The sequence below is a fragment of the Physella acuta genome, unplaced genomic scaffold (genome assembly GCF_028476545.2).
Source record: "Physella acuta isolate Inbredline_101_S28 unplaced genomic scaffold, ASM2847654v3 ptg000693l, whole genome shotgun sequence".
NCBI lineage: Eukaryota > Metazoa > Mollusca > Gastropoda > Physidae > Physella > Physella acuta.
In genome coordinates, this window is record NW_026732212.1 from 26446 (window position 1) to 98534 (window position 72089).

The 72089-nt window shown below is 39.4% G+C and overlaps 5 protein-coding genes across 15 annotated transcripts in view; 3 read left to right on the forward strand and 2 right to left on the reverse strand.

The window, feature by feature from the left end:
• The first annotated feature begins 1174 nt into the window (after positions 1–1174).
• Positions 1175–21844, forward strand: LOC131949404 (glycerol kinase). Of its 3 annotated transcripts, none has more exons than XM_059311286.1 (18): positions 1175–1321; positions 2668–2793; positions 3396–3469; positions 6178–6284; positions 7595–7672; positions 9279–9358; positions 10022–10159; positions 10419–10528; positions 10998–11100; positions 16105–16215; positions 16814–16894; positions 17967–18045; positions 18431–18527; positions 18848–18932; positions 19493–19613; positions 20217–20363; positions 20499–20576; positions 21185–21844. In XM_059311286.1, exons 2-18 carry the CDS (start codon positions 2701–2703, stop codon positions 21280–21282), a joined length of 1680 nt encoding a protein of 559 aa, XP_059167269.1. In that variant the 5' UTR covers positions 1175–1321; positions 2668–2700; the 3' UTR covers positions 21283–21844. The 3 variants fall into 3 exon arrangements, with proteins under 3 accessions (XP_059167269.1, XP_059167268.1, XP_059167267.1); XM_059311285.1 differs by lacking the exon at positions 1175–1321 and adding an exon at positions 1830–1888; XM_059311284.1 differs by lacking the exon at positions 1175–1321 and adding an exon at positions 1906–2005.
• Positions 21845–26948: 5104 nt separating this feature from the next.
• Positions 26949–31744, reverse strand: LOC131949402 (uncharacterized). Of its 2 annotated transcripts, XM_059311282.1 has the most exons (6): positions 31644–31744; positions 31190–31313; positions 29212–29410; positions 28560–28580; positions 28343–28424; positions 26949–27121 (listed from the first exon to the last, which is right to left on the reverse strand). In XM_059311282.1, exons 2-6 carry the CDS (start codon positions 31288–31290, stop codon positions 27018–27020), a joined length of 507 nt encoding a protein of 168 aa, XP_059167265.1. In that variant the 5' UTR covers positions 31291–31313; positions 31644–31744; the 3' UTR covers positions 26949–27017. The 2 variants fall into 2 exon arrangements, with proteins under 2 accessions (XP_059167265.1, XP_059167266.1); XM_059311283.1 differs by lacking the exon at positions 31644–31744 and having other exon boundaries at positions 28343–28418; positions 31190–31448.
• Positions 31745–35584: 3840 nt separating this feature from the next.
• Positions 35585–48556, reverse strand: LOC131949405 (protein archease-like). 4 transcript variants are annotated; one of them, XM_059311288.1, is made up of 10 exons: positions 48527–48556; positions 46558–46668; positions 45540–45564; positions 39805–39815; positions 39435–39466; positions 37676–37757; positions 37205–37287; positions 36998–37050; positions 36242–36278; positions 35585–36022 (listed from the first exon to the last, which is right to left on the reverse strand). In XM_059311288.1, exons 2-10 carry the CDS (start codon positions 46631–46633, stop codon positions 35933–35935), a joined length of 489 nt encoding a protein of 162 aa, XP_059167271.1. In that variant the 5' UTR covers positions 46634–46668; positions 48527–48556; the 3' UTR covers positions 35585–35932. The 4 variants fall into 4 exon arrangements, with proteins under 4 accessions (XP_059167271.1, XP_059167273.1, XP_059167270.1 ...); XM_059311290.1 differs by having other exon boundaries at positions 48506–48532; XM_059311287.1 differs by lacking the exon at positions 48527–48556 and adding an exon at positions 48332–48491.
• A 13287-nt stretch (positions 48557–61843) lies between these two features.
• LOC131949398 (macrophage mannose receptor 1-like) lies at positions 61844–69736 on the forward strand. Of its 5 annotated transcripts, none has more exons than XM_059311277.1 (7): positions 61844–61942; positions 62929–63067; positions 64495–64553; positions 65705–65840; positions 66420–66665; positions 67954–68133; positions 69556–69736. In XM_059311277.1, exons 2-7 carry the CDS (start codon positions 63013–63015, stop codon positions 69651–69653), a joined length of 774 nt encoding a protein of 257 aa, XP_059167260.1. In that variant the 5' UTR covers positions 61844–61942; positions 62929–63012; the 3' UTR covers positions 69654–69736. The 5 variants fall into 5 exon arrangements, with proteins under 5 accessions (XP_059167260.1, XP_059167261.1, XP_059167256.1 ...); XM_059311278.1 differs by having other exon boundaries at positions 61845–61942; positions 65708–65840; XM_059311273.1 differs by lacking the exon at positions 61844–61942 and adding an exon at positions 62378–62512 and having other exon boundaries at positions 62929–63123.
• The window catches only part of LOC131949399 (uncharacterized), a 3919-nt gene continuing 1478 nt past the window's right edge, over positions 69649–72089 (forward strand). Inside the window, exons 1-3 of the mRNA XM_059311279.1 lie at positions 69649–69736; positions 70630–70700; positions 71335–71443. Coding sequence (XP_059167262.1) covers positions 70635–70700; positions 71335–71443 — 175 coding nt within the window. The 5' untranslated portion in view covers positions 69649–69736; positions 70630–70634. The remainder of the gene's footprint in view (positions 69737–70629; positions 70701–71334; positions 71444–72089) is intronic.

The window sequence follows — 72089 nt, forward strand, 5'->3', positions numbered from 1 at the left end:
AATACCATATCGTTCGAGGAGCGGGGAGCTGCCCTCCCCCTACACCTCCCTCGACTAGGTGTGAAACTAATGTTCGTCACGCACTTAATTACGGCCCGTTTCGATCATGTTTATTAATGATATGGTGCAATTACCTGGGGCCTTATGAGCAAATCAACGCCATGTATGGTTACTGTATTTTGTTCGATTATGACAACAAAGACACCACTGATCCAGAAACTTATAGAAACTACTCACGGTTTTAAAGTGCAGACGTACAGCTTCTTTAAATCCTGCCTGATTTAATTAACAATCACATCCAACTAGATTTAATTTCGGCCGAGAAAATAACAAATTGAAAAACTGCTCAATTAGCTACTTCCGTATCAGTGCCATCTAGCCATTGTGGCAAGTCTGTCGAAACGAAATGTGCTGGCAAACAACAGGGAGTCACCACACCAAGACGGACACGTTTAAAAGTTGAGCCGACACCGAAAAAGAGCATTCTATGCTGACATTTAGGCTAACGTTTAGGATAACATTTAGGATAACTTTCTCAACCCAATCGTCTGCAGACGTTTTTTTGTCAGAACGTGGCCCACGTTTGATCTGTCTCAGCTGACGAACTGAGCTAGCAGACGATCAAATCGGCCGGAAACAAACTGGTAGAACGGGTATTAGGTGCGTTATCAGCGCCGCTAGAATAGACGGTGTACTTAGTACCGACTGGTTTCTTTGGAATCTATTTTTTAATACTACCCACACACTTAGAGCTGGGCTAAATTTTCCCGGGGGGGGGGGGGGGGGGTGAGGGTTGGGTGGTGGTGGTGGGAGGGGGGGGGGCAACACCGGTTACAGGGCGGTGGACGTGCTCCGGTAAGATGCCTGAAAGAAACAGCGCCACACACAAACCTACCCACCCACAAATCTACCAAACGACAAACGTACCTACCCACAAACCTACCAACACACCAAACCTACCAACCCACAAACCTACCAACCCACAAAACTACCATCCCACAAACCTACCACCCCACAAACCTACCCACCCACAAACCCACCAAGCTACAAACCTACCCACCAGCTCGTGCGGTAACACATGACCTATCGACCCAGTACACATCCCATGCAATCAATACTAGTCTATATTTAACCGCCATTAGCCCGTGTTTACACAACCGCCATGATGGTCCAATCACAAAGATATTTATTGAACGGCCGGACAATTTGTCGCGCCACGCACAATTGTACAATTTCGACTTTAGCACACAACTTTTTTTCATGTCAAGTTTTAAGAGAGGAACACTGCCAGTGGTCTTCACCACAAAAAGCAAAACATCCAGTAATTAGAATTAGGCCTCTATGTCAAATGATTTTATTATTTAAGAAGATACTGATAGAAATTTCTGAAGCCTACAACAATGTCAATGTGTTACGTGATGACTGTAATTGTGTCACGTGAAAAATTGTGATTTAGAAAATAATGATTGCTTCCCTAAATAAATTCATTCATGTTTGTTTAAAAATATATTTTAGTATGTCATTATTAGTAGGCCTATTTTAGAAAGTAAAAAAAAAACACGACATTACTTTTAATATTAAAATGTTTTGAAGTTTACGACTTGTTTAAATCGTTGACGTATTCAAATTGGCGTAGATCTGTATCGTTAAAATTTGTAGATTGAATTTCTCATTTACGAATCTGAATGCAAATAGGAAAAATGAGTTTGCTTTGTCGTCCAATTTTATTTCTCTAGTCTGCCGATTTTAGACTGACAGGGGGCGTGGCAATGTTTTGCAGAGGTAGACTAGGCCTAGCAGTCTTGAGTTTTTTTTTTAAAGGGAAGCTACTTTAATGTTTTTGAACTTTAGTCCTAGATTCTAGTTCTAAAAATCTAAATCTGAATCAGTAAGCTATCGGCCCATATAATATATAATTTAATAAATATAGTATATATTTTATAGGCCTACACATGTTTATATAATATTCAGTCTTGGCGGATTGCTAGACCTAGAGCTAAATCTAGTAATTATTTTCTAACTTCTGTAATTAATGAATAGACTAAATGTTAGTCAAGTGAAGTTAGTGTCACGTATGTTTCATCACCACACTCACACATACGACATACATTACATTACATTATATATAATTAATAAACTATTAATATATTATTATTTTGTCTAAAAATAAAAATTTTGTTTTGCTACAGGAAAGGTCTAGATCTAGCTAGATTCTAGATAGATCTAGGACAATCTAGGTTAGATCGGACTACTTACTACTACTACTTATTTAACTTATTAGGCTACTTGTTATATTAGTTTCAGCACTTAGACTAGTGACTAGATCTAGAAAATCTAGATTCTAGTCTAGCTAGCTAGATCTAGATCTAGAAATCTAGATCTAGTAATAGTTAGTAGTTAGTAGCTAGATTCTCACTAATAGTAATACACTAGCTAGTGAGTGTGATGGTCAACTCTACTAGATTCTAGATCTAGAATCTACTACTAGACTAAAGTGTAATTAAGAAAAGTTAACTATTAATAACTATTAACTAGAGTAACTAGACTAGTGACTATAGCCAAGACCATTTTAGTTTGAACTGCTCAATAAAAAATAAAGTAAACCTAACAAAGCCTACATTATTCCCTTTCTTAAATCTTAATTTAAATCTGCTTTAAAATTTCTAGCGACCACTAGCCCAACTACGAGCCTGGGCAAAAATGTATGGAGATGCAGGCAATTCAGCTGAGATGAAGAAGAGGCCAAATTTGGTTGGAGCAGTTGATCAAGGCACCAGCAGTACAAGATTTTTGGTACAAAAGTTTTTGTTTTCCTGCTTTAGAAATCATGCACTTGCGTAATACATTTAACAATGATATAAACTATCACCCCTTATACATAACAACACTATGACACGCTACTCCCCAAAAATGACACCATTAACTGCGACAAATGCTGAACATTCAAACAAATATAACATTATAATCTAGAAGAGCAATGTGGATGTAATATATTATACTTGAATACACCACTTCACACATCTACTATAACACTACGACACTGGTAAACAGGATGATGCATGATTCAGTCATTATTTATTATGTGTGTTATAAAAATTGATCTGGCCTAGGCACAATAGTGGCATGCTTAGATTTGATTGGTCTGGAATTTCTTAAAGCTAATCTACTCACCCTTATATCATTTATTGGATGCTGGTAAAGCTAATCCACTCACCCTTATATCATTTATTGGATGCTGGTAAAACTAATCCACTCACCCTTATATCATTTATTGGATGCTGGTAAAACTAATCCATATAACATTTGATGGATACAGCGGGGATCTAAGAAAGGTCAAGTGGACTAAGGCGTAAGTAAATGCTAGGTCAGAAATAAATATGTAAACATTGTTTCAGATTTTCAATGCAGCAACAGCTGAGGTGGTGACTTATCATCAAATTGAGATCAAACAGTTTTTTCCTAAAGAGGGGTATGTCAGCATTTTTTATTTCAGCCTTTTAATTAAAACTATTGTCATTTTATTTCAACTTTTTAGTTAGATTTCAACTTTTTAAGTTTGATTTCAACTTTTTAATAATCTAACTTTTTAATTTCAATTCTTATATTTCAAGTATTCAATTAAAACTTTTAAAGTTTTATTTCAACTTTCCTAGTTTTTCAAGTTATATTTCCACTGTTCTAAAATATTTCTTGTTTTGGGTTGTTGAATTGTTTCTCAGTGGGGATTTAGTATAGATACATTTTATAAGTTTACTAGCTTGTTTTATAAGAGGACAAGTTTGATCTGCCCTCCCTGTATCTGCCCTCCCTGTATCTGCCCTCCCTGTATCTGCCCTCCCTGTATCTGACCTCCCTGTATCTGACCTCCCTGTATCTGACCTCCCTGTATCTGACCTCCCTGTATCTGCCCTCTGTATCTGCCCTCCCTGTATCTGCCCTCCCTGTATCTGACCTCCCTGTATCTGACCTCCCTGTATCTGCCCTCCCTGTATCTGACCTCCCTGTATCTGTCCTCCCTGTATCTGACCTCCCTGTATCTGACCTCCCTGTATCTGACCTCCCTGTATCTGCCCTCCCTGTATCTGACCTCCCTGTATCTGCCCTCCCTGTATCTGACCTCCCTGTATCTGACCTCCCTGTATCTGACCTCCCTGTATCTGACCTCCCTGTATCTGACCTCCCTGTATCTGACCTCCCTGTATCTGACCTCCCTGTATCTGCCCTCCCTGTATCTGACCTCCCTGTATCTGCCCTCCCTGTATCTGACCTCCCTGTATCTGACCTCCCTGTATCTGACCTCCCTGTATCTGACCTCCCTGTATCTGACCTCCCTGTATCTGACCTCCCTGTATCTGACCTCCCTGTATCTGACCTCCCTGTATCTGCCCTCCCTGTATCTGCCCTCCCTGTATCTGACCTCCCTGTATCTGACCTCCCTGTATCTGACCTCCCTGTATCTGACCTCCCTGTATCTGACCTCCCTGTATCTGACCTCCCTGTATCTGCCCTCTGTATCTGACCTCCCTGTATCTGACCTCCCTGTATCTGCCCTCTGTATCTGACCTCCCTGTATCTGACCTCCCTGTATCTGCCCTCCCTGTATCTGACCTCCCTGTATCTGCCCTCCCTGTATCTGACCTCCCTGTATCTGACCTCCCTGTATCTGACCTCCCTGTATCTGACCTCCCTGTATCTGACCTCCCTGTATCTGCCCTCTGTATCTGCCCTCCCTGTATCTGCCCTCCCTGTATCTGACCTCCCTGTATCTGACCTCCCTGTATCTGACCTCCCTGTATCTGATCTCCCTGTATCTGCCCTCCCTGTATCTGACCTCCCTGTATCTGACCTCCCTGTATCTGACCTCCCTGTATCTGACCTCCCTGTATCTGCCCTCCCTGTATCTGACCTCCCTGTATCTGCCCTCTGTATCTGCCCTCCCTGTATCTGACCTCCCTGTATCTGACCTCCCTGTATCTGACCTCCCTGTATCTGACCTCCCTGTATCTGACCTCCCTGTATCTGCCCTCCCTGTATCTGACCTCCCTGTATCTGACCTCCCTGTATCTGCCCTCTGTATCTGCCCTCCCTGTATCTGACCTCCCTGTATCTGCCCTCCCTGTATCTGCCCTCTGTATCTGACCTCCCTGTATCTGCCCTCCCTGTATCTGACCTCCCTGTATCTGACCTCCCTGTATCTGATCTCCCTGTATCTGCCCTCCCTGTATCTGACCTCCCTGTATCTGACCTCCCTGTATCTGCCCTCCCTGTATCTGACCTCCCTGTATCTGCCCTCCCTGTATCTGCCCTCTGTATCTGACCTCCCTGTATCTGCCCTCCCTGTATCTGACCTCCCTGTATCTGACCTCCCTGTATCTGATCTCCCTGTATCTGCCCTCCCTGTATCTGACCTCCCTGTATCTGACCTCCCTGTATCTGCCCTCCCTGTATCTGATCTCCCTGTATCTGCCCTCCCTGTATCTGCCCTCCCTGTATCTGACCTCCCTGTATCTGACCTCCCTGTATCTGGCCTCTGTATCTGCCCTCCCTGTATCTGCCCTCCCTGTATCTGCCCTCCCTGTATCTGACCTCCCTGTATCTGCCCTCCCTGTATCTGACCTCCCTGTATCTGCCCTCCCTGTGTCTGACCTCCCTGTATCTGACCTCCCTGTATCTGACCTCCCTGTATCTGACCTCCCTGTATCTGACCTCCCTGTATCTGCCCTCCCTGTATCTGACCTCCCTGTATCTGCCCTCCCTGTATCTGACTTCCCTGTATCTGCCCTCCCTGTATCTGACCTCCCTGTATCTGCCCTCCCTGTATCTGACCTCCCTGTATCTGACCTCCCTGTATCTGACCTCCCTGTATCTGCCCTCCCTGTATCTGACCTCCCTGTATCTGACCTCCCTGTATCTGACCTCCCTGTATCTGACCTCCCTGTATCTGACCTCCCTGTATCTGACCTCCCTGTATCTGCCCTCCCTGTATCTGACCTCCCTGTATCTGACCTCCCTGTATCTGCCCTCCCTGTATCTGACCTCCCTGTATCTGTCCTCCCTGTATCTGACCTCCCTGTATCTGACCTCCCTGTATCTGACCTCCCTGTATCTGACCTCCCTGTATCTGCCCTCCCTGTATCTGCCCTTTGTGAGGGTGTGCTCTATACAAATATCTGACAGGTGGGTGGAAGAAGATCCGCTAGAAATCCTGGACTCCGTCAAAACTTGCATTGACAAGGCAACAGAAAACTTGGTCGGTCTCGGCTACCAGACTTCAGACATCAAAGGTTAGATCTCTTTTGAACAGACCTTCATGCTAGAGACTTTCATGCTAGTGACCTTCATGCTAGTGACCTTCATGCTAGAGACTTTCATGCTAGTGACATTTATGTTAGTGACCTTCTAGTGACCTTCATGCTAGTGACCTTCATGCTCATGTCCTTCATGCTAGTGATGTTCATGCTAGTGACATTTATGCTAGTAACCTTCATGCTAGTGACCTTCTAGTGACCTTCATGCTAGTGACTTTCATGCTAGTGACCTTCATGCTAGTGACATTTATGCTAGTAACCTTCATGCTAGTGACCTTCTAGTGACCTTCATGCTAGTGACCTTCTAGTGACCTTCATGCTAGTGACTTTCATGCTAGTGACCTTCATGCTAGTGACATTCATGCTAGTGACCTTCATGCTAGTGACTTTCATGCTAGTGACCTTCATGCTAGTGACATTCATGCTAGTGACCTTCATGCTAGTGACCTTCATGCTAGTGACCTTCATGCTAGTGACCTTCATGCTAGTGGCCTTCATGCTAGTGACTTTCATGCTAGTGACCTTCATGCTAGTGACATTCATGCTAGTGACCTTCATGCTAGTGACCTTCTAGTGACCTTCATGCTAGTGACTTTCATGCTAGTGACCTTCATGCTAGTGACATTCATGCTAGTGACCTTCATGCTAGTGACCTTCATGCTAGTGACCTTCATACTAGTGGCCTTCATGCTAGTGACTTTCATGCTAGTGACCTTGTGTTGCTGATATGCCCCACTGATCACACAGTTTTACAATCTGCTCAACTTGACATAGGACTCATCTACAGGCTGACTCAGCTGTCCTCTCTGGTCTTTTTCAGTCATCTGTTTGTATCAGTGATCTTTTAGTATCAGTCATCTGTTTGTATCAGTCATCTGTTTGTATCAGTCATCTGTTTGTATCAGTGATCTTTTAGTATCAGTCATCTGTTTGTATCAGTCATCTGTTTGTATCAGTCATCTGTTTGTATCAGTCATCTGTTTGTATCAGTCATCTGTTTGTATCAGTCATCTGTTTGTATCAGTCATCTGTTTGTATCAGTCATCTGTTTGTATCAGTCATCTGTTTGTATCAGTCATCTGTTTGTATCAGTCATCTGTTTGTATCAGTCGTCTGTTTGTATCAGTCGTCTGTTTGTATCAGTCATCTGTTTGTATCAGTCATCTGTTTGTATCAGTCATCTGTTTGTATCAGTCATCTGTTTGTATCAGTCATCTGTTTGTATCAGTCATCTGTTTGTATCAGTCATCTGTTTGTATCAGTCATCTGTTTAAAACTTCTTTCAGCCATCGGCATCACAAACCAGAGGGAAACGACCATTGTATGGGACCCTAGCACAGGCAGACCTTTGTATAACGCTATAGGTAAACACACCCCACACATCACACACACATCCCACACACATCCCACACACATCACAGGCAGACCTTTGTATAACGCTATAGGTAAACACACCCCACACATCCCCCCCACACACACACACACCCCACACACACATCCCACACACACACCACAGGCAGACCTTTGTATAACGCTATAGGTAAACACACCCCACACATCCCCCCCACACACACACACACCCCACACACACATCCCACACACACACCACAGGCAGACCTTTGTATAACGCTATAGGTAAACACACCTCACACATCACACACACACACCACACATCCCATACCCCATACACATACCATACACACACCATACACACACCACACCCCCCCACACACACACACCCGCACAAGCAAAACCTCTAGGAATATGCTATAGGTAAAGACTCAGTTTAGTATGGCAGATTTTTATTTCTACGATTATTTTTCCCTATATCATTAGTTTAACCAAACATGTGACCAGAGGCGTATCCAGGTTTTCGGCGTAGGGGGAGCGGAAACAGCAAAAAAAGGCGCCGAATTTGTAACATCTTATATATATATATATATATATACATAACACACTACAACCAGAAACAATGAACGCGGCATAATCTGTTTCGTAATCCTTGTAAAAAAATTTACATAATAATTCCTGGGACATCTATTAAGACTAGAGAAAAGGGGAAATAATCAATATCTTAATATAAATATGTATATGTCTACACATTTTATTATAAATATCAAAAGAAATGAATAATTACTTTAGAATCTAATAAAATAGCTTAACACTATTCGTTTTTACAAAAATAGTTTGTCTACATTCAGAATTAAATATATTGTCTTCATAAATGCTAAAGTATTACAGCATAATGAAAGTTTTTTAAATCAGAGTTGGTATAAAAGCCAGCTTTTCGATATAGAAATAAAACATTCGGAATAATAGCTTACACATAACTAACATATAGGTCTTTCTATTCAGATCATGCACTTTTAATTAGCTGATGACTTTTTGTGTTCTTTAAAGATAATTTTTTTGACATAATGAGAAGGTATGGGTTAGATCACTGTATTACTCACACACCTTTTATTGGTAATTGCAAAAACAATATTCACAGAGATTTACGTTTCAAATGTGCCGATCAAAGATAATTTTTTTAACAAATATCAATGTTTAAAACGTTGAGTTTAAAAAGTTTCCAAAAAGGCGCCACTTTGCTAAAAATGGCCTGCTCCCCCCCTGCGTACGCTACTGCATGTGACCCATGTATTTGTAGTTTAACCAAACATGTGACCCATGTGTTTGTAGTTTAACCAAACATGTGACCCATGTGTTTGTAGTTTAACCAAACATGTGACCCATCTGTTTGTAGTTTATCCAAACATGTGACAAATCTGTCTGTAGTTTAACCAAATATGTGACAAATCTGTCTGTAGTTTAACCAAATATGTGACAAATCTGTCTGTAGTTTAACCAAATATGTGACAAATCTGTCTGTAGTTTAACCAAATATGTGACAAATCTGTCTGTAGTTTAACCAAATATGTGACAAATCTGTTTGTAGTTTAACCAAACATGTGACCCATCTTTTTGTAGTTTGGAGTGACCTTAGAACTGCTACCACTGTGGATGAGCTGATTAAAAAAACTCCAGGTAGAAACAAGGACCATCTCCGGGCAAGTCACCCACTATAGTTGCTCATATAATCATACAACTTTACCATAATCATACAACTTTACCGTACATATACAACTTTACCTTAAGTATACAACTTTACCTTAAGTATACAATTTTACCGTACATATACAACTTTACCTTAAGTATACAACTTTACCTTAAGTATACAACTTTACCTCAAGTATACAACTTTACCGTACATATACAACTTTACCGTAAGTATACAACTTTACCTTAAGTATACAACTTTACCTCAAGTATACAACTTTACCATAAGTATACAACTTTACCTTAAGTATACAACTTTACCATAAGTATAAAACTTTACCATAAGTATACAACTTTACCTTAAGTATACAACTTTACCTTAAGTATACAACTTTACCATAAGTATACAACTTTACCATAAGTATACAACTTTACCTTAAGTATACAACTTTACCTTAAGTGTAGTGATGTGCTAATTAAATCAATGTGTTGACACATGTCTGTGTGTAGTGCTGTGCTAATTAAATCAATGTGTTGACACATGTATGTGTGTAGTGCTATGCTAATTAAATCAGTGTGTTTACACATGTCTGTGTGTAGTGCTGTGCTAATTAAATCAGTGTGTTAGCATATGTCTGTGTAGTGATGTGCTAATTAAATCAATGTGTTGACAGGGTCTATGCGGACTGCCCATCGCGACCTACTTCAGTGCGCTGAAACTGCGCTGGCTAATGGACTATTCTGAGAAGGTCAGGAAAGCTGTCGAGGGTGGTCATTGTCTGTTTGGTACAGTTGACACCTGGTTAGTTTGGGTAGGTTTTTCTAGTTCATGTGTGTGTACATGTGTGGAAGGGGTTGAGTGTGTGAGGGTTAGAGTGTGTGAGGGTTGAGTGTTTGAGGTTGTGAGGGTTTGAGTGTGTGTGATCGCATGAAAACTTTCTGGAAGTTGTTGATAAAATGTGCTCAAGTTTGGACCAGCAGAAACAACAGGCTGCATGTTGAACACATTTGATCCCTCTTGTCCAGGGTCTCAGAATTATTTCTCCAGTATGATGCTTGTCTCTCTTACAGAACCTAACTGGGGGCACCAGGGGAGGGAAGCACGTGACAGATGTCACCAACGCCAGCCGCACCATGCTCATGAACTTGTCGACCTTGACCTGGGACGACTACCTGTGCAGGTCACATTTTGATTCCTGCGTTTTGTTCAGAGTTGACAAGTTTTGTTCAGAGTTGACAAGTTTTGTTTAGGGTTGACAAGTTTTGTTTAGGGTTGACAAGTTTTGTTTAGGGTTGACAAGTTTTGTTTAGAGTTGACAAGTTTTGTTTAGGGTTGACAAGTTTTGTTTAGAGTTGACAAGTTTTGTTTAGGGTTGACAAGTTTTGTTTAGAGTTGACAAGTTTTGTTTAGAGTTGACAAGTTTTGTTTAGGGTTGACAAGTTTTGTTTAGAGTTGACAAGTTTTGTTTATGGACTTAACAAAATGTTGTTGCCATTGCATTGTTTCCATACATTGAAAACTGACCAAGTATTTGGTTCTGAGATGTATTACCCCACCTGCTTTGGTTATACAAAAATTTTTCTGTTTTTGTGACCTAATATAAGTAATTTTAGAAATCTAGAATCTATTTTCTCTAAAACTATTTTCAGATTTTTTGGGATTCCCAAGCAAATTTTGCCCAGTATAAAAAGTTCCTCAGAAATCTATGGAGAACTGTTTGTCACAGCGCTACAAGGCACCAACATTTCTGGGGTAGGTCGTTAAGTTAATTGCTCATTAGAGTTTGTAACATGACATTTATTTGTTATTTCTGGGGTAGGCCGCTAAGTTAATTGCTCATTAGAGTTTGTAACATGACATTTATTTGTTATTTCTGGGGTAGGCCGCTAAGTTAATTGCTCATTAGAGTTTGTAACATGACATTTATTTGTTATTTCTGGGGTAGGCCGCTAAGTTAATTGCTCATTAGAGTTTGTGACATTCATTTGTTATTTCTGGGGTAGGCCGCTAAGTTAATTGCTCATTAGAGTTTGTAACATGACATTTATTTGTTATTTCTGGGGTAGGCCGCTAAGTTAATTGCTCATTAGAGTTTGTAACATGACATTTATTTGTTATTTCTGGGGTAGGCCGCTAAGTTAATTGCTCATTAGAGTTTGTGACATTCATTTGTTATTTCTGGGGTAGGCCGCTAAGTTAATTGCTCATTAGAGTTTGTAACATGACATTTATTTGTTATTTCTGGGGTAGGCCGCTAAGTTAATTGCTCATTAGAGTTTGTAACATGACATTCATTTGTTATTTAATGAGTCTGTATTTTCTTTGGTCAATTGTTTATTCCTGATACAGTTTTCTCCTTTGACCTAATGTGACTGCTGTGTATCCCATCCCCCACCCATCTAACCAAAGACCCCTGATGCTCCCCCCCCACCCATCTAACAAAGACCCCTGATGTCCCCCACCCATCTAACAAAGACCCCTGATGTCCCCCACACATCTAACAAAGACCCCTGATGTCCCCCCACCCATCTAACAAAGACCCCTGATGTCCCCCCCACCCATCTAACAAAGACCCCTGTTGTCCCCCCACCCATCTAACAAAGACCCCTGATGTCCCCCACCCACCCATCTAACAAAGACCCCTGATGTCCCCCCACCCATCTAACAAAGACCCCTGATGTCCCCCACCCATCTAACAAAGACCCCTGATGTCCCCCCACCCATCTAATAAAGACCCCTGTTGTCCCCCCCCCACCCATCTAACAAAGACCCCTGATGTCCCCCACCCATCTAACAAAGACCCCTGATGTCCCCCCCCACCCATCTAACAAAGACTCCTGATGTCCCCCACCCATCTAACAAAGACCCCTGATGTCCCCCCCCCACCCATCTAACAAAGACCCCTGATGTCCCCCCACCCATCTAACAAAGACCCCTGATGTCCCCCACCCATCTAACAAAGACCCCTGATGTCCCCCCACCCATCTAACAAAGACTCCTGATGTCCCCCCACCCACCCAGCTAACAAAGACCCCTGATGTCCCCCACCCATCTAACAAAGACCCCTGTTGTCCCCCCACCCATCTAACAAAGACCCCTGATGTCCCCCACCCATCTAACAAAGACCCCTGATGTCCCCCCCACCCATCTAACAAAGACCCCTGATGTCCCCCCACCCATCTAACAAAGACCCCTGATGTCCCCCCACCCACCCATCTAACAAAGACCCCTGATGTCCCCCACCCATCTAACAAAGACCCCTGATGTCCCCCCACCCATCTAACAAAGACCCCTGATGTCCCCCCACCCATCTAACAAAGACCCCTGATGTCCCCCCACCCATCTAACAAAGACCCCTGATGTCCCCCCCACCCATCTAACAAAGACCCCCTGATGTCCCCCCACCCACCCATCTAACAAAGACCCCTGATGTCCCCCCACCCATCTAACAAAGACCCCTGATGTCCCCCCACCCATCTAATAAAGACCCCTGTTGTCCCCCCCCCACCCATCTAACAAAGACCCCTGATGTCCCCCACCCATCTAACAAAGACCCCTGATGTCCCCCCACCCATCTAATAAAGACCCCTGTTGTCCCCCCCCCACCCATCTAACAAAGACCCCTGATGTCCCCCCACCCATCTAACAAAGACCCCTGATGTCCCCCCCACCCATCTAACAAAGACCCCCTGATGTCCCCCCACCCATCTAATAAAGACCCCTGATGTCCCCCCACCTATCTAACAGACCCCTGATGTCCCCCCCCCCCACCCATCTAACAGACCCCTGATGTCCCCCCACCCATCTAACAAAGACCCCTGATGTCCCCCACCCATCTAACAAAGACCCCTGATGTCCCCCCACCCATCTAATAAAGACCCCTGTTGTCCCCCCCCACCCATCTAACAAAGACCCCTGATGTCCCCCCCCACCCATCTAACAGACCCCTGATGTCCCCCCACCCATCTAACAAAGACCCCTGATGTCCCCCACCCATCTAACAAAGACCCCTGATGTCCCCCCACCCATCTAACAAAGACCCCTGATGTCCCCCCACCCATCTAATAAAGACCCCTGTTGTCCCCCCCCACCCATCTAACAAAGACCCCTGATGTCCCCCCACCCATCTAACAAACCCCTGATGTCCCCCCCACCCATCTAACAAAGACCCCTGATGTCCCCCACCCATCTAACAAAGACCCCTGATGTCCCCCCACCCATCTAATAAAGACCCCTGTTGTCCCCCCCCACCCATCTAACAAAGACCCCTGATGTCCCCCCACCCATCTAACAAACCCCTGATGTCCCCCCCACCCATCTAACAAAGACCCCTGATGTCCCCCCACCCATCTAACAAAGACCCCTGATGTCCCCCCACCCATCTAACAAAGACCCCTGATGTCCCCCCCACCCATCTAACAAAGACCCCTGATGTCCCCCCACCCATCTAACAAAGACCCCTGATGTCCCCCCACCCACCCAGCTAACAAAGACCCCTGATGTCCCCCCACCCATCTAACAAAGACCCCTGATGTCCCCCCCCACCCATCTAACAAAGACCCCTGATGTCCCCCCACCCATCTAACAAAGACCCCTGATGTCCCCCCCCCACCCATCTAACAAAGACCCCTGATGTCCCCCCACCCATCTAACAAAGACCCCTGATGTCCCCCCACCCACCCATCTAACAAAGACCCCTGATGTCCCCCCACCCATCTAACAAAGACCCCTGATGTCCCCCCACCCATCTAACAAAGACCCCTGATGTCCCCCCACCCACCCATCTAATAAAGACCCCTGTTGTCCCCCCCCACCCATCTAACAAAGACCCCTGATGTCCCCCCACCCATCTAACAAAGACCCCTGATGTCCCCCCACCCATCTAACAAAGACCCCTGATGTCCCCCCACCCACCCATCTAACAAAGACCCCCTGATGTCCCCCCACCCATCTAACAAAGACCCCTGATGTCCCCCCACCCACCCATCTAACAAAGACCCCTGATGTCCCCCACCCATCTAACAAAGACCCCTGATGTCCCCCCCACCCATCTAACAAAGACCCCTGATGTCCCCCCACCCATCTAACAAAGACCCCTGATGTCCCCCCCACCCATCTAACAAAGACCCCTGATGTCCCCCCACCCATCTAACAAAGACCCCTGATGTCCCCCCACCCATCTAACAAAGACCCCTGATGTCCCCCCACCCACCCATCTAATAAAGACCCCTGATGTCCCCCCACCCACCCATCTAACAAAGACCCCTGATGTCCCCCCCACCCATCTAACAAAGACCCCTGATGTCCCCCCACCCACCCATCTAATAAAGACCCCTGATGTCCCCCCACCCACCCATCTAACAAAGACCCCTGATGTCCCCCCCACCCATCTAACAAAGACCCCTGATGTCCCCCCACCCATCTAACAAAGACCCCTGATGTCCCCCCCACCCATCTAACAAAGACCCCTGATGTCCCCCCACCCACCCATCTAACAAAGACCCCTGATGTCCCCCCACCCATCTAACAAAGACCCCTGATGTCCCCCCACCCACCCATCTAACAAAGACCCCTGATGTCCCCCCACCCATCTAACAAAGACCCCTGATGTCCCCCCACCCATCTAATAAAGACCCCTGATGTCCCCCCCACCCATCTAACAAAGACCCCTGATGTCCCCCCACCCATCTAACAAAGACCCCTGATGTCCCCCCACCCACCCATCTAACAAAGACCCCTGATGTCCCCCCACCCACCCATCTAACAAAGACCCCTGATGTCCCCCACCCATCTAACAAAGACCCCTGATGTCCCCCACCCATCTAACAAAGACCCCTGATGTCCCCCCACCCACCCATCTAACAAAGACCCCTGATGTCCCCCACCCATCTAACAAAGACCCCTGATGTCCCCCCACCTATCTAACAAAGACCCCTGATGTCCCCCCACCCATCTAATAAAGACCCCTGTTGTCCCCCCCCACCCATCTAACAAAGACCCCTGATGTCCCCCACCCATCTAACAAAGACCCCTGATGTCCCCCCACCCATCTAATAAAGACCCCTGTTGTCCTCCCCCACCCATCTAACAAAGACCCCTGATGTCCCCCACCCATCTAACAAAGACCCCTGATGTCCCCCCACCTATCTAACAAAGACCCCTGATGTCCCCCCACCCATCTAATAAAGACCCCTGTTGTCCCCCCCCACCCATCTAACAAAGACCCCTGATGTCCCCCACCCATCTAACAAAGACCCCTGATGTCCCCCCACCCATCTAATAAAGACCCCTGTTGTCCCCCCCCACCCATCTAACAAAGACCCCTGATGTCCCCCACCCATCTAACAAAGACCCCTGATGTCCCCCCACCTATCTAACAAAGACCCCTGATGTCCCCCCACCCATCTAATAAAGACCCCTGTTGTCCCCCCCCACCCATCTAACAAAGACCCCTGATGTCCCCCACCCATCTAACAAAGACCCCTGATGTCCCCCCACCCATCTAATAAAGACCCCTGTTGTCCCCCCCACCCATCTAACAAAGACCCCTGATGTCCCCCCCACCCATCTAACAAAGACCCCTGATGTCCCCCCCACCCATCTAACAAAGACCCCTGATGTCCCCCCACCCACCCATCTAACAAAGACCCCTGATGTCCCCCACCCATCTAACAAAGACCCCTGATGCCCCCCACCCATCTAACAAAGACCCCTGATGTCCTCCCCACCCATCTAACAAAGACCCCTGTCTCTCAGATACTAGGTGACCAGCAAGCTGCCCTGGTGGGACAGAGCTGTTTTCAAGTGGGTCAGGCCAAGAACACCTACGGCACCGGCTGTTTCCTTCTGTACAACACAGGTCTCACTGTAAGTCACTGAAGGTCTCACTGTAGGTCTCACTGTAATTCACTGAAGGTCTCACTTTAGGTCTCACTGTTAGTCATTGAAGGTCTCACTGTAGGTCACTGAAGGTCTCACTGTAGTTCACTGAAGGTCTCACTGTAGGTCTCACTGTAATTCACTGAAGGTCTCACTTTAGGTCTCACTGTAAGTCATTGAAGGTCTCACTGTAGGTCACTGAAGGTCTCACTGTAATTCACTGAAGGTCTCACTTTAGGTCTCACTGTAGGTCTCACTGAAGGTCTCACTGTAATTCACTGAAGGTCTCACTGAAGGTCTCACTGTAATTCACTGAAGGTCTCACTGTAGTTCACTGAAGGTCTCACTTTAGGTCTCACTGAAGGTCTCACTGAAGGTCTCACTGTAATTCACTGAAGGTCTCACTTTAGGTCTCACTGAAGGTCTCACTGTAATTCACTGAAGGTCTCACTTTAGGTCTCACTGTAGGTCTCACTGAAGGTCTCACTGTAATTCACTGAAGGTCTCACTTTAGGTCACTGTTGGTCTCACTGTAAGTCACACAAATTTCGATGAAAAAAATTGACTGCTGTTTCTATTTGCGCAGCCTGTTGAGTCCAAGACTGGGCTGTTGACCACGGTGGCCTACAAACTTGGCAAAAATAAACCTGCGGTCTACGCACTAGAGGTCAGTGATGGTCTTCTATGTCAGATTTAGGCAGTGTGTATAGCATATAGCAGCCCTATGTGACAATATGTATAAATGTTGTGAAAGGGTGCTAGTGCTAACACATATTGTGACAAGACGCTGGTGCTAACACATGTTATGATAGGGTGCTGGTGCTAACACATGTTGTGACAGGGTGCTAGTGCTAACACATGTTGTGACAGGGTGCTAGTGCTAACACATGTGACAGGGTGCTAGTGCTAACACATGTTATGACAGGGTGCTGGTGCTAACACATGTTATGACAGGGTGCTAGTGCTAACACATGTTGTGACAGGGTGCTAGTGCTAACACATGTGACAGGGTGCTGGTGCTAACACATGTTATGACAGGGTGCTGGTGCTAACACATGTTATGACAGACTGCTGGTGCTAACACATGTTGTGACAGACTGCTAGTGCTAACACATATTGTGACAGGGTGCTAGTGCTAACACATGTTATGACAGGGTGCTGGTGCTAACACATGTTATGACAGGGTGCTAGTGCTAACACATATTGTGACAGACTGCTAGTGCTAACACATATTGTGACAGGGTGCTAGTGCTAACACATATTGTGACAGGGTGCTGGTGCTAACACATGTTATGACAGGGTGCTGGTGCTAACACATGTTATGACAGGGTGCTAGTGCTAACACATGTTATGACAGACTGCTGGTGCTAACACATGTTGTGACAGGGTGCTAGTGCTAACACATGTTTTGACAGGGTGCTGGTGCTAACACATGTTATGACAGGGTGCTGGTGCTAACACATGTTATGACAGGGTGCTAGTGCTAACACATGTTATGACAGACTGCTGGTGCTAACACATGTTGTGACAGGGTGCTAGTGCTAACACATGTTTTGACAGGGTGCTGGTGCTAACACATGTTATGATAGGGTGCTGGTGCTAACACATGTTTTGACAGACTGCTGGTGCTAACACATGTTGTGACAGGGTGCTAGTGCTAACACATGTTTTGACAGGGTGCTAGTGCTAACACATATTGTGACAGGGTGCTAGTGCTAACACATGTTTTCTTCTGACAGGGTGCTATAGCTATTGCTGGAGCTTGTATAGCCTGGCTAAGGGACAACCTTGGCATCATAGCGTCCTCTTCTGAGATAGGTATGTGTCTTCTACCAACCTACCTGCGCTGATGTTGTACGTGTCTTCTACATCCAACCTACCTGTGCTGATGTTGTACGTGTCTTCTACATCCAACCTACCTGTGCTGATGTTGTACGTGTCTTCTACATACAACCTACCTGTGCTGATGTTGTATGTGTCTTCTACATCCAACCTACCTGTGCTGATGTTGTACGTGTCTTCTACATCCAACCTACCTGTGCTGATGTTGTACGTGTCTTCTACCAACCTACCTGTGCTGATGTTGTATGTGTCTTCTACATCCAACCTACCTGTGCTGATGTTGTATGTGTCTTCTACCAACCTACCTTTGCTGTACTAATGCTGTACCTGTACTAATGCTGTCAACTGATTTATTTTGTAGAAAAACTTGCGTCAGAGGTGGACAGTGTCCATGGTTGTTATTTTGTGCCAGCTTTCTCTGGGCTGTTTTGTCCATACTGGCAGAATGACGCTAGAGGGTAAGTACCTGGCAATAGTTACAGTCATGACATATGTCAATCACTGTCATGACATATGTCAATCACTGTCATGACATATGTCAATCACTGTCATGACTTAAGTCAGCCACTGTCATGACATGTTAATCACTGTCATGACATATGTCAGTCACTACCACGACATATGTCAATCACTGTCATGACATGTCAGTCAGTGTCATGACATGGCAGTCAATGACATGTCATATGTTAGTCACTGTCAAACATTGACATGCCAAATGCTAGTGATTCCATCAAGTGTAGACAATTCCATTAATGAAAGTATCCCCCCCCCCCCCCAGGATTGTGTGCGGCCTGACACAGTTTACCAACAAAAGTCACATCGCAAGAGCTGCCCTAGAGGCTGTCTGCTTCCAGACCAGAGAGGTCAGTCAATCACTCACCTGTGTAGGTCAGTCAATCACTCATCTGTGTAGGTCAGTCACTCACTCACCTGTGTAGGTCAGTCAATCACTCACCTGTGTAGGTCAGTCAATCACTCACCTGTGTAGGTCAGTCAATCACTCACCTGTGTAGGTCAGTCAATCACTCACCTGTGTAGGTCAGTCAATCACTCACCTGTGTAGGTCAGTCAATCACTCACCTGTGTAGGTCAGTCAATCACTCACCTGTGTAGGTCAGTCAATCACTCACCTGTGTAGGTCAGTCAATCACTCACCTGTGTAGGTCAGTCAATCACTCACCTGTGTAGGTCAGTCACTCACTCACCTGTGAAGGTCAGTCAATCACTCACCTGTGTATTGTGTAGGTCAGTCAATCACTCACCTGTGTATTGTGTAGGTCAGTCAATCACTCACCTGTGTAGGTCAGTCAATCACTCACCTGTGTAGGTCAGTCAATCACTCACCTGTGTAGGTCAGTCAATCACTCACCTGTTCCCACTGCTCTGATTGTTTACATTTTCCTGACCTTTTGTTGACCTTTAGTTGTTGGATGCCATGAACACAGACAGTGGCCTTGAACTTTCCAGTGTCAAGGTCGATGGTGGGATGACAGCCAACTCGCTGCTGATGCAGATCCAGGCAGATCTTATTGGGATACCAGTGGGTGAGCACCTTATCTCGGGGGGGGGGGGGGGTATGGGAGTTCAATGGGTACAAATGTTATCATAGGGGGTGGTAAGTGGTATTTTGGGAGGGGGGGGGGGGGCTATGAATTGAAAAATATACACAATATGTACATATGAAATAATCAAAGGACCCCTACCAAAAACGCCACTTAATCACCTGTGATAACTTTTTTCGTCCTTGAACCCTAACCTCTCATGCCCTTGAACCCTAACCTCTCATGCCCTTGAACTCTTACCTCTCATGCCCTCTAACCCTAACCTCTCATGCCCTTGAACCCTAACCTCTTATGCCCTTGAACCCTAACCTCTCATGCCCTTGAACCCTAACCTCTCATGCCCTTGAACCCTAACCTCTCATGCCCTTGAACTCTTACCTCTCATGCCCTCTAACCCTAACCTCTCATGCCCTTGAACCCTAACCTCTCATGCCCTTGAACCCTAACCTCTCATGCCCTTGAACCCTAACCTCTCATGCCCTTGAACTCTTACCTCTCATGCCCTCTAACCCTAACCTCTCATGCCCTTGAACCCTTAACCTCTTATGCCCTTGAACTCTAACCTCCGCTGTCCCCCTCTTGCAGTCAGACCCTCCATGACGGAGACGACAGCCCTGGGTGCGGCCATGGTGGCCGGGGCAGCTGAAGGGGTGGAGGTGTGGACCAGGCTGGGTGGGGACAAGGCTCCACCCATCACATGTGACGTCTTTGAGCCGTCAATCACTGCCCGAGGTTTGTCTGACTTTAGTCTGTAAGGGGGTGGGGGGGGGAGTTGTCTGACTTTAGACTGTAAGGGGGAGGGGAGTTTTCTGACTTAAGTCAGGATTTAATTAGGTAATGTGCAAATGTTTTTAAAATTGTATTCAGAGCGTTCGGAGCGTCTGGCGCGGTGGAAGGGAGCGGTCAACCGTAGCATGCATTGGGACACAGCGGGACACGCACCACGTAAGTCTTTACATAGGTTGTATGGGCTTTATGTAGGTTGTATGGGCTTTATGTAGGTTGTATGGGCTTTATGTAGGTTGTATGGGCTTTATGTAGGTTGTATGGGCTTTATGTAGGTTGTATGGGCTTTATGTAGGTTGTATGGGCTTTATGTAGGTTGTATGGGCTTTATGTAGGTTGTATGGGCTTTACGTAGGTTGTATGGGCTTTATGTAGGTTGTATGGGCTTTATGTAGGTTGTATGGGCTTTATGTAGGTTGTATGGGCTTTACATAGGTTGTATGGGCTTTATGTAGGTTGTATGGGCTTTACATAGGTTGTATGGGCTTTACATAGGTTGTATGGGCTTTATGTAGGTTGTAGGGGTTAGGGTAGAGCTTGACATGCATGGCCAGATGCTTTTGTTTCTGTGTAGATGATTGGATAGCTGACTGGATAGCTAGCTGACTGATTGAATGGCTGACTGACTGGCTGTCTTGTTAAGTTGCTACTATGATAAACACTTGTGTCTAAAACACTGTCAAAAATATGTAAATATTTTTTTCAAAACCATTCAGGTTAGATTTACTAAGAAATGTATCAAATGTATAACCTTGACCTTTATGTAGGTGTGTCCGGCGACCTCTGGGACGTGCTGGCCCCTGGGTTGTACCTGTGGCTCAGCTTTGGTTTCCTGATTGCCTCCCATGTTATCAGCAAGAGGTGACAGGGGAGATGACCTAGCTGTAGTGTTGCTTGTTGTTGCTTGTTGATGCCTCAAGATTTCCTATCCCACCATGGATGTCTGGTTTGTGATGTCACTGATGTTAACACTTGAGGTAGATTTAAGAGTCAGCTTCTGACATTAGTAGATGTATCTGGTGACATTTAGTTCTGACAGTTTGGTTTGACAGTTTCTTGTGACAAGTTCATTGTGACAGTTTTTTTGACAAGTTCATTGTGACAGTTTGTTGTGACAGTTTATTGTGACAGTTTGTTGTGACAGTTTATTGTGACAGTTTATTGTGACAAGTTCGTTGTGACAGTTTGTTGTGACAAGTTCATTGTGACAGTTTGTTGTGACAGTTTATTGTGACAGTTTATTGTGACAAGTTCGTTGTGACATTTTGTTGTGACAGTTTATTGTGACAGTTTATTGTGACAGTTTATTGTGACAGTTTATTGTGACAAGTTCGTTGTGACAGTTTGTTGTGACAAGTTCGTTGTGACAGTTTGTTGTGACAAGTTCATTGTGACAGTTTGTTGTGACAAGTTCATTGTGACAGTTTGTTGTGACGGTTTATTGTGACAGTTTGTTGTGACAGTTTGTTGTGACAGTTTGTTGTGACAAGTTCGTTGTGACAGTTTGTTGTGACAAGTTCCTTGTGACAGTTTGTGACAGTTTATTGTGACAGTTTATTGTGACAGTTTATTGTGACAGTTTGTTGTGACAGTTTATTGTGACAGTTTATTGTGACAAGTTCGTTGTGACAGTTTGTTGTGACAGTTTATTGTGACAGTTTGTTGTGACAGTTTATTGTGACAAGTTCGTTGTGACAAGTTCGTTGTGACAGTTTGTTGTGACAAGTTCGTTGTGACAGTTTGTTGTGACAAGTTCATTGTGACAGTTTGTTGTGACAAGTTCATTGTGACAGTTTATTGTGACAGTTTGTTGTGACAGTTTATTGTGACAGTTTGTTGTGACAGTTTGTTGTGACAGTTTGTTGTGACAGTTTGTTGTGACAAGTTCGTTGTGACAAGTTCGTTGTGACAAGTTCATTGTGACAGTTTATTGTGACAGTTTATTGTGACAGTTTATTGTGACAAGTTCATTGTGACAGTTTGTTGTGACAGTTTATTGTGACAGTTTGTTGTGACAGTTTATTGTGACAGTTTGTTGTGACAAGTTCGTTGTGACAGTTTGTTGAGACAAGTTCGTTGTGACAGTTTGTTGTGACAAGTTCATTGTGACAGTTTGTTGTGACAAGTTCATTGTGACAGTTTATTGTGACAGTTTGTTGTGACAGTTTATTGTGACAGTTTGTTGTGACAGTTTGTTGTGACAGTTTGTTGTGACAGTTTGTTGTGACAGTTTGTTGTGACAAGTTCGTTGTGACAGTTTGTTGTGACAAGTTCATTGTGACAGTTTATTGTGACAAGTTCATTGTTACAGTTTGATGTGACAAGTTCATTGTGACAGTTTGTTGTGACAGTTTGTTGTGACAGTTTGTTGTGACAGTTTGTTGTAACAGTTTGTTGTGACAGTTTGTTGTGACAGTTTGTTGTGACAAATGATGTGGTGACATAATGTGATGTACTCTGACCTTTGTAGCTGTAGGGATTGGACAGTCAGGCCTTTAAAACTATTTAGTGTAACAGATGAGAGTACTATTTAGTGTAACAGATGAGAGTAGTGTAACAGATGAGAGTAGTGTAACAGATGAGAGTAGTGTAACAGATGAGAGTAGTGTAACAGATGAGAGTAGTGTAACAGATGAGAGTAGTGTAAGAGATGAGAGTAGTGTAACAGATGAGAGTAGTGTAACAGATGAGAGTAGTGTAACAGATGAGAGTAGTGTAACAGATGAGAGTAGTGTAACACATGAGAGTAGTGTAAGAGATCTGGCTTTCAATGTTGGCTGACTGAAGAATGAACTGAAGCTCAGGCTAGAATGGAGCTGCTTTTTTTTTTGTCTTCAATATTTGACCACATTGTGTCTTTCTTTCTGATCCCTGTCGTGTCGTTTGGTCAAATGACAATGTCATCTGACATCACATGACACTGTCAGCTGACGTCAAATGATAGTGTCAGCTGATGTGACATTAATATCACACTGGTGTGACACTTGTACTTTAGTGCTTGTGTCACATGTTGACCAAAGGTCATTTAGAGGTTGTGTTGTTGCCATGGAAACAGTCAGTTAAACACGATTCCATGTATTCATCTTTTTTTGCCATCACACATTTATGTTGGATATTTGCCACAAAAAATGTCATTAAAATGTCATTAAAATGTCATTAAAATGTCACAATTCAACCATACCTGTTGCTAGTGACTTGCATTAATTTTTTTTTTTTTTTTGGAAGCTCAAAGTAAAATATTGTTAGATTACCAAAACAATTGTAACATTGTTACACGATCAATAATTCTATCATCACTTGAATACTACTCACACTGCCTCCAACACTACCACCCCCCCCCCCACCTCACTCCCACTGTCTCCCACCCTGCTCCCCCCCACACTACCTCCCACACTACCCCACCCACACTACCACCCTACTCACACTGTCTCCCACAATACCACCCCCACCTCACTCCCACTGCCTCCCACACTACCCCCCACACTACCACACGACCACCCACACCCCCAGCCCACACAAACACTACCCCCTCACCCTACTCACACTACCCCCCCACACTACCCCCCCCCTCACCCTACTCACACTACCCCCCCACACTCCCACCCCACTCACACTACCCCCCACACTCCCACCCCACTCACACTAACTCCCACACTACCCCCCCCCCCTCACCCTACTCACACTACCCCCCACACTCCCACCCCACTCACACTACCCCCCACACTCCCACCCCACTCACACTAACTCCCACACTACCCCCCCCCCCTCACCCTACTCACACTACCCCCCCACACTCCCACCCCACTCACACTACCCCCCACACTCCCACCCCACTCACACTAACTCCCATACTGCCCCCCCCCCCCACACTCCCACCTCATCACACTACCACCCACACTCTCAGCCCACACAAACACCCACATGTTTGACCTGAGCATCAAACACACTGAATCAGGTGTAGATACTTGGCATGTGGAGGGTTTTTAATACCCAACATTTATTCAGTCAAATAATATAATTTCTGGACTTAAATAATAATGTCTAATAATTTAATTTCTACGGTTTAATTTATAGACTTGTACACAAATTTAATCACATGAAATAAAAAAAGTCTGTATTAGGGATAACTCTTCCTGTCTGAAATTTTAATAGATAATACCTGAGTTACCTGCCTTAGATAAATCATACGCAGTTTCTGATTGTTGTGATTTGTTTTCATTCGATTTTTTCTGCTCTCATTTGATTTTAACGCTTGGAAATAGTTTTTATATAAAGGCCAAAATCTGATTGTAATTGATTACTCTTGGACCATGAATGTATTTTTTAAAAATGTCTTTTACATATATCATTCCATTATGAACATGGTCGTTGGTTCGTCAATCACTGTGTATTGACATTGTCCATTTATTTGTGCCATTCCTAGTCCAGAACTTGACACAGAATTTCTTCTGACCTTGTAACTAGACGTGTTAACTACAGCTCAAGTCTTTTTCAGTGTGCTACACATGTCTTTGTTGGATGTGTTTGTGTTGGGGTGTGTGTTTGTGTGTCTGTGTGTTGGTTGTGTGTGTGTGTTGGGGGGTGTGTATATGGCACTTAAGTACAACACATATTTTATTTTGGTCACATCTCAGTCGATCTGATAGAAGCAATAAACAATTTATTCACTTGAGTGTTGTTTGTTTGTAGGAATAGATGTCCTTTGTTTTTGGATAAAGATGTTTTTTGTTTTTAGATACAACGAAAATCTTCTTAAATCATACAGTTGTTACTAATTTTATTTATCCAGCATTAATTCTATTGTTTTAAAGTGTTCGGTTTTTGATGTTATGTCTGCTGCCATATTTTAAAAATCTGTTTAAAATTTTGACGGAATTGACAGAATGAGTTGTTTTAGTATTTCCGGCAACTAAACATAATTTTAAACAGAAAGTGAAAACAATTTGTTTGTTTACATTTTGTTTCACAAAATGGCCACACAAAACAATTAGGTTTAAAATTTGTATCAATTAAAAAATTTTCTTTATGAAGTGGGGTTTTCAGGAAAATCGATCACGGAGTTCTTTACAGCCAATCAATGTTTGTCTTGCGAAAGTGAAACTTCATGTTATAACTTAGGCTTGATGAAAAAAAAAAATTCATAAAAAACGTTTTAATAACAAGCTTTTATGTAATGATGCACTAAAAAGTAGAAAATAAATTATAGACTACTATTTAAATAACTATAAAGAAAAGCGTGGGTCACTTTAGTATCTATTGGATACCTTTACTAATGTTAAGGAAGACACCCACGCTTTTCTTTATAGTTATTTAAATAGTAGTCTATAATTTATTTTCTACTTTTTAGTGCATCATTACATAAAAGCTTGTTATTAAAACGTTTTTTATGAATTTTTTTTCAGTACTTTACATGTTTTATTTACAATAGAGTTACATGACTAAAAACCATTGCGCGCCTACTGAACATCACGCTCAGTAGGCGCGCAATGGTTTTTGAACGCAGCCATTACGTGATGGCGCAGCTATTGAAGGTGATGACGCGTGTGGTGTGGTTGGCTAGACATGCCTTCTAATTCGGTCCAAATTTTAATTAATTCATAAAAAATTAATTAGGTTTCATATTGCATTGTCTTCATGTCTTGACCCACGTGCCAACTGTGAATCGTATCGGTCAAGTAGAACTGTCCGAATTTTCACTCCTACGTTTCTATCTAGACTGACGACAGACTGTCGACAGACAGAGGAAGTGAGTTAAATAAAAGCTTGTAATAAATAGAAATGTAGCCTTAAACTAAAAAGATTGTTTTCAAGTTCTTTGGATTTGTAACTTTATAACCATCATTCTAAAACAAAACTATTTAAGTTCTGAATAATTTTCAGACATTTAAAAATATTTTTTTTATGGCCGCTCTGATAGCAAATTCTATATTAAAACAACAATAAAAACATGACTTGTATCCATGTCAAGAAAAATGATGGAAGCACTATCTCGCCCGCCTCTATCTGGACATTGACGTACCTGATCTTATAAAATATGGCGGAAGGTTGGCGTTTCTGATCTTATGTAATATGGCGGAAGGTTGGCGTTCCTGATCTTATAAAATATGGCGGAAGGTTGGCGTTCCTGTTCTTATAAAATATATATTTAAAAAACCAGACCCTCTCCCCCCCCCCCTCCCACCGAAGCGTATCAACCCATTCTGGCGCCCGTGGTAACTGCCAAATTACGTCCGCACATTTCCATATACATATATACATGTTGAAAAAAAAAGGCCCCACCCCCAATATGGAAAGTTCGGGGCGCCCTGTACTAATGACAGCACCCTAACAGTTTGTGATACAATATCATACGCCTCCCAATAGTCTCACACCGTCCCAACCCCGTTTGGTGCCCACCCCTCCCCACCCCCTAAGATCGGAGGCGGACCCCTCGCCATCTCACACAATTCGTCATTTATGGACCATCTCATAGACCATTTTAAACAACAACTAAATGGTATCATTTATTTAACAATATTCTTGATGTTTTTCTTGAGTTTATTACATTTTTTGTACGGTTGTAAAGTTGAGTTTATTACAGTTTTTGTACGGTTCTAAAGTCTATAAAGAGGAAATGCTAAAAATATCTTGTGATGAATCACTTCCGGTGTAGTCAGGTTGTGTGGTTGTCGTCAGGCTGGAAGGGTTGGGTTTAGACAGGCGCTCTACAACAGAAGGGTTGGGTTTAGACAGGCGCTCTACAACAGAAGGGTTGGGTTTAATGCGCTCTACAACAGAAGGGTTGGGTTTAGACATGCGCTGTACAACAGAAGGGTTGGGTTTAATGCGCTCTACAACAGAAGGGTTGGGTTTAGACAGGCGCTCTACAACAGAAGGGTTGGGTTTAGACAGGCGCTCTACAATAGAAGGGTTGGGTTTAGACAGGCGCTCTACAACAGAAGGGTTGGGTTTAGACAGGCGCTCTACAACAGAAACAAACACCGGATGTAACTAACTTCACAGGTCACATGAATACATTATCTAGGTCATTGTACTGGTCGTCAGCATGAGTAACCTTTAACCTACAGTTGTGGTGACCTTAACCTATAGTTGTGGTGACCTTAACCTACAGTTGTGGTGACCTTAACCTACAGTTGTGGTGACCTTAACCTACAGTTGTGGTGACCTTAACCTACAGTTGTGGTGACCTTAACCTAAAGTTGTGGTGACCTTAACCTACAGTTGTGATGACCTTAACCTACAGTTGTGGTGACCTTAACCTACAGTTGTGGTGACCTTAACCTACAGTTGTGGTGACCTTAACCTAAAGTTGTGGTGACCTTAACCTACAGTTGTGGTGACCTTAACCTAAAGTTGTGGTGACCTTAACCTACAGTTGTGGTGACCTTAACCTACAGTTGTGGTGACCTTAACCTACAGTTGTGGTGACCTTAACCTACAGTTGTAGTGACCTTAACCTACAGTTTGGTGACCTTAACCTACAGTTGTGGTGACCTTAACCTACAGTTGTGGTGACCTTAACCTACAGTTGTGGTGACCTTAATCTACAGTTGTGGTGACCTTAACCTACAGTTGTGGTGACCTTAACCTACAGTTGTGGTGACCTTAACCTACAGTTGTGTGACCTTAACCTACAGTTGTGGTGACCTTAACCTACAGTTGTGGTGACCTTAACCTACAGTTGTGGTGACCTTAACCTACAGTTGTAGTGACCTTAACCTACAGTTTGGTGACCTTAACCTACAGTTGTGGTGACCTTAACCTACAGTTGTGATGACCTTAACCTACAGTTGTGGTGACCTTAACCTACAGTTGTGGTGACCTTAACTTACAGTTGTGGTGACCTTAACCTACAGTTGTACCGTCATGTGACACTAACAGACAGTCACGTGACAACTGACAACCAATGAGAAGCTTCCACTCACTTTGAACTATGATGACCCTTAACCCCGAGCAATCAAAAATGGTCGCGTCACGCAGCTGATCCTGCGTCACCGCCTCCTGACTCGGCAAAGAAAGAAAAGGTAACATCGTAATTTTTTTTAGAAATTATACTTATGTGTGTGTGTTACTTAGACAGTTAACTTCTTGCTTACAAACGGACAACAACAATTATTGAATGAATGTAAAACGTTTACTTACATTGACCTCCTCCACGATTGGCTGATAAAAATAGAATAACATTTACGTTAGTTTATGTACAAGTTGTGGCTGAAATCTATTTTTAAACCTAACGTCCGATCAGATGACAACACAAACAACTCAGGGCAACCAGGGGGGGGGGGGGGCAAGTTTTTAAAGTGGTAACCCGACATTGGGGAGCCAAGTTTTAACTTGTATGTCAAACACTCAAATTGTGTATGTTGACATGGCGACAAGTCAGATCAACAACGCTAGGGTCGTGTAGACCAGGGCCGATTGATTGACTCAAAGTTGAGTGAGCTCCTTCCCGACTAGATGGGACACATTGCCACAAGCAAGTGGGGAACAGAGGCGTAGCGACCCTTCCCGGCGCCCGGGGACACACTTTTCGATTTGCACCTCCACCCCCCTCGAGATTTCGATTTGGAACCCCCCCCCCCCCCCTTGAGATTTCGATTTGCACCCCCCCCCCCCTCAAACTTTCAATTTGCACCCCCTCAACCTTTCAATTTATTTTTCCAACCCATTTTGGCGCCCCCTAAGGTCGGCGCCCGGGGACATATGTCCCCCCCCCCCCCCCGCCCCCCCCCCCCCCCTTCGCTACGCTACTGGTGGGGAAGGGTTGTGTGCCGTCCAGGTTGTCTCAACTGACCTTGACATCCCCCCTGAAGACGACGAAGTTCAAGGTGACGAAGGCGAGGAACCTGATGAGGTGGTATGTGACCTTGGCGAGCGCCACGGTCAAGACGAAGCTGGAGAGGATGAAACAGTGCAAGGTCAGACCAACGATCTGGTCAGAGGTCGCACTTCCGGTTGTCACGCGGGGCCAGGGCGGGAGGAATGGCTCGATGCTGGGGACAGACGACATCAGGTGCAGGGGTGGGGCAGACGACATCAGGTGCAGGGGTGGGGCAGACGACATCAGGGGTGGGGCAGACGACATCAGGTGCAGGGGTGGGACAGACGACATCAGGTGCAGGGGTGGGGCAGACGACATCAGGTGCAGGGGTGGGGCAGACGACATCAGGTGCAAGGGTGGGACAGACGACATCAGGCGCAGGGATGGGGCAGACGACATCAGGTGCAGGGGTGGGACAGACGACATCAGGTGCAGGGGTGGGGCAGACGACATCAGGTGCAGGGGTGGGGCAGACGACATCAGGGGTAGACGACATCAGGTGCAGGGGTGGGGCAGACGACATCAGGGGTGGGGCAGACGACATCAGGGGTGGGGCAGACGACATCAGGTGCAGGGGTGGGGCAGACGACATCAGGTGCAGGGGTGGGGCAGACGACATCAGGTGCAGGGGTGGGGCAGACGACATCAGGTATAGGTGTGGGACAGACGACATCAGGTGCAGGGGTGGGGCAGACGACATCAGGGGTGGGGCAGACGACATCAGGGGTGGGGCAGACGACATCAGGGGTGGGACAGACGACATCAGGTGCAGGGGTGGGACAGACGACATCAGGGGTGGGGCAGACGACATCAGGTGCAAGGGTGGGGCAGACGACATCAGGTGCAGGGGTGGGGCAGACGACATCAGGTGCAGGGGTGGGGCAGACGACATCAGGTGCAGGGGTGGGGCAGACGACATCAGGTGCAGGGGTGGGGCAGACGACATCAGGGGTGGGGGTGGGACAGACGACATCAGGGGTGGGACAGACGACATCAGGTGCAGGGGTGGGGCAGACGACATCAGGTGCAGGGGTGGGGCAGACGACATCAGGGGTGGGGGTGGGACAGACGACATCAGGGGTGGGACAGACGACATCAGGTGCAGGGGTGGGGCAGACGACATCAGGTGCAGGGGTGGGGCAGACGACATCAGGTGCAGGGGTGGGGCAGACGACATCAGGTATAGGTGTGGAACAGACGACATCAGGTGCAGGGGTGGGACAGACGACATCAGGGGCAGGGGTGGGGTAGACGACATCAGGTGCAGGGGTGGGGCAGACGACATCAGGGGTGGGGCAGACGACATCAGGGGTGGGGCAGACGACATCAGGTGTAGGGGTGGGACAGACGACATCAGGTGCAGGGGTGGGGCAGACGACATCAGGTGCAGGGGTGGGGCAGACGACATCAGGGGTGGGGTAGACGACATCAGGTGCAGGGGTGGGGCAGACGACATCAGGGGTGGGGCAGACGACATCAGGGGTGGGGCAGACGACATCAGGTGCAGCGGTGGGGCAGACGACATCAGGTGGGACAAGGTATCCTTAAACTGACAGTGTGGCAAATTCTGATACTGACAGCTGATGTAGTTATTGATGGCGTTTAATGGCGTGCAGGTATAATGACTCATTTAACGGGTTCGTCAATAAACGACGTCACTCCCAGGGGACGGGGTAAGGGTCGTATTTTTGTGAAGATGTATGATGTATGTTTATCAATAAACTTTATCTTGGCCTAGATTCGTCAATATTTTAGAAATAAATCGATGTTTACAAAATTTAAACTGCTATTTTGAGGGGGTTGTAGGTTGAGGTCTATCGTCATATTAGGAGGGGAGGGCTGGTTGTTTTGACGTGTGAGGGTGGAGAGTGGGGTAGATGATAATTTCAAGTCGCCCCACCTCCCTTGTGAGTTGAAAGAAACAGTCGTTGAAAGGCTGAGAGCCCCTTACATTTTCCAGTGTAGAGCCGACTTGAGCTTGTCCCGTAGGTTGTAAACTCTGGCGTCTTCCACGCTGATACAGTCCATCAAATTCTCAGCCATCAAGTGCATGCTGGCACAGAGGTGCACTACAGCTGGTGTAAGAGAGGTGCACTGGAGCTTAAGTAAACATTAGAGATGTGCACTGGAGCTTAAGTAAACATTAGAGATGTGCACTGGAGCTTAAGTAAACATTAGAGATGTGCACTGGAGCTTAAGTAAACATTAGAGATGTGTACTGGAGCTTAAGTAAACATTAGAGATGTGTACTGGAGCTTAAGTAAACATTAGAGATGTGCACTGGAGCTTAGTAAACATTAGAGATGTGCACTGGAGCTTGAGTAAAGATTAAGATGTGCACTGGAGCTTAAGTAAACATACAGGTAGAGATGTGCGCTAGATCTAGAGCTTAAAAGTAAACATACAGGCAGAGATGTGCGCTAGAGCTTAAGTAAACAAATCACACTCCGCTATGTAAACACGAATATCTAGACTTTGTTTTCTCTCAACCCATTTAACATCCGGGTCTCAAGCTAGAGTCTCGACATAAACGCAAATAGAAACAAATTTTGATTACGTCATTTAAACCTTTGGAAAATTGACACCTTAAGTCTTAGCCTCCCAATGCCAATAATGTAAACATGGGGGGGGGGGGGGGGTGTTAGCAACCCCACAATGACAGTTGTCCCATAAAATACCCTCGCCCATGACCAACTTCAACCTTATACCAGCATCATCTAGCTAGATAGACCTCCCACAACATTTATTGTCTTGCCGTGCCCTGAAAACTTAAATTACTTTACCGTGCGCGGCTGCTTCTTCGTTCTTACGTGTAATGATGGCGGTGATTTGATCCACTACAACTTACGTGTCATGGAGGTGATTTCATCCAACATAATTTAACATTACGTGTCATGGAGGTGATTTCATCCAACATAATTTAACATTACTTGTCATGGAGGTGATTTCATCCAACATAATTTAACATAACGTGTCAACATGTTATGCGCCTTATGGCCCGTTGACTCAGCCTGCTTTTCTTTCTGGATTAGGCTCCGTAGCCTTTGTCTACCCAAGGCATCAGTCGGCAAGAGATCTTCCCCCGAAGATGGGTTGTTTCCCCCCCCCCCCCCCCCCCCCCCCGCTAACGATTTCGACTGTCCGGGGTTTGAACTCGGGACTTGAGTAGTTAGCAATCAAACGCTCAACTGCACGACCCCACACCGTCATGTTTCGATTTAGATTAAAATTATCTATGCATTTTTACTTTCTCGTATATACAAGTATAGAGAAAGTATTGTAATCGTGTAAAAAAAAATCGAGATTTTTGCAAATATCGACGTTTTACACCTCCCTGAGTCGGAAAAACATAGTTTTGCAATCTCGTCCGTATGTTTGTGTGTATGTGTAAACACGATAACTTGACTACCGTTACAGCTAGGTAGATGAAATTTCATATAAAAGTAGGTAGTCCAAACTGGCGAAAAAGTGCGTTTTAGGGTCAGTTTTTGCGGTTTTCAAAAAAAAAATTTCACTACTTCTAGTTGTCCTATAAGAATAAAAATTATATGTCAATAACGTTTAAGTCTTTATCTGTCGTAATCTGGTATTTTTATATCTGTAACACATGTTTGAATGTGTTTTATATTTGTTTGAAAAGTATCAGTTACGTCAACAAATTTCACCGTTTTGCGAGTACCGATCGACCCCACACTGTTTCATTTGGTTGCGGCTTCGCGACGAAGCATCGTAGAAGCATAATCTTAATGTCATTTTAAAGAGCGAATTCTAGTCTATCGTTTGATATATAAATTGAAAAAATAACTTGCTTATTTCATTTTAAAAAATCAGTTTTTTAAATTTAAATGACGATATATACACGAAAACAAACTAATTCTGTTTCAATTTTTACACCGATGTAAAGTTCACTTTTATAACTACTTTGTGTTGTAAATTCAAGTATTTCTGATTTACCGTCGCGAAGCCGTGCCCTCATCAAGCATATAACCATCGAGTCAACTTTCAGCCCCGAATTAGTAGCTCGCCGAACGGTTTTAAAGGTTGACGACCGATGATGCTAAACGGATTTTACCCTTGCTAGAGCCTTCAAACAAGTTGTAAGTATCATTTTTAAAGTTTCATTTCCATTTTAATAAATGAATTTTAAGTTTGAATGTCAGTTTGGTTTAATTAGTACACGTTATTAATGTAAATTTGAACGCTACTTGTCCACGGTTTTAGCGTGTGAACTACGCTTGTACACAGGGTGTGTTTAGACGTGAAGCTATTTAATTCAGGACATTCTAGGGACTTAAAATATGGATGCACTTAACTATTAGATGCTAGTGTTTACTAATTCTTAAAATCTATCTAATGGGATTAATGATAGGGTCGTATTACTACAGTTTATCTGGACTATCACGTCGAAATTATGAATCGACAAATTCAAAATGGCCACCAGACAATCCTGGTTACTATGTGGACGAACTCAATTATTTACAGGGAACGAAGGTTAAATACTTATAAAATATTAATGAAACACAAAAGAAATTTATAATTAAAATAACTCTACATTTTTATTAATTTATTTAAAACAAAAGACACTAATTTTTAAGGACTAATGTGATTAATTTTTTTATTTTCTGTTGTGCACTCTGATTCCCCTGCTGAATAATGTGAAATGGTCTGCGCCAGTCTCCTTAATAAAATGTACCAGATCAATTTTTAGATGGTAATTTATTAAGATTGTACATGTTGTGACTTAGTTTTAAATGTTATATTAGTTGTAAGTGTAAGTAGTAATAGTAGTATTTCTCATTATTTATTTATTTTATATGCATATAGTAACAATGAAGGACAGTTAAGTTGTCCTATAGGATGTTGAGAACCACAGAATGGCACCTTCATCATTGGATATCTCAACCATTGTGGCACAAACAACGAATATTTCATTCAATAGAATTAATATTAAAAATATTTCTATCAAGTATAAATTACCTTTAACAAAATGGTATTTTCAGGCTTTTTCATGTTTCCAGCTAGTCATAGGACAAATAGGCTAGTAGTAAATTTAAATATATTTTATTAATCACTAAATAAATTATTTATTCCATAGCTGGAGACATTTATGGTGGCCTATCCAGAACTTTCCTTACAAGGGAAGGGAAGAAGGCCAAGCCCCCCCCCCCCCCCCACAGTTCCCAAAACATATCACTTGCTCTTGATGCTCCACAAGATCAAGGTTGAGGGAAACAAGACATACAAAGATGTGGAGTTGTGGTTTTAAAAACTGTTCCCCCAAAGCAGTTATCAACCCGATAGGTTTGAATGTAGCATCAACTGCTGCATCACTTGTAGGCATCACGTCTTATTAGATTACATTATATTACTCCACTAAATTTTGATTCTGTTTCTCCTGCACTAGATAACTGGCATTTTTTTAAAAATAATATGTTAACTCATGTGATTTTTGAAAATAATGAACACATTCTTCCTGTTAATGTTACCAACACAATAGTTTTAGAGTTATTCTATGTACAAAGCAAAAAAAAAAAAAAAATTGAATTTTTTTTTTTATGAAAATAAAAGTGACCAAAACGCATTTTTGTCATTTTCAATTATTTTTTTTACCTTAGAAGGACTCTTTTTGGATGACTGAAAAAAATTGGGCATATATATTACAAACTTTGCAGTAGCTTTACCAATTTCTACACTTCTATGTTATTTAGTTTAGAAAATATGGGTTCTCAAAAATGGCACTTTTTTAAAATCAGTTTTTTTTACCAAATTTTGCTTTTTTAAAAATCGCATAACTTATTTATTTATTGAGATATTTTTATAAAATTTGCGGCATAGAGCTTACAATTAAAAGTTCTTTCATGACATACTCACTCCAGAAGTCTGCAATCAATAGTTAATTTCAGTTTGGACTACCTAATAAAAGTATTTAAAATTCCAATAAATTAAGGTTTTGTTTCAGTTAGATAGACGAAATTTCATACATAAGTGTATGCTCGTATTCTCTTAATTCTGTCAATTTCTAAATTAGAACTTTATTAAGCTGTCCAAAATAATAACCCATCAAAATTTAATAATTTTATGTGCCTTTTGCTACGAAAAATGAGTACTTTATAAAGGGGTATTTCTCAAAGACCTTTAGAATGTGATAATTTAAAATATTCTCATAAAGCTTCATCTAAGTAATTTCACTTTGTTTTCTCAAACTTCTATGGCCTTGAAAAATCAGCGCCGTTTGTTTGGATAGAGTCATCTCCCTTACTGTTACAAAAGAAAATATGAGAAAGTTTAGGGGAGATCACTCCCACCTTATGCTGGAGTTAGTTTAAAAAACAAAGGCAGATTTATAATTTGTGTTCCTGTTTATTAGGCAATATGAGGGGTGGGTATTTTTAACAAGCAACAGTGAAGCGTACAACAACATACAGCCCAGCGTACAATGACATACAGTCCAGCGTACAATGACATACAGTCCAGACCACGTACAGAAGACCAGCTGTCTACACCAACTGAACATACAACTTACAGTAGACCAACTGTCCTGACCATACAACGTACAGTAGACCAACTGTCCTGACCATACAACGTACAGTAGACCTACTGAACATACAACATACAGCAGACCTACTTTAGTGACCATACAACATACAGTAGACCAACTGTCCTGATCATACAATCATCCATACAATGGACAAGTTTAAATGTCTATAATAACAAAAACATCATGATTGGCTGAATCTGTGTGAACTTGCATATTTGAATATGTAATAGCCTTAACCTCAGTGCCCTGAAAATGTGCATAAATGAAAGATATAATTATCTTGAATTTGACACTTCAAAGAAAAAAATTAAATTGTCATAGCGAATGAAACACAAATTAAAATACGAATAATTAAATTAATCAACAAATACTTGTGTAAAAAATGCAAGACATATTAGTCAAAAGAATCAAGAAATATCTGCTTAGAAGATGTAAGAAGAAAATCAACAATGAAATTCTGTTCACCTGCGGATGTTTAGAGATGTCAAAAGGTTCTCCATATCTGCAATAAGAAAACATTTTTACAGCACTTGATACGGAGGCAGGTTTACAGTAAGGGAGTTAAAATAATTAAATTTAGTGTTTTCACCAGTTTACAGTAAATTTCAGGGAGTTAAAATAATTAAATTTAGTGTTTTCACCAGTTTACAGTAAATTTCAGGGAGTTAAAATAATTAAATTTAGTGTTTTCACCAGTTTACAGTAAATTTCAGGGAGTTAAAATAATTAAATTTAGTGTTTTCACCAAACTCATAATTTAAAAATGTACACAAAATTAGTTTGAGAACTAAAAACTATGTTAGAACATTCTTATGATTTAAAATATTCTTTATGAACTGTGGGAATCCTACAAATGGTTAATTTTTCAAGATGGCCAGCGTTGTCATAGTTCCCCCCCCCCCCCCCCCCCCCCCCATCAGTTTGTTGAAAAGGAAAAATATGCTGATGCACATTAAGATAGATAATAGTTTCCTGTCAAGTATTAAAACACATGGATATTAAATCCCATGTTGACACATAAACTAACCAGAACATTGACCATCCACAAAACTTTGGCAAGATCATATCTCAAACCATGCATGTGGATATCAGAAAAAGATGACCACAAATAGCTATACAAAATTGTGATGCAGTGCAGGAGGGGGGGGGGGGGGTGGACTACATGAAAAGACATTCTGACCCAGACATGCAGACACACAAGAAAATCTGAGACCAACTTACCCAACAGCTTTCAGTTTAAAGTTTACCAGGTCAAACTCTGTGATTTGAATGATCTGAAACAATTTTGAGTTGTTGCATGAAATAAAATCATGAGCTTTCAACACAAACAATGGTGAAATATTTTGTTGCATAAGTTTGAGATTGCTGAGAGTTGGCTGCAAGAGCTAAAGACTAATACAGCATTTGATAATTTGGTGATGTACTTACCCTAGGGAAAAAGAAGGGCTCAGCTGAGAACAAAAACAGAAACTCGTCCAGGTAGTGGTAGAGCAGGGACAAGAGATCCTCACCTGCGGAGATGGTCAGGTGTTTGTAGGACTGGTACAAACGTGTTTGTGGGACTGGTACAAACATGTTTGTAGGACTGGTACAAACATGACTGGTACAAACGTGTTTGTAGGACTGGTACAAACATGTTTATGGGACTGGTACAAACATGTTTGTAGGACTGGTACAAACGTGTTTGTGGGACTGGTACAAACATGCTTGTAGGACTGGTACAAACATGTTTGTGGGACTGGTACAAACATGTTTGTGGGACTGGTACAAACATGTTTGTAGGACTGGTACAAACATGTTTGTAGGACTGGTACAAACATGTTTGTAGGACTGGTACAAACATGTTTGTGGGATCTGTGACATCTAAAATATGTACCTGAACTCAGGAAAATTATTTACCTGTGACCTCTATTTCATGAACCCTCCGCAGCTCCACTGTGCTGTAGTCTGTGGTCATATAGTTGAACATGGCCATACCAACCTACACAAATAGAGTTGAACATGGCCATACCAACCTACACAAATATAGTTGAACACGGCCATACCAACCTACACAAATAGAGTTGAACATGGCCATACCAACCTACACAAATAGAGTTGAACATGGCCATACCAACCTACACAAATATAGTTGAACATTGCCATACCAACCTACACAAATATAGTTGAACACGGCCATACCAACCTACACAAATAGAGTTGAACATGGCCATACCAACCTACACAAATATAGTTGAACATGGCCATACCAACCTACACAAATATAGTTGAACATGGCCATACCAACCTACACAAATATAGTTGAACATGGCCATACCAACCTACACAAATATAGTTGAACATGGCCATACCAACCTACACAAATATAGTTGAACATGGCCATACCAACCTACACAAATAGAGTTGAACACGGCCATACCAACCTACACAAATAGAGTTGAACATGGCCATACCAACCTACACAAATAGAGTTGAACATGGCCATACCAACCTACACAAATAGAGTTGAACATGGCCATACCAACCTACACAAAAACTTTACAGTTGAACATGGCCATACCAACCTACACAAATAGAGTTGAACATGGCCATACCAACCTACACAAATATACTTGAACATGGCCATACCAACCTACACAAAAACATTAGAGTTGAACATGGCCATACCAACCTACACAAACAGACATGCCTACCCGTCAGCCGAAAGTAGGAACAGTTATGCCTAAAAAGAGGAATTTGAAGCCAAAAAGAGGAACATACGCGCGGACGCAACTTTACCAGGTCAGAAATAAAAATAATTAATTAAAAATTACTCTAATGACATTAGTAGGCTTCTAGTCCTATATAACTAGTCTCTAGGATACATTTAAATACTGCTTAATACTGCTTAATGTCAGCTTACATTTAAAAAAATAAATTAACCAATAACCTGAGACCCACCCCCCCCCCCCCCTCCTGAATAAAAATCATAGCTTTGACATAACATTATTGATTTGATTATTTGTGTCTTGCTATGTTCTAGGCTATATGAATAACAAATGCTGAAAGCTTCATCATATGTAAAGTTACGAGCAAAGACCCTTGATCTACCTAGTAAAACTCCTAGTTACCTCTTACTAAGTTCTTCATAATAGTAGTTACTAGTTAAGTTAAACTTACAAGATAGATCAGTATTCACTATTTCAGTATCTACTAGTAGATCTAGTTACAATTCTAGATCTAGTAGTAGTAGATATACTACTAACTAGATCTAGCATTAAGATGATACTAAACTAGGAAACAGAAACATGTGCCAAAGGGAGATAATCGATTTTCCTGACATTTTTTCAATTTACTTTATTACCTTTCTTTATTAAATTTTTTTTTTTCAAAAAAAATCGGAACCAACTGAGTCAATTTCGGGATGACAGAACAAATTACTTTTTTAGGTGAAAAAGCGGGACGGTTCCGATTTTGGCGGGACGGTAGGCAAGTCTGCACAAATATAGTTGAACATGGCCATACCAACCTACACAAATAGAGTTGAAGATGGCCATACCAACCTACACAAAAACATTAGAGTTGAACATTTTATGTTTTTATGTGTGTATGTTTGTGTGTGAGACAGAGAGTTTCAGGTACCCCACACCCCTCCATTAAGACATAAAATCTACCTCACCTGCTCAAAGCTTTCCCTTATATCACAGCCCCCTGTGATTTGCTTAAGGAAAGTCACAAACTTAGATAGGCACAGCAGAGTTAGCTTGACGTAAAATGTTTCTGACAGTTTTTAAATTTAAAAACTGATACAGAAAGTGCTAGAAAATGTTAGTCTTGGCATGGATTAGCCACTGTAAGCATGTCTGATGTCATGTAGCTGATGAAATGACATCTGACATCTAGTCCAAATGTCATGGTCTACACCAACAGTCTGATGTCATACAGCTGATGAAATGACATCTGACATCTAGTATAAATGTCATGGTCTACACCAACAGTCTCATGTCATGTACGATGTCATTTTTACTGTGTACAATACTAAAGGATACAAGCATGGAGTCTGAAATAAAAATGGTAAGGGTTAAAAGAAATTTGACAGTGTCATACAAGCCAAACAAAAACTAAGTCAATGTGTTATATTTTCTTATTTTCTGGGCCCTTTTAAAAGTATATTAATCTTGCTATCTTTCCTTTTAATATTGAATTTGCTTATCTTTGAATTAGATTTATTGATTAATCCAATGTCTAATAAGATTAAAACAATGAGATATTCTTGTATTGTCCTCTAAGACAAAAGTCTCTGGTAAATGAATGCAATTGCCGCATTAGAATGGGTTGAAATTGTTGCATTAGAATGGGTTGAAATTGTTGCATTAGAATGGGTTGAAATTGTTGCATTAGAATGGGTTGAAATTGTTGCATTAGAATGGGTTGAAATTGTTGCATTAGAATGGGTTGAAATTGTTGCATTAGAATGGGTTGAAATTGTTGCATTAGAATGGGTTGAAATTGTTGCATTAGAATGGGTTGAAATTGTTGCATTAGAATGGGTTGAAATTGTTGCATTAGAATGGGTTGAAATTGTTGCATTAGAATGGGTTGAAATTGTTGCATTAGAATGGGTTGAAATTGTTGCATTAGAATGGGTTGAAATTGTTGCATTAGAATGGGTTGAAATTGTTGCATTAGAATGGGTTGAAATTGTTGCATTAGAATGGGTTGAAATTGAGTTACAAGATTTGCCACATCCCACAAATAAACAGAATCTGTGAACTTAATAAAAACAGCTAAAATTATAAAACTGATATGTGACCATACTACCCTCAGTAGTGTAGATTTATTTTAAACTAAAAGGTTTCCATTTTTGTATAACACTACGCATGATTTAAATATAAATAGATGCTTCCATAAAGACTAATGTACAAATGTAGGTTAGAACTTGAGGTACAGTTAAGCCAAGGCTTTAGCAACTTATAAACTTTATGGAAAGCTAGCCAGTGTGTGTAGTAGCAGTAGTAAATCAAACTTGACCCTAAAAACTAAACTACTCCAAGAACTGCTACATGTTCCTGGGTGTAAACTAAACTTAAAAAATACAACAAACCATTTAGTACTCACTAAACTTAAAGAAAAAATACAACAAACCATTTAGTACTCACTAAACTTAAAGAAAAAATACAACAAACCATTTAGTACTCACTAAACTTAAAGAAAAAATACAACAAACCATTTAGTACTCACTAAACTTAAAGAAAAAATACAACAAACCATTTAGTACTCACTAAACTTAAACAAAAAATACAAAAAACCATTTAGTACTCACTAAACTTAAAGAAAAAATACAACAAACCATTTAGTACTCACTAAACTTAAACAAAAAATACAACAAACCATTTAGTACTCACTAAACTTAAAGAAAAAATACAACAAACCATTTAGTACTCACTAAACTTAAAGAAAAAATACAAAAAACCATTTAGTACTCACTAAACTTAAAGAAAAAATACAACAAACCATTTAGTACTCACTAAACTTAAACAAAAAATACAACAAACCATTTAGTACTCACTAAACTTAAACAAAAAATACAACAAACCATTTAGTACTCACTAAACTTAAAGAAAAAATACAAAAAACCATTTAGTACTCACTAAACTTAAACAAAAAATACAACAAACCATTTAGTACTCACTAAACTTAAACAAAAAATACAACAAACCATTTAGTACTCACTAAACTTAAAGAAAAAATACAAAAAACCATTTAGTACTCACTAAACTTAAAGAAAAAATACAACAAACCATTTAGTACTCACTAAACTTAAAGAAAAAATACAACAAACCATTTAGTACTCACTAAACTTAAAGAAAAAATACAACAAACCATTTAGTACTCACTAAACTTAAAGAAAAAATACAACAAACCATTTAGTACTCACTAAACTTAAAGAAAAAATACAACAAACCATTTAGTACTCACTAAACTTAAAGAAAAAATACAACAAACCATTTAGTACTCACTAAACTTAAAGAAAAAATACAAAAAACCATTTAGTACTCACTAAACTTAAAGAAAAAATACAACAAACCATTTAGTACTCACTAAACTTAAAGAAAAAATACAAAAAACCATTTAGTACTCACTAAACTTAAAGAAAAAATACAACAAACCATTTAGTACTCACTAAACTTAAACAAAAAATACAACAAACCATTTAGTACTCACTAAACTTAAACAAAAAATACAACAAACCATTTAGTACTCACTAAACTTAAAGAAAAAATACAACAAACCATTTAGTACTCACTAAACTTAAAGAAAAAATACAACAAACCATTTAGTACTCACTAAACTTAAAGAAAAAATACAAAAAACCATTTAGTACTCACTAAACTTAAAGAAAAAATACAACAAACCATTTAGTACTCACTAAACTTAAAGAAAAAATACAACAAACCATTTAGTACTCACTAAACTTAAAGAAAAAATACAACAAACCATTTAGTACTCACTAAACTTAAACAAAAAATACAACAAACCATTTAGTACTCACTAAACTTAAAGAAAAAATACAACAAACCATTTAGTACTCACTAAACTTAAAGAAAAAATACAACAAACCATTTAGTACTCACTAAACTTAAAGAAAAAATACAAAAAACCATTTAGTACTCACTAAACTTAAAGAAAAAATACAACAAACCATTTAGTACTCACTAAACTTAAAGAAAAAATACAACAAACCATTTAGTACTCACTAAACTTAAACAAAAAATACAACAAACCATTTAGTACTCACTAAACTTAAACAAAAAATACAACAAACCATTTAGTACTCACTAAACTTAAAGAAAAAATACAACAAACCATTTAGTACTCACTAAACTTAAAGAAAAAATACAACAAACCATTTAGTACTCACTAAACTTAAAGAAAAAATACAAAAAACCATTTAGTACTCACTAAACTTAAAGAAAAAATACAACAAACCATTTAGTACTCACTAAACTTAAAGAAAAAATACAACAAACCATTTAGTACTCACTAAACTTAAAGAAAAAATACAAAAAACCATTTAGTACTCACTAAACTTAAACAAAAAATACAACAAACCATTTAGTACTCACTAAACTTAAACAAAAAATACAACAAACCATTTAGTACTCACTAAACTTAAAGAAAAAATACAAAAAACCATTTAGTACTCACTAAACTTAAAGAAAAAATACAAAAAACCATTTAGTACTCACTAAACTTAAACAAAAAATACAACAAACCATTTAGTACTCACTAAACTTAAAGAAAAAATACAAAAAACCATTTAGTACTCACTAAACTTAAAGAAAAAATACAAAAAACCATTTAGTACTCACTAAACTTAAAGAAAAAATACAACAAACCATTTAGTACTCACTAAACTTAAACAAAAAATACAAAAAACCATTTAGTACTCACTAAACTTAAAGAAAAAATACAACAAACCATTTAGTACTCACTAAACTTAAACAAAAAATACAACAAACCATTTAGTACTCACTAAACTTAAAGAAAAAATACAACAAACCATTTAGTACTCACTAAACTTAAAGAAAAAATACAAAAAACCATTTAGTACTCACTAAACTTAAAGAAAAAATACAACAAACCATTTAGTACTCACTAAACTTAAACAAAAAATACAACAAACCATTTAGTACTCACTAAACTTAAACAAAAAATACAACAAACCATTTAGTACTCACTAAACTTAAAGAAAAAATACAAAAAACCATTTAGTACTCACTAAACTTAAACAAAAAATACAACAAACCATTTAGTACTCACTAAACTTAAACAAAAAATACAACAAACCATTTAGTACTCACTAAACTTAAAGAAAAAATACAAAAAACCATTTAGTACTCACTAAACTTAAAGAAAAAATACAACAAACCATTTAGTACTCACTAAACTTAAAGAAAAAATACAACAAACCATTTAGTACTCACTAAACTTAAAGAAAAAATACAACAAACCATTTAGTACTCACTAAACTTAAAGAAAAAATACAACAAACCATTTAGTACTCACTAAACTTAAAGAAAAAATACAACAAACCATTTAGTACTCACTAAACTTAAAGAAAAAATACAACAAACCATTTAGTACTCACTAAACTTAAAGAAAAAATACAAAAAAACATTTAGTACTCACTAAACTCAAAGAAAAAATACAACAAACCATTTAGTACTCACTAAACTTAAAGAAAAAATACAAAAAACAATTTAGTACTCACTAAACTTAAAGAAAAAATACAACAAACCATTTAGTACTCACTAAACTTAAACAAAAAATACAACAAACCATTTAGTACTCACTAAACTTAAAGAAAAAATACAACAAACCATTTAGTACTCACTAAACTTAAAGAAAAAATACAACAAACCATTTAGTACTCACTAAACTTAAAGAAAAAATACAACAAACCATTTAGTACTCACTAAACTTAAAGAAAAAATACAAAAAACCATTTAGTACTCACTAAACTTAAAGAAAAAATACAACAAACCATTTAGTACTCACTAAACTTAAAGAAAAAATACAAAAAACCATTTAGTACTCACTAAACTTAAACAAAAAATACAACAAACCATTTAGTACTCACTAAACTTAAACAAAAAATACAACAAACCATTTAGTACTCACTAAACTTAAAGAAAAAATACAAAAAACCATTTAGTACTCACTAAACTTAAAGAAAAAATACAACAAACCATTTAGTACTCACTAAACTTAAAGAAAAAATACAAAAAACCATTTAGTACTCACTAAACTTAAAGAAAAAATACAACAAACCATTTAGTACTCACTAAACTTAAACAAAAAATACAACAAACCATTTAGTACTCACTAAACTTAAACAAAAAATACAACAAACCATTTAGTACTCACTAAACTTAAAGAAAAAATACAACAAACCATTTAGTACTCACTAAACTTAAAGAAAAAATACAACAAACCATTTAGTACTCACTAAACTTAAAGAAAAAATACAACAAACCATTTAGTACTCACTAAACTTAAAGAAAAAATACAAAAAACCATTTAGTACTCACTAAACTTAAAGAAAAAATACAACAAACCATTTAGTACTCACTAAACTTAAAGAAAAAATACAAAAAACCATTTAGTACTCACTAAACTTAAAGAAAAAATACAAAAAACCATTTAGTACTCACTAAACTTAAAGAAAAAATACAACAAACCATTTAGTACTCACTAAACTTAAAGAAAAAATACAACAAACCATTTAGTACTCACTAAACTTAAAGAAAAAATACAACAAACCATTTAGTACTCACTAAACTTAAAGAAAAAATACAACAAACCATTTAGTACTCACTAAACTTAAAGAAAAAATACAACAAACCATTTAGTACTCACTAAACTTAAAAAATACAACAAACCATTTAGTACTCACTAAACTTAAAGAAAAAATACAACAAACCATTTAGTACTCACTAAACTTAAAGAAAAAATACAACAAACCATTTAGTACTCACTAAACTTAAAGAAAAAATACAACAAACCATTTAGTACTCACTAAACTTAAAGAAAAAATACAACAAACCATTTAGTACTCACTAAACTTAAAGAAAAAATACAACAAACCATTTAGTACTCACTAAACTTAAAGAAAAAATACAACAAACCATTTAGTACTCACTAAACTTAAAGAAAAAATACAACAAACCATTTAGTACTCACTAAACTTAAAAAATACAACAAACCATTTAGTACTCACTGAACATCTGCTGTGTGGTCCAAATCTGGAGGGGGGTGGGGGTATAAATATAAGACATTTAGGTACAGACAAATGTAAGACTTTTTAGTACCAACAAATGTAAGACTTTTCACTGCAGACAAATATAATATAAGACTTTTTGGTGCTTTGTTATAAACAATAATAGAAAAAAACCCTTGGAATTTGAGCCTGGACATTTAAAGATAAACATCAACAGCTTCAGTTGGACAAGCCATGTCAGGGTGTTGCATAACATTTTAAACTTTATTATTTTACATGATGACACTAATTGACGTAAGCAATTTAAAGCTACATTTATTTACCTTTAATTTGGTAACATCAAAATTAATTGGTAGACTAGAAAATGATTTGGGAAAAAAATTATTTTTTTTTAAAAATGGCTATGATGATATGACTGAAACTCAGCGATATGGCGGGTAAGTTTTTAAGAAGTGTTGTTGTGACGTAATTGACTGTTCACTGCCGTTCAGCAGAAATGTGTCGTCTGCTAGGTTTCTTCCCATCCAAATACATGGCGGGCAAAAAGGGCGGGCTTTGTTGGCTGTTGTCTTGATCAAGGTTTTGTTGGTTGATGTAGGCTAGGTTTTGTTGGTTGATGTAGGCTAGGTTTTGTTGGTTGATGTAGGCTAGGTTTTGTTGGTTGATGTAGGCTAGGTTTTGTTGGTTGATGTAGGCTAGGTTTTGTTGGTTGATGTAGGCTAGGTTTTGTTGGTTGATGTAGGCGAGGTTTTTTTGGTTGATGTAGGCTAGGTTTTGTTGGTTGATGTAGGCTAGGTTTTGTTGGTTGATGTAGGCTAGGTTTTGTTGGTTGATGTAGGCTAGGTTTTGTTGGTTGATGTAGGCTAGGTTTTGTTGGTTGATGTAGGCTAGGTTTTGTTGGTTGATGTAGGCTAGGTTTTGTACCAACTCCAATTAGGTCCTACCACAAATTGACATGGGGTTAAGGTAATATCATAAGACAGCTAGTAAGTAATCCTACCAATTTTTTTTTACTTACATTCATACTTTACTTCTGGGAATTCTGGAGCTTCTCCTTCTTCTAAAATTCTTCCTTCATTTTCGTCCTCATCCATTCTGTACTCAGTGGGGATGCTATGTCTTGGTAAAGCTAAACAGCAGGAAAAACAATAAATAACTTATCATTTTCTCATACACAATAACAAGCCTATGTTTTTCATATTCTATGATTTTGGAGATGTAGCCCTTAGCGAATGGCAACATTTACTTAACAATACAATTTTTGTGAAAACATCATTCAATATATAATAGTTTCGCTGTCTGTGTATCTGTGTATCTATCTATCTGACAAGTACGCTATAGAGAAAACACAAGCAAATCAAAAACTTGCATAGTTAAACGAAAACGAAATATGACGTCACATTGGAGCATATAGTAGAAAATAGTATCAGTAATATGACGTCTTTGATTCTCGAGTAAACATTGAATTAAAAAGCCAATTTTGTCTAATCTAAGTGGTTTGTGTGAAGAGTTTCTTTCATACAATTCTTCGGGTTGGGGTAAAGCCCATCCCCCGCGTAAGAACGTCTAAGCCGACCCCCCCCCCCCCCTCAACTCAAAAGAAATGTTGTCATCGATACTCTATAATAAAATTACAGCCTAATTCATGTGTCTAATCTAAAACGTGGTTGGCGTGCAGAGTTTCTTTCATGCAATTCATTGGGTAATGGCTAAGCGCGACACCAGTGTTTCTTTCAGACTTTTTCCTCCCCGGAGGAGGGGAACTTTTTCTAATCTAAAAAGTGTTTATCGTACACAGTTTTTTCCGTGCATCTCTTCCGGTAGGGGCGAAGCCCCGACCAGGTTCTTCCTTTAGTTTGTATGATCTACAAATGCGACCAGTGTTTCTTTCAGACTTTTTCCTCCCCGTAGAGGGATGGGGGTACTTGAAATTTTCGGGGCAGGGGTAGAATTTTCTGGGGGGGAGGGGGGGGGGGGGCGGATACTGGAAAAAGTATATAATTATATTTCGTTGAATGGGACGGTAGACATGTTTTGAGGGGTGTGTGGGGGGGGGGGGGGGGGGCAGAGCCGCCCCCTCCCATGTAGAGTTGCCTGAAAGAAACTCTAACTGCGACTTTTGTCATGAATGAGATTAGGTGCATGGTTTAGGGATATGCCCATGACTATATTTTGTATAAATTAAAGTACCGATTCTGGATAAAAATCAGTTTTCAATGTCATTTTTCATTTCCGGTTAAATTGAATAAAGGTGGTGATTTTGGTTTTAGTTTAGATAAAATAGACAGCACTATCAACCTAGCGCCCATTGTATCCTTCCTCAACGGGCCATTTTTCTCGTTCAATATATAGGCGCATAAACCCTATGTAACTGAAATAATAGTGGAAATTTTACAATGCTAAAGGAACTAGATCTACTAAGACCTAACCCTAACCCTAACTAAGTCTACATCATTAATAATCATTATTGTTAACGTGGATGAAAAAAAAAACAGGTAGATTTTGCAAGCAAAGGCAAAGCAACCATAAAAATAATAAAAATAAAAACTTAAGCCCGAAAATAATTCAGAAACGTAATATTTTTAGAATCAATGTTATAGATAGTCTAGAAGTTGTAAAATGTAGTTATGTAGTAGATCTATATGTTTTTATGTAGTAATGTACTTCATTGTAGATAGCTCTAGAATCTAGATTTCTCTAGATCTAAATCTAGATTCTAGATCTAAAACAGACACACACAGTCGGTACATCACACAGACACACTCAACAAATCATAAAAAAATAACTCGTACTTTCAAAATCACTGTTATTCAGTCTAACTGATTTATCAATGATTAATTAGATTAGACCTAGTATATATTGAATCTAGATCTAGATCTAGATAGATACTGAGAAAGATAGATCTATTAACTTAATTCGAGTTGTGGATAATTGTCAAATTGAGAATAAATTTTCTTCCGATTTACCGAGTCAAAATTTTATTTTACCTCGTAGACTTCTGATGGTAAAGCTAAATTGAAAACACCAGAAAAACAACAAAAACACTTAACGATCCCATCAACGCTTTAAAACACAACATTATAATAGCAAGCATTTACAATGTAAAGCACACAAAAAAAAACAAACATAATTGGCTTTTTGCTGTAATAGCCGTTGGTTGCAAAACTCTGTTTTTGTATTGATACCAATCTAAATGTATCTTTATTTTCTTATAATGAGTGCATTTAAAAAGGGGTTAATAAGGCTTTTATTTTTACTTTCTCGTATATACGTAGTATAGAGAAAGTATTGTAATCGTGCAAAAAAAAATCGAGATTTTTACAAATCTCGACGTTTTACACCTCACTGATACGGAAAAACATAATTTTGCAATCTTGTCCGTATGTCTGTGTGTGTGTGTGTGTCTGTGTGTCTGTGTGTCTGTCCGTGTGTAAACACGATAACTTGAGTACCGTTACAGCTAGGTTGATAAAATTTCATATATAAGTATTTAATCAAAATCGTAGATCCGTATCAACTTTTGAGCGATTTACGATAACCGGAAGTGGTACTTTTCCTACTTTGAATTGTTCAAAAGCCTATATCTTGAGTACTATTTCAGATAGATAAATGAAATTTCATACGTAAGTAAAAGATCTAATTCTCTACCTTCTATTAAATTTTGAGTCATTTCCGTTGACTGGAAGTAGTACTTTACGCTACTTCCGATTTCTCAAAAAACTAATGTAAATTTTAAAAGTAATAATAATATTGCGCACTATTATGCGCTTTTTTATTTGGCGTTCACTTGGTGTGCAATTAATTTGTCTACGAGATTTTATTCTATTTTTAAAACTTTAAGTATTTAAAATGGATTAAAAATCATGTCTATAGCCCGAGTTCCCATCCCCTGTTATTTTATATAAGAATATTCGAGAAAGTTTAGGGGAGATCACTCCCGGTTTATTTACTTTTCAAGTGCATCTTTTCAATTTCATGCATCTTTTAAGCGCTTAATACTAGACTAAGGCTAAATCATGACATTATTTATTTAGTGTCTTTAAGTTTACAACACGGTGTTGAATCGCTGGACTTGTTTGGACTAGTTAGTAGATCGATACTTAAAAGATTTTAAAATGAAAAGAAAACCCAGAAAAAAAAAAAGAAATATTCAGGGTGGGACAGGAGGAAATCAAAAGACATTTCAGATAGCTAACAAACATCACCCAAATGGGCCAAACTGCAGATACATTTTTCAACAACAGAATCAGAGGTCGAAGAGTCTAAAGATATACAAGTACAAAATATACAAGCGACCACATCAGCCCATACGTTGTCAGCTGGAGTTGTCTACATATCCATATCTGTGTTGTCATACACAAGTCACACCGTACGTATTATGTCCATAACTCGAGTTTGGATCATTGTCAACTGTTAAAGATTTTTTTTAAAAAAAGGAAAAAAAAATGGTCGCGATTGCACCCGAGCGAAAAAAGTATCAATGGCCAAAGGTATTCGAGAGGCCCATTAATATTTTAAAAAATCATGTGCTGCGTAGTTAAAATTTATATGGTTATGAAATCTTGTCTATTTGGGTTTTGTTCAGACTTTACTAAAGATTGGATGCTGTAATAGATTGAGATAATTGTATTGGTATTATATTTATATTGTTATCTTGAGTGATGTCCCTTACTTGTGTCTCTCGTCACTTCCGTCTGGCCGGTTAACAATAAAAGCTGTTTACATGTTAAGGGCTTCTGTCTCCGTTGTGTAATTCTTAATCTATCTCATTGGCGACGAAGGATAAACATCTACTAGAAAGAGCACCTACTTACGCAAAAAAGAGGTTTGCTAGAGCTTATTAGCTAATTATTTCTAGAATTATGGCGCTGTATGGCCAAATAAAACAATTTGATGCGAATGATGAAATCATTCAAGATTACCTAGAGAGGTTAAGCTTTTACCTAGAAGCTAACGACGTGACGATAGAAGCCAAAAAGAGAGCTGTTTTGTTAACAGTCATAGGGCCTCAACAATTCAGGCTACTAAAGGACTTATGCGCACCAGCTAGTCCAGATACCAAGAGCTTTAACGAGCTGAGCAAATTGCTGACAGACCACCATGCGCCTACCCCATCAAAGTTTCTATGTAGAGCTAGATTTGACAGTAGGACTCGTCAACCAAACGAGTCAATACCAGAATATGTTGCTGCTTTACGTCATTTAAGTGAATTTTGTGAATTCGGAGAAACGCTGTCTGACAGACTGTGTGAAAAGTTTGTGACAGGTGTAAACAGCCCTGATATTCAAAGAAAGTTGCTGCTCGAGTCAGATCTAAAATTGGAAAAAGCAATACAACTTGCAATGTCCTTCCAGCAGTCATCAGATGCGGCGAGATCTTTAGCACCCTCAGAGATCCATGCAGTAAACAGCAGGTTAGTCAATAAACATCAACCCCATCAGAGCATTCCAACTTATGCTAAACAGCCTGCTCGTTCAAATCCTAGATCTAAATCTAGTAATAATTATCAAAAATGTCATCGATGCAAAGGTCCCCATGCATCTCATCGGTGCAAGTTCAAGTCTGCAACTTGTTATAAGTGCGGTAAGCAAGGTCACATTGCCAAGGCCTGCTTTGCAAAGTCTTCGTCTGTTGCTAAATCTAGCCAGTCAAGACAGCACCGCAACCAAAAGCAGCACTATGTTAACTCTCACCAAGACTACCTAACCCAACCAATGAACCACTCTACCTGTGAAAATGCTCAAATTGATTTGCAGCCGGATTTCAACCTGTTCTCTGTTAAATCAATAAGTCATGCTCCCATCAATGTACAAGTTTATATCAACGGTAAGAGCATCAGCTTCCAACTTGACACTGGAGCATCTCTAACAATTATAACAAAGAAAGATTTTGACGCTGTCACAGAAGGATCAGTGCCTCTACAGCCATGTCACAAGTGTCTAACAACATACACTGGTGACAATGTTCCGGTAATAGGAGAGTGTATGGTTCATGTAAATTATAATGGTCAAAGTGTTAAACTTCCTCTTCTTGTGGTTGAAGGAAATGGACCGCCATTACTAGGTAGGAACTGGTTAAGTGATCTTAAGTTAAATTGGGAGAGTATTTGTTCATTGAAGAATGTAAAAGAATCTAGTCTTACTTCACTAGATAAAGTTATATCTGAAAATAAATGTGTTTTTGGTAATCATGGATTACTAAATGATAGAACAGTGAAGTTAAGCATTAAAGATACAAATCCAAGATACTGCAAAGCTAGAGTTCCACCTTATGCAATGAGGAATAAAATTGAAAATGAGCTAAGTAGATTGGAATCTAATGGCATTATAAAGAAGGTAGACTATTCCGATTGGGCGACACCCATTGTGCCAGTGTTAAAGAAGGATGGTTCTATAAGAATTTGTGGAGATTATAAAACTACACTGAATAAGCAAATAGAGCTAAATAGGTACCCTATACCTAACATTGAGGAAATCTCTTTGAATTTGGCAGGAGGAGACAAATTCACTGAATTAGACTTTAGTCATGCTTACACTCAACTAGAACTGCATCCAGATTCAAAAGTCTATACGACAATAAACACACATAAAGGACTCTACCAATATGAAAGACTATGTTTTGGCATATCATCTAGCCCTGGAATTTTCCAAGCTGTCATGGACAGTATTTTTAAGGACATTCCAAATGTTTGTGTGTACTTTGACAATGTGTACATAACTGGTAAGAATGACACTGAACATCTTAAAACACTAGATAAAGTCTTGAAAATTGTTGGCGAAAAAGGTTTAAAGATAAACAAAGATAAATGTCAATTCATGCTGACAGAAATTAGTTTTCTTGGTTATATATTAAGCAAGCAAGGCATCAGACCTCAACCTGAGAAAACAAAAGCCATTAAAGAAGCACCCAAACCTGAAAATACCCAACAACTAAGAGCTTTTTTGGGCTTAATAAATTACTATGCAAAGTTCATAGGAAATCTGTCTGGTAAATTATCACCACTGTACAAGCTGCTACAGAAAAATGCAACTTGGCACTGGGGTAAACAACAAGATACTGCTTTTAATACAGCAAAAGAGGCTTTGTCTGCTGACACCTTACTAACTCACTATGACCCAGGGAAAAGACTTGTATTGACATGTGATGCTTCACCAGATGGTGTAGGAGCAGTCTTGTCCCACATGGATGAGAAGGGTGACAGACCCATTGCTTTTGCCAGTAGATCTTTGAACCAGGCTGAGAAAAATTATTCTCAGTTAGATAGGGAAGGCTTAGGCATCATTTTTGGTGTTAAGAAATTTCATAAGTTTCTGTTTGGTAGGAAGTTCACCATCTTTACAGATCATAAACCATTGCTAGGTTTATTTGGAGAAAACAAAACCCTACCTGAGCATGCCTCACCAAGAATTCAAAGATGGGCTATCACACTAACTGCATACAATTATGAATTGAAATACAAACCTGGATCTGAGAATAGTGCAGATAGTCTTAGTAGATTACCTTTAAAAAACCAAAGCCTGAGCTATGTACCAGAAGATGTATTTGTTCTCTTCACTATCATGGATAACTCCAATATAAATGTGAATGATATTAAAAGAGAAACACAAAAAGATGAGTGCTTAATAAAAGTATATGAGTACTGTAAGAATGGTTGGCCTGAAGAGTCTGTGAATGATGACTTAAAGCCATATAAAATAAGAAATAAAACCCTTTGTGAAGATAATATAAAAGATGGAGAAGATGCAGTCCATTATCAGTCAGAGTTACCTAAACAAAGTATTTGTAACTTAATAAATGATTATGGTGATATGGCAATTTCAAATGTTTTAAAGAAAATACATTAGTAAGAAGGAATGTGATCATCAAACAACTTTGCTAACATCATTAGCACTTACAGAAACTAAAAGGGTAACATCAAAAGAAAAGAGAAAAAGATTTTTGCCATTTAATACTTTCAGATGCCAATTCAAAAATAGTTCCATTAAATCATGACAAGACATTCATTGAAAGAGAATTTGGTGTTAATAAGAATGTGTATCTAAGAAATTATGGGAGAAAGGAAAAATGGATACCAGGTCAAATTGTTCAATGTACAGGACCTGTGTCTTATAAAGTTAAAAATAACTTGTGCAGATAATAAGTGTGAATCTGTCAATCCCACCAAATCTGAACAGTTCACACCAACTCAGTTGTTTCACAACCAAGTTCTGTTGATATGAGTGAACCAAGTTGTCTGGAGTCAGAAAATGTAAATTCTGGAGTTAATGATTTAAATCCTAGACCTCCTGAGATAGAGAATCCAGATGGTCAGAATCTTGAGTCACCAAATCAAAAGCCACTGAGAAGGTCAAACAGGACAATCAAAGTCCCAAATAAGTTAGACCTATGATTCTAAAGGTCAAAAGGACTTTGACATTATTGTTTTGTATTTTGATTATGTTGTAGCATATTGTGCATTGTTTGTAAGGATGTAATCTACCATAGTGTTCATGTTACAATATAATTGGTGATTTTAGGATACTATCAATTGTTCTATTGAGAGATGTGTTATTGTGTTCTAAGGGTAAAGGGATGTAATAGATTGAGATAATTGTATTGGTATTATATTTATATTGTTATCTTGAGTGATGTCCCTTACTTGTGTCTCTCGTCACTTCCGTCTGGCCGGTTAACAATAAAAGCTGTTTACATGTTAAGGGCTTCTGTCTCCGTTGTGTAATTCTTAATCTATCTCAGATGCATTTCATGTTTTTAATATTTTCGGTAGCTAAATAAAAATTTAAATAAAATACTTAAAAAAAACTTTTTAAAAAACCACGTTTTTCTTGTGGACTAAAAAGTAGAAAATAACTATTTACAAAAAACGTGGGTACGTTCACCATCAAATTTCCCGACCCATCTGCCCGACCCACGTTTTTTGTCATCAAATGTATGTAAATAGTTATTTTCTACTTTTTAGTCCACAAGAAAAACGTGGTTTTTTTAAAAGTTTTTTTTAAGTATTTTATTTTCTCCTTTTTAGTCCGTTGCTACACATGAAAAACGTGGTTTTTAAAAAGTTTTTTATATAGTTTATTTTCTACTTTATCTAATCACTTGATTAAGTATGACTTGACTAAGTGTTTTTAAATACACGGACTAAAAAAATCTTGAGCGACCGATACGCTTTAAACAGAGAAAGGGTGTAATTTACGTTGCTGGCGTGGAGATCTACTCACGAATCACGTGATCAAATCTCCCATAAACAAACAAATAAACGCAAAGCTGAGTTAAGGAAAAACGTGTTTATGTGTATTTTAGCATGCCCAGCGTACCAACCGTGTCACCGTTAACAATGTGTTACCGTGTCCGTTCTCCTTTTTAGTCCGTTGCTACACATAAAAAACGTGTTTTTTTAAAAAGTTTTTTTAAGTATTTTATTTTCTCCTTTTTAGTCCGTTGCTACACATGAAAAACGTGGTTTTTAAAAAAGTGTTTATAAATACACGGACTAAAAATCTTGAGCGACCAGGATTCGAACCTGGGTTGTCGCGGCCACAACGCGAAGTACTAACCACTATACGATGACGGCCAGCGCGCTCACATCGATTGGGGCCGAAGTAACTGTGTCAAAAGGCCTCCAGTCTTGTCGGTATCTTTAGAAATCATGTCCTGAATTTTATGGTCCTTGGGGCGTAATTAAATTAAGCTAATTACGGTCACTAATTGCTAGTTTTTATGATTGCATCTGAATTTGTTAGGCGAAAGTAGCATGCATGCCAAATTTCAGGTCTCTAGAGCAATCAGAAGTGGGCTAATTTTCGATGTCAATTTTAACAACAAACATCCAAACAACCAAACAAACAAACAAACGCGAAGCTGAGTTAAGAAAAACGTTTTAAAAATAAACCGGGAGATGGCAACTCGGGATAGAGACAACATTTTAAATCCATTTTTAATTACTTAGACTTTTAAAAATAGAATCTCGTAGAAAAAAGAATTGCACACCAAGTGAACCCAAACAAAATGTGTATAATAGTACGGAATATTATTAGATCAAGTATTTATAAATCTAGATGCGTTTTTTTAGAAATTGGGAATAGCCTAAATTACTACTTCCAGTCAACGGAAGTTACTCCAATATTGAAAGAAGGCAGAGAATTGGATATTTTACTTAGATTCTAAATGTAAAATTTCATTTATCTATCTGAAATAGTACTCAAGTTATAGATCTAGGAAAGTTACACTTCTGGTTATCGGAAATCGCTGAAAAGATGATACGGATCTAACAATTTTATATAATACTTATAAAGGAAATTTCAACAACCTAGCTGTAACGGTACTCACGTTATTGTGTTGACAGACAGACAGACACACACACGCACACACACACACAGAGAGAGAGAGAGAGAGAGAGAGAGAGAGAGAGAGAGAGAGAGAGAAAGAGAGACATACTGACAAGATTGCAAAACTATGTTTTTCCGAATCAGGGAAAAATTTTTTGCACGATTACAATACTTTGTCTATACTTTGTATACAAGAAAGTAAAAAAAAAAGCACGTTTTTAATCCATGTCAACAATATGATCATAATGGGTTCTCGTCTGTAATATATTGAGCTTTGTGAATTCAAGGGAACTCACTCTTCTTGTATTAGTCTTATATTTATAATGTGTTTTTTTAGTGATGTCCCTTGCATGTCATGTCATGTTCCGGTTGTTGATGCAGAATAAAGACACGGTGCATAAACATGGCTTCATCGTCTATTGTGTTATAATAAAACCACAATCCATTACATTGGCGACGAGGATAAATCAATCCACTAAAAAGAGCACATGCTTACTTAAGAAGAAGCTTGCTAGAGCATAATTGGCTAAGTATTTGTAGGATAATGGCGCTGTATGGCCAGATAAAAGAATTTAATTCGAATGACGAAACCATTCATGATTATCTAGATAGGTTAAGCTTTTACCTTGAAGCAAACGACGTAACGATAGAAGCCAAAAAGAGAGCTGTTTTGTTAACAGTCATAGGGCCTCAACAATTTAGGCTATTAAAGGACTTATGCGCACCAGCTAGTCCAGCTACCAAGAGCTTTAACGAGCTGAGCAAACTGCTAACAGACCACAATGCGCCCGCACCACCCAAGTTCCTGTGTAGAGCCAGATTTGACGGTAGGACTCGTCAACCAAACGAATCAATATCAGAATATGTTGCTGCTTTACGTCATCTAAGTGAATTCTGTGAATTCGGGGACACGCTGTCTGACAGACTAGGTGAAAAGTTTGTGACAGGTGTAAACAGCCCTGATGTTCAAAGAAAGTTGCTTCTCGAGTCAGATCTAACATTGGAAAAAGCAATACAACTTGCAACTTCATTCCAGCAGCCATCCGATGCGGCGAGATCTCTGGCGCTCTCAGGGATCCATGTAGTAGACAGCAGGTTAGTCAACAAACACCAACCCCATCAGAGCAGTTCAACTTATGCTAAACAGCCTGCACGTGCAAATCCTAGATCTAAATCTAGTAATAATTATCAAAAATGTCATCGATGCAACGGTCCTCATGCATCTCATCGATGCAAGTTCAAGTCAGCAACTTGTTATAAGTGCAGTAAGCAAGGTCACATTGCCAAGGCCTGCTTTGCAAAATCTTCGTCTGTTGCTAGATCTAGCCAGTCAAGACAGTACCGCAACCAAAGGCAGCACAATGTTATCTGTCACCAAGACAGCCTAACCCAACCAATGAACCACTCTACCAGTGAAAATGCTCAAACTGATCCGCAGCCGGAGTTCAACCTGTTCTCTGTGAAATCAACAAGTCATGCTCCCATCAACGTACTAATTTGTATAAACGGTAAGAGCATCATCTTCCAACTTGACACGGGAGCATCTCTAACCGTCATCACAAAGAAGGACTTTGACGCTGTCACAGGAGGATCAGTGCCTCTACAACCATGTCACAAGTGCCTAACAACATACACAGGTGACAATGTTCCGGTGATAGGAGAGTGTATGGTTCATGTAAGCTAAAATGGTCAAAGTGTTAAACTTCCTCTTCTTGTGGTTGAATGAAAAGGACCACCATTACTAGGTAGGAACTGGTTAGTTGATCTTAAGTTAGACTGGGGGAGTATATTTTCAGTGAACACAGCAAGAGAATCTAGTTTTACTTCAATAGATACAGTTGTATCTGAAAATGAAGGTGTCTTTGGTAGTTCAGGATTACTAAATGATAGGACAGTGAAGATAAGCATTAAAGACACAAATCCAAGATACTGCAAAGCTAGAGTTCCACCTTATGCAATGAGGGACAAAATTGAAAATGAGCTAAGTAGATTGGAATCTAATGGCATCATAAAGAAGGTAGACTATTCCGATTGGGCAACGCCCATTGTGCCAGTGTTAAAGAAGGATGGTTCTGTAAGAATTTGTGGAGACTATAAAGCTACACTGAATAAGCAAATAGAGCTAAATAGGTACCCTATTCCTAACATTGAAGAAATTTCTTTGAAGTTGGCAGGAGGAGACAAATTCACTGAATTAGACTTTAGTCATGCTTACACTCAACTAGAACTTCATCCAGATTCAAAAGTCTATACGACAATAAACACACATAAGGGACTCTACCAATATGAAAGACTGTTTTGGTATATCATCTAGCCCTGGAATTTTCCAGGCTGTCATGGACAGTATTTTTCAGGACATTCCAAATGTTTGTGTTTACTTTGACAATGTATACAAAACTGGTAAGAATGACACTGAACATCTTAAAACACTTGATAAAGTCTTGAAAATAGTTGGTGAAAAGGATTTAAAGATAAACAAAGATAAATGTCAATTCATGCTGACAGATATTAGTTTTCTGGGTTATAATTTGAGCAAACAGGGTCTCAGACCTCAACCTGAGAAAACAAAAGCCATTAAAGAAGCACCCAAACCTGGTCTCAGACCTCAACCTGAGAAAACAAAAGCCATTAAAGAAGCACCCAAACCTGAAAATACCCAACGGCTAAGAGCTTTTTTGGGCTTGATAAATTACTATGCGAAGTTCATAGGGAATCTGTCTGGTAAACGATCACCATTGTACAAGCTGCTGCAGAAAAATGCAACTTGGCACTGGGGTAAACAACAAGATGCTGCTTTTAATGCCGCAAAAGAAGCTTTGTCTTCTGACACTTTGCTAACTCACTATGACCCAGGGAAAAGACTTATCTTAACATGTGATGCTTCACCAGATGGTGTAGGAGCAGTTTTATCCCACATAGATGAAAATGGTGACAGACCCATTGCTTTTGCCAGTAGATCTTTGAACCAGGCTGAGAAAAATTATTCTCAGTTAGATAGGGAAGGCTTAGGCATCATTTTTGGTGTTAAGAAATTTCACAAGTTTCTGTTTGGTAGGGAGTTCACCATCTTTACAGATCATAAGCCATTGCTGGGCTTGTTTGGGGAAAACAAACCCCTGCCTGAGCATGCCTCACCAAGGGTTCAAAGGTGGGCTATCACACTAGCCGCATACAATTATGAATTGAAATACAAACCTGGATCTGAGAATAGTGCAGATAGTCTTAGTCGTTTACCTTTAAAAAACCAAAGCCTTAGTTATGTACCAGAAGATGTATTTGTTCTTTTCACTATCATGGATAACTCCAATATAAATGTCAATGATGTTAAGAGAGAAACACAAAAAGATGAGTGCTTGATAAAAGTATATGAGTACTGTAAGAATGGTTGGCCTGAAGAGTCAGTTAATGATAATGTGTATCTGAGAAATTATGGGAGAGGGGAAAAATGGATGCCAGGTCAAATTGTTCAATGTACAGGACCTGTGTCTTATAAAGTAAAAACAAATAATGGACTTATTGTCCGTAGACATTCAGACCAGTTAAAATTAACTTGTGCAGATAATAAGTGTGAATCTATCAATCCCACCAGATCTGACCGGTTCACACCAACTCAGTTTGTTCCACAACCAAAGTCTGTTGATATGAGTGAACCAAGTATTCTAGAGTCAGAAAATGTAAATTCTGGAATTAATGATTTAGATCCTGGACTTCCTGAGCTAGAGAGTCCAGATGGTCAGAATCTTGAGTCACCAAATCAAAAGCCACTGAGAAGGTCAAACAGGACAATCAAAGTCCCAGATAAGTTAGACCTTTGATTTTAAAGGTTAAGAGGACTTTGACATCATTGTTTTGTATTTTAATTATGTTGTAGCATATTTTGCATTTGTTTGTAAGGATTTAATCTACCAAATGATTCAAATCATATAATGTTTTGTATTGACTTTTGAAGTGTTGTTAATTGAAAGATACTATCATTCATTCTCTTGAGAGCTATGTTATTATTTACTAAGGGTAAAGGGATGTAATATATTGAGCCTTGTGAATTCAAGGGAACTCACTCTTCTTGTATTAGTCTTATATTTATAATGTTTTTTTTTGAGTGATGTCCCTTGCATGTCATGTTCCGGTTGTTGATGCAGAATAAAGACACGGTGCATAAACATGGCTTCATCGTCCATTGTGTCATTATAAAACCACAATCCATTACATCGTCAACTCGGTACCATCCAAAAAAAAATTCATAAAAAAACGTTTTAATAACAAGATTTTATGTAATAATGCACTAAAAAGTAGAAAATAAATTATACACTACTATTCAAATTACTATAAAGAAAAGCGTAGGTCACTTTAGTACCTTTTGGATACCTTTACTAATGTTTAGGAACAGACCCACGGTTTTCTTTATAGTAATTTGAATAGTAGTGTATAATTTATTTTCTACTTTTTAGTGCATTATTACATAAAAGCTTGTTATTAAAACGTTTTTTTATGAATTTTTTTTTCAGTCCTTACATGTTTTATTTACAATAGAGTTACATGACTAAAAACCATTGCGCGCCTACTTAACGTGATGGCGCAGCCATTGAACGTGATGGCGCAGCTATTGAACGTTATGACGCGTGTGGTGTGGTTGGATAGACATGCCTACTAATTCGGTGCAAATTTTAATTAATTCATAAAAATTAATTAGGCATCAAATTAAGTCAAATTTAATTTCAGATTGCATTGTCTTCATGTCTTGACCCACGTGCCAAGTGTGAATCGTATCGGTCAAGTAGAAGTTTCCGAATTTTCACTCAAGCGTTTCGGTCTAGACAGACTGACGACAGACAGACTGACGAGGAAGTGAGTTAAATAAAAGCTTGTAATAAAATATGACATTTTCTAGTATATCCAGCAATGACAAATAATTTTTTTAGACACCAGTGATCCAAAAGTGGGTTACAGAATCTTTGCTAAAGCCCCGATTAAAATTGAAAAACAAGGAAACTTAAAATCACAAGATCGCAGAGAAAAAACTCTTTCTTGCGAAATTTCGATTTAAAAAAAAACATAACAGAATCATAATATGTGGTATTTTAGCAGCGGAAAAGAAGGAAATAGAAAAAAAAGCAGGGTAACTCTAGAAAGTATTATCGATGCAGTTGTCTCTTTAGGAAAACAGGGATTAGCATTTTGTCGCCACCGTGAACTCCAAGGTTTATGAGAGCATATATCGAATGACAGCCACTTTTCGGAGCTTATTAATTTCCAATCTAAGAAAGAGGATTTGTTGAAACAACTTCCAATAATTTTTTTTAATCAAGTTTTTATCAGACAACATCTTAAAAGAAGATAATAGAAAAAAATAAAGAGCTAAGTGTTTCTCCGTGATTGTAGATTTAACTACCGATATAAGCAGAGCTGAAACACGTTCGTTGTCTGTCCTATTCACTACAGTACACAGAGACGCCTTGGAAATATTTATTCAATTCTGCGAACTTGCAAAAGCTAGTGTAGTTTTTTTTTTCAAATCGCTTCTACAGCAGTCACAGATTTATGTCTGTCAATGACCACATGCTATGGTCAGTTACATGATAGAGAAAACACCATTGTAAAATATCAGGCCTACAAAAACAAGTTGGAGAAAAAGCTCTGCATGCAATCTTTACTACTGTGTTGATAATTTAAGTTTGACTCTTTATAAATGTTATATCAACTAGTAGTCAAACACATCTGTCATCTGGTATAGTGGAAAATATTGTTACATTTTTGTCTGAAAGTCTACCCCGTCTTTCTATATTTTAAGATGACCAACAAAACAGAATATATATATATATATATATATATATATATATATATATATATATATATATATATATATATATACAACACAAATAATGTGTTGATACTTCGGCGTCTTGTTTGCTCTTCTCACTCCCAGCCTGGGTACGCTCCTGGTATGCCCACTAACATATCCATACCAAAGACTTGTTAGTTATTTATTTGAGTCCGTGTGGACATGATGATGTGTAAACAAATTTGTTAATGCATTAGGCCTACACCTCATCATCGCGACACATAGTAGGCTAAGTGTGGGTAAGCCACACAATTTTATATGGTGGATGTGCACATCATTCAACGTGTGTGGTGGATGTCATTCAACTTGTGTGGTGGATGTCATTCAACATGTGTTGTGGATGTGTACACAATTCAACATGTGTGGTGGATGTGTACACCATTCAGCTAGTGTGTTGATGTTGTTCAAGATTTAGCGTCTCTTGTTGTATAAGCCGAGATTTCAAGTGTTTAAACACTCGTGTAACGCTCGGAGATAGAGGATGCGTCAAGTAGGGCGTCATCAAAATGACTGATGGTGTGTGTGTGGGGGGGGGGGGGGGTGAAAGGGTGAAATATTGGACATATAGTGATGTGGTGTTGTGTGTATAGGAGGGGGGGGGGTTGACGTATTGGACACACAGTGATATTGTGTGGTGCGTGTGTGTGTGTGTGGGGGGGGGGGTGAAGTGGTATAGTTGAGTGATGTAGAGTGAGCCACACTGGTGTGTCGACTCACTGTTGGTGACGTCACGTGAAGTTAGACAGCGATGGCTGCAACACACAGGGGATTGTACGTTGGTTTTGTTCTAGTTATGATTCAAGAACTAGGTAAGTGGGGAAACTGAAGACCATTTGTTTTTTTTACTAAATCTTGGGTTTGTATGACCTTTCTGGCTTAACACCTGGGTTTGTATGACCTTTCTGGCTTAACACCTGGGTTTGTATGACCTTTCTGGCTTAACATCACCCTGCTAGTGACATCATACCTTCCATCCTTCATCTTGTACAATATGAATATTTTTTCTAAATGCTGTTTTCGATTTGAGAACATACGGAATAGAGCCAGATATTTTCAAGTGTAAAACCAGATACAGGCCAATATCTTAGCCAGGAAATCAAAAGATGGACATCTTGAAGACATCGACAAAACCTGTCTTTGCTACTTTACAAATGTCTTGTACGAATAAAAGTTGTATTAAAAACGAACTAAAACTACAGGTATCATCTTGTTGCCGTTGTTTCAGCTAAATCTGACCAGCCGTGTGAGGAGGGCTGGACACACCATGAGCCCAGCAAGACCTGTCTAAAGCACGTGACTCAGGCAAAAAATGAACAGGATTCTAGAGCTTTCTGTCAGTCGTTTCGTGGATGTGGCGGCAACAGGTCAGCCGGTCATCTAGTTTTCGTTCAGGATAGGGAGATGGGGAGTTTCATTCTGAGTAATTCGATTTTTGCTTTCTAGAATAAATAGATCTTTGTTTTTTAGAGTAATTAGCTATTTAAAAAAAAAAGTAATTAGAGTTTTATAATTTTGTTTTATAGAGTAATTAAATCCTTGATTACTTTATATTTTACAGATTAATGGCAACAGATTTATATATATATATGTATATATATATATATATATATATATATATATATATATATATATATATATATATATATATATATATATATATATATATATATATATATATATATATATATATATATGCAAACAGTTGGTATACTTATATTAGAAAATACGGCATCTTGACAAATTTAACGACCCTAAGGGGTTTTTCCGACGGGAATCAAGTTTTTTTGTTACCCTCTAGGATCGGTCTACGACCTCACAAAATATCAGGGCACATTTTTTCGACCACTTTACACATTTTTCCCGGATATGGTGCGTTTTTTATAACATCCTTAATTGTTTTTTTTACCACCTCGCAAAATATCAAGAGGCGTCGATCGGCCAAAGTTTTTCTCCGATAAATAGCTCAGACAAGAAGAATTTCACTTACTGTCATTTTTTTTAGCCCGACATACGGCCTAGTCATCTATAGAGGGGCATGCAACAAATTAGTCAGATGTACAGAGGTTAAGTACCCAAAAAGCTTTCTTTAAATTAATCGCTATTTTTCTCATAAATTGCAAGGATTAAATAGGGAAATACGACTGGCCAGTTTTGACCACTTTACACATTTTTCCCAGGTATGGTGAGTTTTTTTTAACATCCCTATGTGTTTCTCTACCACCTCACAAAATATTAAGAGGGATCGTTCGGCAAAAGTATTTTTCGATATATAGCTCATATAAAAAGAATTTCGCTCACGGTCATTTTTTAGCCCTTGCCAAGGGCTTTGAGTAGAACCGACAGTTTTCCCATACGGCCTAGCCATTTACAGAGGTGCATGCAAAAAATTAGCTAGATGTACAAACGGTAAGTACCCTAAAATCTGTGTTGAAATTACCCTCTGTTTTTCATATAAATTACAATGATTGGGGAAATACGACTGGTCAGTTTTGACCACTTTATAGATTTTTTCCCGGATATGGCGAGGTTTTTCTAACATCCCTAGGCGTTTTCTATCAGCTCACAAATTATCAAGGAGGGGGGGGGTCTATCAGCAAAAGTTTTTTTTATATATAACTCATATAAGGCGCCTATCAGTCGAGGGCAGTTTTGACCCCCTCATTGCAGACTTTTCGGCTGACCGGCACTGGCGTTTAGTTTTGTATAGATTTTTTTTTCTATAGTTTGTATCGAATTTGTGTGTGCACAGTTTACTTTTTATTTGCTAATCATCCAGTCTCTTCTATCACAGACATGGCGCCAAATTCTACAAGAGTCCGTGTCGAACAGACCTCTTATTCCCTGGGTCAGGTCAGTTCTTTATTCCCTGGGTCAGGTCAGTTCTTTATTCCCTGGGTCAGGTCAGTTCTTTATTCACTGGGTCAGGTCAGTTCTTTATTCCCTGGGTCAGGTCAGTTCTTTATTCCCTGGGTAAGGTCAGTTCTTTATTCCCTGGGTCAGGTCAGTTCTTTATTCCCTGGGTCAGGTCAGTTCTTTATTCCTTGGGTTTCCTCCCCCTTTAAGGGGGCAGTATAACATAGACTAAGAAAGAGAAAAACAAAAACCTGCACACAAAAAAAACAACAACAACAACAACACTATTAGACAAACACATGTTAAATTTTTACAGTGGTAGTAACGTTTCTAAAGCTATAATACAGCATGTAATTTGTGAAGTGTATGTATAGCAAAAATGTTACTAAAAATTAATTTGTTTATATTTTTATATATTTCTAAATTTATTGTAAACAATTTTCCGAAACCATAAGTAAAGAACTTAAAATTTTGTATAAAATTTTTTTACGTTGTAATCCAGGTCTTGAACTACCATTATAGCATTCTAGTGCGTGATAATTTTTTAAAGAAATTTTCAAAGGTTCCTCCAGGTTGGCCCGACTTCGAAAAATTCTAAAATGCACACATTTTGTCAAAATTAAAATCTGCTAGTTCCTAGCGTAGGTTACTATGTTATGCATAACCTGGAGTATTTTCAGCAGGAAGAGCATGGATTTCGGAAAACTTCAGCCCTAGATTTCGTACTAAAATTGTTTTGGTAAAATTATGTATAAAAAATGTTTGCATCAAACATTGACTTTCTTTTATGTTCTGTTTTATAGCTTCTTGATTATAACTAGTATGGTAAAAAATAAATGTATGTGTGTATTTATAATAGTTTTTTCGTCAATCTTCCATCGTCTGGGTTATCTACCCCCTTTAGAATTATGATACATTCTCTTTAATTACAAAAACTATAAAAATCAAAAATAATTTTGATTAGCCTTGGTTTTGATTTTGTGGTAATAAAGTATTTCAGTTATCGCAAAAAAACCAAATTGTTTTTAAAAAGATTGGTAAGTGAAAGTTCGTGTCACCAACCGTTGATTTGGTAAGTGAAAGTTTGACATACCCTTGACATACCTTTGGCATACCCTGTGGCAAATAATAAATCCATAATCCACCAGCAGGACTTGAGTGTTACATCCGGTAGTGAGCCAACACCCAGTGGCCCGACACCCCAGGCTTATGTGATGACATCAAGCGGCCTGGAGCACTGGCATCCATCCACCAAGAATTCTTTTATCTGTCAATTCCAGCACGGTAATAGCTGGGCATTTTAATTGGGCTGATATGATCAGTGGCGTAGCCAGGATCGTCTTAAGGGGGGGGGGGGGTGGGGGTCCAATTTTTACCCCGAGACAAACTTTCGATTTGCACCCCCCTCCAACATTCGATTTGCACACCCCCCCTCAATTTTTAGATTTGCACCCCCCTCATACTTTTTATATACATACCGAGGGGTCTATGGGGGGGGGGGGGGGGGGGTTATGAACCCCCCTAACACCCCCCCCCCTGCCTTCGCCACTGGATATGCTGACTTCTGGGCAGGTGACTTCTGGGCAGGTGACTTCTGGGCAGGTGACTTCTGGGCAGGTGACTTCTGGGCAGGTGACTTCTGGGCAGGTGACTTATGGGCAGGTGACTTATGGGCATGGTGACCTCAGGGTATGACATTTGTTGATGAGCGGGGTGGCAACTTGGACGTTGTTTTTAAAGGAAATACTGGCACGTGTGGGGTGTCATATGTAAAAATATGTCTGTCGTATTTTTGAAAAAAAAAAAAAACAAAAACAACAGCAACACATGGAAGTTGGTGTTGATGAAGTTACCTTGTTTCAGGGTGTTCGAGTCCCAATCAAGATTCCGTCTATAGAGACTCGTGTTTCCACCTGACCACCAACGCTAGCCTGGAATGGACCCAGGCAAACAGGACGTGCGTGCAGCAGGGCAGGAATCTGCTGAGCCTCCACTCGCTAGTAGACAACGAGTTTCTTTACAAGCTGGCATCGGCCTACAGGACCAACTCTGACTACAGGGAGGGGATGAGCAACACACTGGCTATTGGCCTGCACAGGGACAACAGAGGTGGGGGGTTTACGTGACGTCACAAACTCCAAAGGACCCCCATTCAACTACAACCCCAACATGACTACACTCTGACTCACCCACAACCACACCACCCCTACTCTCAATCTAAAACCCACCCTCACTCAAACCCCACCCTCACTCAAACCCCACCCTCACTCAAACCCCACCCTCACTCAAACCCCACCCTCACTCAAACCCCACCCTCACTCAAACCCCACCCTCACTCAAACCCCACCCTCACTCAAACCCCACCCTCACTCAAACCCCACTTCAACCCCAATTTACCCCGACACCGAACCCTAGTCAAACTTCTTCACTGAGTATGGTCAGCTTTCATTACTAACTGAAACTATACGCAAGGAAAACACAATCACACAAATCTGTAATAATTATTATCTGACCAATAAACGAGCCTCTAACATTATCTGACCAATGAACTAGCCTCTAACATTATCTGACCAATCAACGAGCCTCTAACATTATCTGACCAATGAACTAGCCTCTAACATTATCTGACCAATCAACTAGCCTCTAACATCTGACCAATCAACGAGCCTTTAACATCTGACCGATCAACGAGCCTTTAACATCTGACCAATGAACTAACCTCTAACATTATCTGACCAATGAACTAGCCTCTAACATTATCTGACCAATCAACTAGCCTCTAACATTATCTGACCAATCAACGAGCCTTTAACATCTGACCAATGAACTAGCCTTTAACATTATCTAACCAATGAACTAGCCTCTAACTTTATCTGACCAATCAACGAGCCTTTAACATCTGACCGATCAACGAGCCTTTAACATCTGACCAATGAACTAACCTCTAACATTATCTGACCAATCAACTAGCCTCTAACATTATCTGACCAATCAACTAGCCTCTAACATTATCTGACCAATCAACTAACCTCTAACATTATCTGACCAATGAACTAGCCTCTAACATTATCTGACCAATCAACTAACCTCTAACATTATCTGACCAATTAACTAGCCTCTAACATTATCCGACCAATCAACGAGCCTTTAACATCTGACCAATCAACGAGCCTCTAACATTATCTGACCAATCAACGAGCCTGTAACATTATCTGACCAATCAACGAGCCTTTAACATTATCTGACCAATCAACGAGCCTTTAACATTATCTGACCAATCAACTAGCCTCTAACATTATCTGACCAATCAACGAGCCTCTAACATTATCTGACCAATCAACGAGCCTCTAACATTATCTGACCAATCAACGAGCCTCTAACATTATCCAACCCACAGAAAATAAGTTCGTCTGGACAGACAACACTCCGTACAACTTTTCAAAATGGCGGCGCGGCGAGCCAACGTTTTTCTATAAGAACCTGTCAGAGAAGTGTACGGAGATGTACATCAATTCTGGAGAGTGGAATGACATTCCATGTGTCAACGTCAAAATGTTTGGATTCGTCTGTCAGAGTAGTAAGTACAACATACATAGGACAACAGACACATGAGACACTCAGTACAACAGACACATGAGACACACAGTACAACATACATAGGACAACAGACACATGAGACACTCAGTACAACAGACACATGAGACACACAGTACAACATACATAGGACAACAGACACATGAGACACATAGAGTTCATGAGACACACAGTACAACAGACACATGAGACACACAGTACGACAGACACATGAGACACACAGTACAACATACATAGGACAACAGACACATGAGACACTCAGTACAACAGACACATGAGACACACAGTACAACATACATAGGACAACAGACACATGAGACACATAGAGTTCATGAGACACACAGTACAACAGACACATGAGACACACAGTACGACAGACACATGAGACACACAGTACAACAGACACATGAGACACACAGTACAACATACATAGGACAACAGACACATGAGACACATAGAGTTCATGAGACACACAGTACAACAGACACATGAGACACACAGTACAACAGACACATGAGACACACAGTACAACAGACACATGAGACACACAGTACAACAGACACATGAGACACACAGTACAACAGACACATGAGACACACAGTACAACAGACACATGAGACACACAGTACAACAGACACATGAGACACACAGTACAACAGACACATGAGACACACAGTACAACAGACACATGAGACACACAGTACAACAGACACATGAGACACACAGTACAACAGACACATGAGACACACAGTACAACAGACACATGAGACACACAGTACAACAGACACATGAGACACACAGAACCATGAGACCAGTGTTTCTTCTAGACTGTTTTCTCCGGGGGTGCACTTAAAATTTTCGGGGGGGGTGGTGGGTGGGGGGGGGGGCGGGGGCGGACAACAATCTATATTATATTATACATATATATATATATATATATATATATATATATATATATATATATATATATATATATATATATCCTATATAAATTCCATTTCGTTCGGGGGGGGGGGGGGTTCGAAGAGATGCTTGGAAGAAACTCTGCATGAGACACACAGTACAACAGACACATGAGACACACAGTACAACAGACACATGAGACACACAGTACAACAGACACATGAGACACACAGTACAACAGACACATGAGACAAAACCCGGTGTATAGTCAGTCTTTACCTACCACCCCGCTCCTCTCTCCACAAATAAAACCCGTGTCTTGTCCCCTCCCCCCCCCCCCCCAGAGTTGTGTAGTAACGCCACCTACCACCCGCTCCCCCCCCCCACACAAATAAAACCCATGTCTTGTCCCCTCCTCCCCAGAGTTGTGTAGTAACGCCACCTACCACCCCGCTCCCCCCCCCCACACAAATAAAACCCGTGTCTTGTCCCCTCCCCCCAGAGTTGTGTAGTAACGCCACCTACCACCCCCGCCAGCAAGTATTGCATGAAGTTTGTGCCAGACAAGAGGAACTACACGCAAGCCCAGGATTACTGTAAGACTCAAATCTTTCAGACGACCACGAAAATAGGAGGACAATTAGTGAACATCAACAACATAGAGGTTTATAAGTTTGTGAAAGGTACACCATTAGCTATGATTGATTAGGTCATTTAATTATTGAGCCGATTAATGTACAGAGCTTGCCTTAAATCACACGATAAACAAGAGACTGTTTACCCTATCCGTTTATAATTATTTTTATTTTCCTTAATTATGTGGGCATGCCTGTTTTTTGTGTAGCTGTTGGGGGATTTTTACTTTTTTATTCACTGGTCAAATAATTTTCGATTTGTAGATTACTTTTATCGTCCAATTATGAAATTGTTTGTTTTTAGCGGTTTTAATTATCCTTTATAACACTATAGGCTTACTTTTTCTTCATGTCTAGAACTTTTTATTCCTGTGGCGGAACTAGCAAGGCGCACCAAAATCAAAATTGGAATAAAAACATACTCGGTTAAATGTTAGGCCCCATAAACAGCCTGCACACCCCGATATTCACCGGGGCTGGTGGCTTGGTAGTTCCGCCCCTGTTTTAATAACTGTTTAAGTACCATGATAGTTCCGCCCCTGTTTTAATCAATGTTTAAGTACCATGATAGTTCCGCCCCTGTTTTAATCCATGTTTAAGTACCATGATAGTCCCGCCCCTGTTTTAATCCATGTTTAAGTACCATGATAGTCCCGCCCCTGTTTTAATCCATGTTTAAGTACCGTGATAGTTCCACCCCTGTTTTAATCAATGTTTAAGTACCGTGGTAGTTCCGCCCCTGTTTTAATCCATGTTTAAGTACCATGATAGTCCCGCCCCTGTTTTAATCCATGTTTAAGTACTATGATAGTTCCGCCCCTGTTTTAATAAATGTTTAAGTACTATGATAGTTCCGCCCCTGTTTTAATCCATGTTTAAGTACCGTCCCATCTCACAACCACGTGACCATATCACGGGCTATCCAAATATTTTCCCGCCAGAAAATATGCTGAGACGATATGACGTCACTGGTGTGTACGTGGAGGTCAGTGACCTCAGCTGGCTTAAGCAGGTCAGTACAACACAGAGGTGGGGCGTGCAGGGTGGGATAGGCAGGGTGGGGTAGGCAGGGGTGGTAGAAGGGTTATAACAACCCCCTCCCACATATATGGACAACCAAAATGTTATTTGTGTCACAAGCCTAGAGTTAAAAAATATTTAGCTTCCTATGAATAACAATTTTAACATCGATATGATTCATTCGCGCTTATATATATATATATATATATATATATATATATATATATATATATATATATATATATATATATATATAGTATATATATACTTTAATATAGACCCATACATATATATATATATATATATATATATATATATATATATATATATATATATATATATATATATATATATATATATATATATATATTAGTGTGTATATATATATATATATATATATATATATATATATATATATATATATATATATATATATATATATATAGTTTAATATAGACCCACCTATATATATATATATATATATATATATATATATATATATATATATATATATATATATATATATATATGTGTGTGTGTGTGTGTGTATGGTAAACAAATTAAACTCTCCCCCCGCCTGGTACTCTTTGTTTTCTGACCATGCACTACCTTCTCCATCTGAGCAGAGCGCCGAACCTGTGCTAAAGAAAAGATCGTCTTTAGCCCTAACACGACAAGGGCTGACCTGGCTTTACCCAACAGATCTGGCAGAGTTTATTTGTCAAGTCGAAGCTGGTTGGTTGCTCAGTTACTTATCTTAGTTCTGCATCTCATTTCATAAACATTTCATAAACATTTCTTCTTACACATTACATATACTTTACTAATTCACAAATAAATAAATAAATAAATAACCAAATAACCAAATAACCAAATAAATAAATAAATAAATTTAAATAAATAAATAAATAAATAAATAAATAAATAAATAAATAAATAAATAAATAAATAAATAAATAAATAAATAAATAAATACATAAATAAATAAATAAATAAATGAATGAATGAATGAATGAATGAATGAATGAATGAATGAATGAATGAATAAATGAATGAATGAATGAATAAAAAATAAATAAATAAATAGATAAATAAATAAATTAACAAAAAAATAATAAATAAATAAATAAATAAAAACTAAAAAAATAAAATAAAATAAATAAATAAATAAATAAATAAAACAAATAAAATAAATAAATAAATAAATAAATTGAAATAAATAAATAAATAAATTTAAATAAATAAATAAATAAATAAATTAGTAAAAAATAAGTTATATATATATGTATATATACATATACATACATACATATATATATATATATATATATATATATATATATATATATATATATATATATATATATATATATATATATAT

Coding starts and splice junctions, on each gene's coding strand:
- LOC131949402 (XM_059311282.1), bottom strand. CDS start 31,290: ATGCACTTGATGGCTGAGAATTTGATGGACTGTATCAGCGTGGAAGAC. Junction 29,411..31,189: donor TCGGCTCTACACTGGAAAAT/GTAAGGGGCTCT, acceptor GTCTGTCCCCAG/CATCGAGCCATTCCTCCCGC. Junction 28,581..29,211: donor TCTTCAGGGGGGATGTCAAG/GTCAGTTGAGAC, acceptor TATTTTTATCAG/CCAATCGTGGAGGAGGTCAA.
- LOC131949404 (XM_059311286.1), top strand. CDS start 2,701: ATGTATGGAGATGCAGGCAATTCAGCTGAGATGAAGAAGAGGCCAAAT. Junction 2,794..3,395: donor CCAGCAGTACAAGATTTTTG/GTACAAAAGTTT, acceptor ACATTGTTTCAG/ATTTTCAATGCAGCAACAGC. Junction 10,529..10,997: donor TGGGACGACTACCTGTGCAG/GTCACATTTTGA, acceptor AACTATTTTCAG/ATTTTTTGGGATTCCCAAGC.
- LOC131949405 (XM_059311288.1), bottom strand. CDS start 46,633: ATGGATGAGGACGAAAATGAAGGAAGAATTTTAGAAGAAGGAGAAGCT. Junction 37,758..39,434: donor TAAGGGAAAGCTTTGAGCAG/GTGAGGTAGATT, acceptor CTATTTGTGTAG/GTTGGTATGGCCATGTTCAA. Junction 36,279..36,997: donor TTTAAACTGAAAGCTGTTGG/GTAAGTTGGTCT, acceptor TTCTTATTGCAG/ATATGGAGAACCTTTTGACA.
- LOC131949398 (XM_059311273.1), top strand. CDS start 62,452: ATGGCTGCAACACACAGGGGATTGTACGTTGGTTTTGTTCTAGTTATG. Junction 66,666..67,953: donor CCTGCACAGGGACAACAGAG/GTGGGGGGTTTA, acceptor TCCAACCCACAG/AAAATAAGTTCGTCTGGACA. Junction 68,134..69,555: donor TGGATTCGTCTGTCAGAGTA/GTAAGTACAACA, acceptor CCCTCCCCCCAG/AGTTGTGTAGTAACGCCACC.